Raw genomic sequence first — 54,501 nt, 5'->3', positions numbered from 1 at the left:
AGGATAGTTTAAGAATTGGAAGAAGCTGGTCCCATATGGTTCTAAGACAACCACACTGCCAACAAATGCTTTGCCCAAAGTGAAGAAAGGCTTTCTGAAGCCGGGGGTGGAGTTAGGTTCAGCTAGCTTTGTTGTCGTGGGTACCAAGAGAAAAGCGAACTATGATTTGCTCAATGCGGGTAAGAAGCTGTTGTCACTTCCAGCTCTTGCTCTCAAAGTGGATGAAAATTTAGCTTTGGTATTACAACATAAGAATGGGCAGATTATAATCTCGCCAAAGAAAAAGAAGAAGTTGGGTAGTCCCCGAGGTAGTAAGAACAAGCCGAAGGCTACTAGAACTTTGGATCAGGAGCTGCAAGAGACGAAATCTCGCAAATGGAAGAGCCATATTGACTCTGCTGCTGTGAATGGGTCCGAAGGTAGCTTGTCCAAGGAAGCAGTTACTGCTGAGGCTAAGGCATTGGATAAAGAAGATGGAATGGAAAAGGAGGCTACTTCTCCTCTTCCGGATGTTATTTAATTTTAGCTAGGTCGCAAAGATCATGATCTCTGAGCGTATTTTAATCTTGCTTTGGAGATTGTTTGGTTTTTGTTTGCAATAAAGGTGCGTGAACTGTCTAAAGGTGGGTGTGCTAGGGGTATATTGGGTTCTTGTTCTTGGTAGAGTAGGAGTCTCATGGTACTCTGAGGAACGATTCTTTCTGTCGACCCCTTAGGGCTGTTTCGTTTTTGTACTGCTTGCTGAATCTATATAATTAATGGGCTAACATCTTTTGATAAAAAAAAATGAATTTTCTGAAAAATAAATAAATTAATCAATGAATTTCATACCGAAGATGTCAAGTCCAATTGATGACTTCAATTGATCAATTAATCACCATCAAACAAATTGATTAGTGCCCAAGAGGGAGAGGAGATAAAAAAAACAAAAATAAGAGGGAGAGGAGATAAAAAAAAACAAAAATAATAAGAGTAAAGATACCTTTGAGATTCCTTGGAAGAAAATTAGTTGGATTGTCTTTTTGTTGTGCTTTAAAGTTTGGTTTAAATTTTAAATTGCCAATGCCATCATGATGCCACTCGACCACAAACGCTCCAAAGGTAGTAAGTATGAAAATTGGATGAAGTGTTGGGTAAATTATTAGGGGATTGAGCATTAAGAAGTTAACGAGGTTATATTGGGTGAGTTGATACTCGGCAAAGTAGGTTAGAGATGAAGTTGAAAGGAATGTTTGTGTACCTCCATGCTAGTGTTATAGAGTAAATTTTATTGATGGATTAAAGTTGTTGCACTACATATATTGTTGCACGTATTGAAAAATATAGTGTTGGACGGACCAAAGTGAAAAATTGAGTAAAAAGTGAGATAATGACCCCTATATAGTCATTTGGATCAGTGGTGTTCATATTTTCACTCGGTTTCCTCTTCTTTCTTCCGAGCGATGGCCCGACTGTAGCGGTTCCCCATCGATGCTCTACGGAAGAAGGTGTGATTTTCGAGTAAGGTAGACACCTCTTAAGGGTTTCCCAAGTAGTGGACTAATAGGAAAACTTGTAATGGCAACACAAACATGAAATTAAGTATTGCTTGAGATTGGCATCTCCCCAATCTTGTTGTTAATTGGTGGAACGATATGAAGCTTTGTTGCTTTGGAAAATCTAATATTGTGTTGTTGTGTTGACAATATTATTTTGTTGGGAAACACACGAAATTGAGGAATGACTAGTAGAGTCACATAAACTATTCTTAGGTTGCCATTGGTCTGCAGAGAGTTGAGAAATTATGTTCCCTATAATCAAAGAAATTGTTGGGGAAATAAATGATTGCAGTACCAGCTACGTACTTGGAAATGTTAGGATGCTTCGAGATCGCAAGGCCACGCCCTTGTACTAGTATTAGTAGGATCACTAGTAACGTTTCTAAGAGTGGTCAAGAAAAGATCTTTAAAGGATTATAACTTTAGCAGCCAGTTTTCTTTACTTCAAGGAATCTTTGATTGCTTTGAAGTCAATAACGCTACGAATTTCGGAACGGGGACAAGTTGGTAGCACGCTATTGGAAGACAACTTTGATTACGTGGTAAGGACACTCTGCAGTTTCTGTTTTGGATACGAAAGTTGGTGATGGGTTGACTGTTGATTTTGTTCTACATGTTAGGGGTTCGAATGGTTGATGGTGTTTTGGTGCAGCCATGTTAAATCGACTTCTAGTTTTTGATAGAAGAATGGTAAGGGACTGCATCTTGGATCTGTTTGGCTATGTTCTTTGTAGTGGTCGAAAAGTGTATGGATATGTTGTTGAGTAGATTGGAATTGATCGGAAATTGTCCTTGATTGAAGAGTGGGGAGAGAGTTTTTTTATTTTTTAAATAAACAGACCAAAACACACTTTTTTGGTTTAACGAAGTTGCTCCTAATGACGTCGTTCAGAGCTAGCTTTACTTTTTTTAAAAAAGAATCACAGCTTCTTCTTCAAGACTGATCTTCCTCCTCTTTGCCCCATTCTGCCATTTTTACAAACCCAAAGGTCTCCCCACCAGTGGCGGATCTAGGATCTGAAAATGGGGTGGGCTACATTTTTAGATCTCTTTCTTTGGGCAAAATCCAAAATTTTTTTTTAGTACAAGTATACACAAGTGTGGGAGTTGAGTATGTCTCATTGAAATGGGCATAACAATCACAATCCCAACAACTAGTGCAGTAAGAGTAGGGTTGATTAATGTGTGTATATTGTGGAAATGGTAGAAGAGTAGGGTTGATTTGTCTTCTCAACCATACTTCATTTCCACCAATACATTAAAACTTCATACCAAATTACTCATTTTTGCTCCATCTAAACCAACCAGATGAAGAACCAAGAAAACAGAAGACAAAGGCTGATTCACACATAATTTTTTTCTTCTCTCGAAGTAACCTGATTTTGCTGGGTATGGGACTGCACTATAGGTATACTTAAGAGATTTTGGATCGAAACTTGGGTTGGGCTATAGCCCAACGAGCCCTTGACTTAGTTACGCCCCTGCTCCCCACCCTTTAACTTTCTTGACCAGCTAAAAAAGTCGAGGTTAAGCAACAACCCAAACCCCCCATCCGCCCCGATTCTGATAATCAGTAATTCAGTAAATAACATTTACCAACACAATTAACATGATCAGAAAACTAACAACGTACTAATTAAGTATATTCACAAAGATGCATATACATACATATATAAAGGCTTGTTTAACATTACTAAATGTTGATATGGACAGTCTTGTGTATAGTGTTGCCAACGAAGAACTGTCCATCATGGTCTCCTTTGTTTCCATTGACTTGATTACCTGAAACAACAATGTCAAGTTGGCCGTCATCTTTCTTGGGTTGTGTTTGATAAGGACCGGGAGGGGGAACTGATACCTCCTGACAGGGAACTGATACCGTCACTGAACATGATGGCTGTGGCTGGGACTGAGAGGGGGCTGGGGTTGGCATGTGTTGCATCTCACTTTTTATTGCTTGTGAGGGATTCCGAGAACGCCGGCACACGCACACAACAGTTACAGTCCCTATCAATCCAAAAGTAATTATCAACGCTACTATCAATTTTAAAATGACACTAGATTTCCCGTGCTTTTTTACGAGACTCACACCAGCACCTCCTTCCTTCCCTTTTCTTTTGTACAAACAAGTTCCAAAACCTATAAACAAAATAACAATCGAACTGTAAATTCAAATTGAAAGGTCTATGAAATTTCTACAGTTAATTTGACCACCAGATAACGATTATACTTACTTGGATCGTCAATCACAATCATGCCGGTCGACTTGAAATGACAGCTCAAATCTGTTCTGCCAAATGATTGGTAGTAAAGATTCATGGCAACAGACGCGTGGTTCATTATAGTGTCTGGTAATTGGCATTCACCACCGGTTTGAATTACGCTACAGTCGACTTTACTACAAGCGAAGTCAATGTTTATTTGTAGTAAACTGTAAGGGGCAGCTGGCTTTGCAATACACCATTTACTCTGTAATTTGTAATACCACAATAATCATAGTTTATACGAAAAGAGTTAAGAGTATGAGCAGTGGGAAGCCTGAGAAGCTACATCTAAAGATTTCAGCAAAAACAGACGCAACAACAAACAAAACTACACATTTTCAGTTCTAAAGAAATACAGCAAAGGAACTTTCACTGTGAAGAAAACACGTCACAATGAAGTTAATAACTACTAAAAAATGATATGAAAAGGCACATGGTTAAAGCCTTAAAGTCCAGTGCACAACAGGAGTTAGTATAGTACCGTATAAAAGATATCCTCTTCAGTATATAACTACACATTTTACAATAGCTCAAATGTAAACACCCTTCTACAAAGAGTTAGAAACCAGCCGGCAGAAGTAAAAGCGAATAATTTAAACTTTAAATCCATTACCAGAGCTGCTGGAGCAGAAATCATTTCTTCTGAACCTACAAATTTGCAGTTTCCGTAGCCTGCAAAATGATAAAACAATCACAAACAACACAGCTTGCAACTAATCAATTATCAGCCCTATGAGACAATGAAATACATACTTGGATCAGTAATAGATTTGAGTCCAGAGCCACCAAATGTGCAATCATGTCCCTGTTGGTAGTAAGCATTCATGGCAAAGGATGCACGACTAAACAAGTTCGAGGGGACAGAGCATGGATCTCCGCTGTGAATTGAAGAGCAATCCACGTAATTGCATGCATAGCTTTCCACGTTTTCCGAAGTATCATAACCTAATGATGGATTGGCTACACACCAAGTCTACAAGAGGACATAAGCACATATACACACAGGTCAGTAATGAGGATATTGGCACATATACTAGCATTTTACAAGTTCATATAGGCATGTACTAGGGCATTACCTGTGCAAATGCCTTCAAAGGTGAAATATGAATATGTCCTGCAAAAAATTGGTCAAAGGAAACAAATTAAATGAAACCATCAGAACTCATTAAGATCCATTTACAAACAAACTAATATGGTAAAATTGATAAGCAGTCCATCAACGCAAAACGGACAGCAACAACACAATGACCATAGAACTGTCTGATCAGTAAGTCAAAAAAAAAAAATTTAAAATAAAATAAAATCCAGAATCTGAAAACATAAATCTGTAACTTCATTCGATTTTGCTTCAAACCCAATCAACCTTGTAGTAAAAGATCTAATCTTATTTCCAGTTGGTAAGCAAAATCTGAACCGAGAACTTAAAAGGGACTAATTAGAATGAATCAAATTTCATCTGACTTAGAATGAAACAAATTTCAGCTGAATCAGAACCATAATCTTTTTCCTTTTTTTTTTTTTTTTGGGTCAAATAGTTCATTTATCAACATAAACATACTACAAATGTAGATGTACGTAAGGAAGCAAAGGTCCTAGGCCCATAATCTCATTAGACAAAAATTTGATTAATGTACATCTATTTTCTGTAACCGAGGCCCAAAAGCCCAACAACAAGCAATCGCATATCAATTTTACAAACAAACTAATATGTTTACCATAACCATAGTCAGACCAATCGCATTAATAAAGCAAGAATTAATTACCCAGACAAATGATAACTCCAAAGAGGATGCGCATGTACAACCGGGAACTCGACATGGCAAGCACCTGAGCTGTGAATCTTGTGTGTTCCCAGCAAGTCTTGGGGTTGAGGAATTTCGAACGGCGGCACTTGAGGCTTCATCTTCTAGGGTTTTATACGGAAACCTTTCTCGACTCTCGACTAATTTCTACACAAGACTTCCTTATTTTCTGGGGATGGCCAAATTTTATTAGAACGATTAAATGCTACACATGGAGGAACTAACGTCCCCAGCTCTTAATTATTTAGATTCGTACCAGTCTACACAAGACTTTCTTATTTTCTGGGGAGGTTCTGGGGATGTCGCCAAATGTTATTAGAACGATTACATGCTACACATGGAGGAACTAACGTCCCCAGCTCTTAATTATGTCGATTCGTACCAGCCTACGCAAGACTTTCTTATTTTCTGGGGAGGTTCTGGGGATGGCCAAATGTTATTAGAACGATTACATGCGACACATGGAGGGACTAACGTCCCCAGCTCTTTATTTCGATTCGTACCAGTCACTTTCTAATCATTTCAGAGGGAACAGATTGACATAACAGTTTTTGACCTTTTAAGGGTTGAATCAATGACAATGGGTTAATTGTGGTGAGAGGGACCCACTGTAAAACATGAAACTACGCCGGACATGCTTCCGGCTTTCCCAGAAGATAGTCAAGAATTCTAACTTGTTGATGAAGTAGTGTTTCCATACAAGACATTATAGAAGAGAGCTTCATGGCTAGGTATGGAATCACTTTGCTGAAAAATACCAACCTCAGTACACCCAAATGAAAATTTCACACTACTACAAATATTAACGACTAAAAGTAATAATCCTAGAAAAATACCAAATCAAGGGAACAATGGGGATTTCTTCTCATATTATTCTAGCTAGGCAATTAAAATCGAGAAACCTTGTACACCTGCTATGCATACTTGCAGCTACCGTAACCTGCAAGACCGAACAGTAAATTCATCATCGTAAGAGCAAAGTTCATATAATGTAAATCAAAGTTAACACTGATATAGTCTATTCATTACTTGGATCAGTCTGAGTGATAAGAGCAGATCCTCTGAAGTCACAATTCCAACTGTTTTGGCCTACCGCCTTATAGTAAAGATTCATCACCACTGAGGCATGGTTAATGAGAGCAAGTTCACCAGTTGAGCTTGACCGGTCAAGACTATTCACTGCTTTTTTGCCTTGTATTTCCACTATTGAGGTTGGCTGGTCAGATACTGTTCACAAAATGTCAAGAATGGTCACTTTCGTAGTCAGAATAGAATTGACTACAAAAGTGACCATTCTTGACATTTTGTGAACAGTATCTGACCTGCCAACCTTAATAGTGGAAATACAAGGCAAAAAAGCAGTGAATAGTCTTGACCGGTCAAGCTCAACGGATGGACTTGCTCTGAGAGAGTTGGGGTTTTAGCATGAGCCTCCTTCTTGTGTCACCTTGCAATCCTTCAATTGGTTGCAGGTGCTTGCAAGGGCGTAGGCACATTAGGGCCAGCAGGGTCATTTGACCCTTCTCCTGATTGGTTGAAATTTTAGATGTTTCTATGTAAATATTATATTTTAATATGTGATTTGACCCTTCTGACAGCCAAAATAATTTGCGTACCCACGTGCAACTTGGACTTGCAAGACTCCAACATTCTTTTTAAATTTCTACTATATTTTATTAATTGATCAATTAATCAATGATTACCTCATATTTATTTGTGTTTTTTTTTTTCTTTCTCCTAGTCATATTTCTATGCTGTTAACTATATTTCCCAAAGAATTTGTTTCTCGATCTCCTAGGAACGGCAAGACTTGAAATCAACAAGAGAGTAAGATTTGTTACCTTGTTAATAAATCACTTCAATTAAAGAAATTTCTTTAATTCATTACAAAGTTTAAATTTTTTTAGAGATTAGTTAATTTAATTTATTCTACCATGAAGATCATAAATAGTGATTTCTGAAACCAAATGGAAGATATGTGGATGAGTGGCAGTATCATTACATATATTGGGAAAGATATATTTGCTTGTATTGATGATGAGACCACCATGTATAGAGTTCAAAATAATTAAGAGCAATCATCGCAAACAATTATAATTGGTTTGAAGATATCTATTATGTTTGAGTATGTTAATAATTTATGATTTTCTTTTATCCAAAGAATGATATATAAACTAGTATATTTAAATTATTTTTTTAACAATAAACATATGCGATTTTATGTTATTTGATAAAATTATATTTTTGTTTAATATAATCATTATGATTTGAAAAATGACCCTCCTAATTCATATTTCTGGCTACGCCGCCACTGCAAACTGAATGTTTGCAAAAGCTCTGAATCAGTTTGCTGAAGGCTTAGCAGCACACCAGGTCTTATTCTCATCCCAACTAACAAGCTTTATAGGCCCTCCTACACAATTTAAAAGGTAAAAAAAAAAAAAAAAAAAAAAAACAAAGACTGCAAATTACAGGTGCAACTTTAATTTGTACAGTATCCAAATCTGTTTAATAAATTATTTCACACCAAAAAAAAAAAGTTCCAGTAGAATGCAAAACCTAATCTAGGTAGTAGGTACTCAACGAATGTGCAACATAAAATTGCTAGTGAAAGATTGGGCAATTATACCAGGAAAGTGGATGAACAAGAGCAGAAGGAACAGAATGGAAAGAGATGACGCACTACTTGATTGAGCCATGGCTTTGTTTTAGGGTTTAGGGGTTGAGAGATAACAAAACTGGGTAGTGTGACATTGAAAAGTTGGAAGGGGTCCAAATATATAGTCCATATATGCTTACTGATAGTGATTAATTGTCAAATTGAGGTGGATTAATAGGTTGTAACTTGGGTTGTGTTATGGTAATAACTTGTTAACGATGAGGAGGTGGCTAGTCACATTGAACCGATTATATTGTGGGAGTTGGATCATGCTTAACGCATAGCATTGAACTTTGAATAAGAACACGAAACGAACGGTTCAATTCAAAGGGGAATCTATATATACGCATAGTGCTGCTATTAACGAGTTAATTAGCATCCTTGCTAATTCTGATGATTAATACGCAATTACATCTGACCAATATCAGTTATACGTGAAAATCGCCGCACTCTGATTTTAACTGACATGTTATAACCTGTATGTAATTTAGTGGTATTTCTCTTCACAATGTTAGATAAGGTTTAAAGTTATATCTTATAGTATTTTTTGTTTTCACATTAATTATAACATCAGACATAACGGATTCTGTTATCACATTCGAAATTTTTATTTTTATCTCAAATTACATTGCATTACTTACAGGCTTACAGCATAGTCAATTGTAGGGTTGTGGCCTTGTGGGAATGAAAAAACTGTCATCTACTTCAAACAATGGCAATGCAGTTCTAAGTTGTAACGCATGTGCACCGTGTCGTTTCGGGGGAGTGTGTATGTGGGAATCCAAAGTCCACATAAGTGGCTATTAGTATCTTCTGGAATTGGTATAGGAATAGTCACGGTAACCTGTTCTCAGCCTTATGTCCTTTACACGTTGTACAGTTCCCATACTACTATCAGATTATCAATTGCCAGAGTAGTTACCATTTTCATTGCAATATAGCAGTACAAATATTTCTACATCGACTTAGGTACTCCATCTCCTTTTTCTTATTCTTATATGGGCAGTAAAACCACAAACATCTTCTGGTCCGCTTGGAATTTTTTTTACATGATTTATATGAAAAACAGTAAATTTATAGCCTTTAATCTACGAACCAAACGATGTTTTAAAGTTTCTCTTAAGACCTAACAATTCGATAAGAAAATTGAAGTGTAGTAAAAAACTGAGTCATGACTCATCCCATATATAGCATTTAATCTACGAACCAAACGATGTTTTAAAGTTTCTCTTAAGACCTAATAATTCGATAAGAGAATTGAAGTGTAGTAAAAAACTGAGTCATGACTCATCCCAAAGTTACTGAATTGAAGTGTAGTAAAAAAATGAGTCACGAGAGTAATCATCAACGAAGCACAGTCAAGTGGGCTGTTGGTGGGTAGCTAGAAGTTCTAGAATCATATATAGCTGATTCCCTAGAATAGGTTTGGAATCAATTAGCACAACCCTCTGGTCTCTAATCTCTTCATTTGTTTCTGAAGTCTCACATGAAAGTGAAGAGATTGATGTCGATCGAAGTACATTTACCAGTAAAAGACAGTACATATCTCAACTTGTTTGCCCTTTCATCACCAACCCTTAACGACAATGAAGGCCATGCCTTGACCAATCTTTTCAACGAATCTAAATCTTCAAACCTGTCATTTTCTGCTAAGCTCAATCCAAACTCTGTACTAGTTCTTGTATTTTCATCCCCCGAAAACAAAACTGAGAGTCGAGCCTACTCATCACTTTGGCCTCTATATGCAACTTGTGCTTTATGCGCACACTGTATGCGGTCTAAACCGCTTTATAGGCACATAAAGTAGCTCAGACTCCATTCAGTCCTGAATGACAAGCTTCCCATATATATTGTATTTATAAGTTTCATGTCCTCGAGTGCAAGAATGAAAAGGGAATATAATCAATCACATTATGCTCAAACTTGATTGACCAAGGGATACATGCTTATCTCTAAAGGCTACTGATAGGTTTTGTCATTTTGGGTGGAGTTCAAAGTCGAATTATAAACTCAATATGATTCAAAGAATCATATTTTCTTCCTCCTTTTTATCACTCGTTGACGATTTGACTTGGGATGAGTCCATACCAGTTTTCTTTGGGGGACCATGGATTAGATAGTGTATCTATATAAAAAGCTTCATCATCCTTCATTGCTCATCAGCTGGTTTGTGCATTACAATGGAGTCTCATAGTGTCAGTTTGGTCATAGTCATAGTCTGTTCTGTTCTACTTGCTGGTCTGTCTGCTCAGCCAAGCTTGGAGGTTGAAGTCGAGGCCTTGAAGGCGTTCAAGAAATCCATCACCAGCGACCCGAATGGAACACTTGCAGATTGGACGTCAGACGCAAGCCATCACTGCAATTGGTCTGGCGTTGCCTGTGACCCCTCGACAAATCAAGTCATTTCAATTTCTCTGGCAGAAAAGCAGCTCACAGGCGTGATCTCACCCTTCCTCGGAAACATTTCAGGCCTCCAGGTTCTTGATCTAACTTCAAACTCATTCACTGGACATATTCCAGCTGAGCTGGGACTTTGCTCCCAACTTTCTCTACTTGCTCTGTATCAAAATTCTCTTTCGGGTTCAATTCCACCAGAACTAGGAAACCTTAGTAATCTGCAGTTATTAGATTTGGGTGATAACCTTTTGAGTGGAAGCATGCCGGAGAGCATTTGCAACTGTAGAAACTTGTCTTTGTTTGGTGCGGAATTTAATAACCTCACTGGCAAACTCCCATCAAACATAGGAAATCTTGTTAATCTTGAGCTTCTTATAGCAAGTGGCAACAACTTTGTAGGCTCATTACCTGCTTCCATGGGTAAGTTGGCAGCTTTCAAAGAGGTTGATTTAAGTAAAAACCAGTTGTCCGGTGCAATACCTAGGGAGCTAGGGAATCTGTCAAATTTAGAACAACTGGTAGTGTTTGATAATTCCTTTGTTGGGGAAATCCCTTCTGAACTAAGTCGGTGTAAGAAGCTTGTTAACCTTGAACTTTACGAGAATCATTTCACCGGAAGCATTCCCTCTGAGCTTGGAAGTTTGGTTCATTTAGAAACATTGAGATTGTACAAGAATAGGCTAAACTCTACAATTCCACTCTCCATTTTTCAGCTGAAATCATTAACCCATTTAGGACTTTCAGAAAATGAGTTAACTGGGACAATACCATCCGAGCTTGGATCTTTAAGATCATTGCAAGTATTGACCCTGCACTCCAATAAGTTTACCGGAGAGATCCCCTCATCCTTGACAAGCTTGACAAATCTAACATATCTGTCAATGAGCTTAAATTCTCTAACAGGGGAACTTCCATCAAACATAGGGTTGCTTTATAATCTTAAAAACCTCTCCATGAATGGCAACCTTCTTGAGGGATCCATACCATCTAGTATCACCAACTGTACCATTCTTCAAGTTATAAGCTTGGCTTATAATAGAATAACTGGAAAAATACCTCAGGGTCTGGGGCAGTTGCCGAAGCTTAATTTCCTTTCTGTTGGATCCAATAAATTGTTCGGAGAAATCCCAGATGACCTCTTCAATTGCACTAGTCTTCTCACTCTAGATTTGGGCCTGAACAACTTTAGTGGTTATCTGAAACCCGGATTTGGAAAACTTTCCAATCTCAGGGTTTTGAGAGCCACCTCCAATTCATTTGTCGGACAAATTCCACCAGAGATTGGCCAACTAAACCAACTTATCATCCTCACACTTGCTGAGAATAGATTCTCAGGTCCAGTTCCACCACAGCTGTCTAATCTCTCTCACCTACAAGGGCTATCCCTGCACGACAATGCTTTAGAAGGAGCCATCCCTGAGAAACTTTTTGAGCTAAAAGAGCTAACTGTTCTAGAGTTGCAGCAAAACAAACTGACCGGTCCAATTCCAGATACTGTCTCAAAACTTGAGTTGCTTTCATACTTAAACCTCCAAGGTAATATGCTCAATGGTTCCATTCCGAAAAGCATGGCTCACCTTAATCGGCTAACGACTCTGGATCTCTCTCACAATCATCTCTCAGGACCCATTCCAGGGTCTGTGATCTCAGGGATGAAAAGCATGCAGATATATTTGAATTTCTCATACAATTTCTTGGATGGCAGCATTCCAGACGAGCTTGGCATGTTGGAAATGGTGCAGGCCATTGACATTTCCAACAATAATCTTTCAGGGATGATTCCTGTAGCACTAGAAGGCTGCAGGAATTTGTACTCTCTTGATCTGTCAGGTAACAAACTTTCTGGGCCAATTCAAGCTGAAGTTTTTGCTAAGATGGACACCTTCACAAGCTTGAACCTTTCAAGGAATCACTTAGATGGTGAACTCCCAGAAAAGTTGACAAATCTGAAGCATCTTAGCTCCCTTGATCTTTCCCAGAATTTTCTGAGGGGAGTTATCCGTGAGAGCTTTACCAATTTTACCAGCTTGAAACACTTGAACCTCTCTTTCAATCAACTTGAAGGCCCTGTTCCAGACACCGGACTATTCAGAAGTATAAATGCATCCAGCTTGGTAGGAAACCCGGATCTCTGTGGAAACAAACTGCTCAAGACATGCAAGAAAAGTTCACACCGGATATCCAAGACAACCATGTATGTTCTCGTGGCGCTTGGAATAATTTCTGTACTGCTTATTTTAGTGATCATTTTCCTAATCCACAGCCGGTTCACCAAAATGTGTAAGCCAGAAAAGATTGAAAATCCAGAACCAGAGTGTGCTGCAGCTTTGGCACTCAAGAGGTTTGATCAAAAGGATTTAGAAAATGCCACTAGTTTCTTTAGCAAAGAGAACATTTTAGGCACAAGCAGGTTGAGTACTGTGTACAAGGGTCAACTGGAAGATGAGCAGATAGTAGCCATAAAGAGATTGAATCTCCAGGAATTCTCAGTTGAGTCAGATAAATGCTTCAATAGAGAAATCAAGACACTGAGTCAACTAAGGCACAGGAATTTGGTGAAGGTACTTGGCTATGCATGGGAGAGCGGGAAATTAAAGGCCTTGGTTCTGGAATACATGGAGAATGGAAACCTGGAGAACATTATACATGAAGATGGGATGAATCAGTGGAGATTGACATTCTCTCAGAGAATCAATATTTTAATCTCTATAGCAAGTGGACTGGATTACCTGCATTCAGGCTATGATTTTCCCATCGTTCATTGCGACTTGAAGCCTTCTAACATCTTGTTGGATGAGGATTGGGAGGCCCATGTGAGTGATTTTGGAACAGCTAGAATGTTGGGTGTTCATCTCCAGGATGGGAGTAGCCTTTCCACGGCATCAGCTTTCCAAGGCACAATTGGCTACTTAGCACCAGGTGACATTTTGCTGGCTGCTCTCAATTATAAACTCATCTCCATTTAGTTTTTCTCTTTTTTTCTTTTTTTTTTCTTTTTCATTTTCACCCTTCTTCTGAAAATTACACTGCCATTGCTTCCCCTCTTATATGCTTAAAACGTATGTCTGCAGAGTTTGCATACATGAGGAAAATCACAACCAAGGTAGACGTCTTCAGCTTTGGTGTAATAGTGATGGAGTTACTGACAAGACAAAGGCCAACAGGACTCATGGAAGGAAATGGGCTGCCAATGAGCTTGCACCAAGTAGTGGAGAAAGCCCTTGCAGATGGATCAGATTCGCTTCTTGAAGTTCTGGACCCGATGCTAACTTTAAATATCTCCGAGGAACAGGTGGCAAATGCAGAAGAGCTGCTCAAGCTAGCCTTGTTTTGCACCAACCAAAATCCCGAGCAGCGACCTATAATGAATGAGGTGTTGTCTGCTCTTTTGAAGCTGAAAAAGGCAATATAGTTCAAGAACCATGGTGTATTTCTCAGAACTAAGAATATTTAACAGGTTAGATTGAAGTTGCAAAGTTGTATCAGAGATGGAACAATGCTCATCATGTAATAATTGTTTATTGTTGTGAAATAAAATTCCTTTTACAAGCAAATTCATTCACGATTTTGTAAAATCATATCCTGATCTTTCATTTTATAAGTCCAACAGTTACTTGGCTGCCAAAGAAGCTTTTCAAATGAAAATTGAGTTCAGAGCATCAAATAAGATAAAAGATAAAAAAGAATCTGAATTTGCTCATCATCTTACTGTTTTCCTCCTGCATTGATTAGCTAATAATGCATGTTTCTGTACCATGTTAAAATGCAAGCAACATCAAATATACGATGAATACAACCATATTACTGTTGGAAAAAGGATAACCAAATCATATTCATTAAGAACTTTTTACAAAGAAACTCTGCAAATGTAATATTCACAACATCCTTACCTTACATCAAGCTGATACATGAAATTATGAAGCACCATCTTTTAAGAGAAACAATAACAACAAATAGATCTTGTGCCATATTACTCTGTTGGAGGATCATTGCGCAGAAAATCCCCAATCGTTGAAGGGAAGTCCAAGTCTCCAAAACCATGATCAGCACCCTCAGAGACAAAAGCAGCTTTACTCAAAAGCAAATGTGCCAGCCTGAAAGGCTCAATCTTTCCCTCCCCATTACCATTCAAAAAGTAGTTAATCCAACCCTCCAACCTCTCCACTTCTCTCCCACACTTTGGCCCCTTCACCCCAACAATCTTCTCATAAAACCCGCCTTCACAATGACAAGAATTGCCCCCATTTTCACTACCTCCACACTTCAACTCCAAACCAGCCTTTTCTTCATCTTTTTCCTGGCAACTTGACAAACCCAAGAGTTGAATCAACCGTTCAATATCATCGACGATGGCTTCACCTTCAGTGTCATTGATAGTTTTAGGGTCATTCAGGGCATTTGGCTGAGTTGGGTTCTCTTGGGTTGGTATAAACTGTGGAGAGCATGAGAGGAATACTTCAGGGGCTTCACTACTGTCTTGGAGTGTGCTAGAACTGTAATGGTTGTTGTTGTTGGAGGGATCCAAATCAAGGTATATGGGTGAGCTTAATGATTCTGTTAATAACCTGTTGCTTTCTACCAATGGTGATTGTGATGGAGTCGATTGTTCAGATGGGTATTCTAGTTTCAATCTCTTCTCAACCTATCCAATTAAAACCAACAAAATAGAACCAAATTCAACACCAAAAATACAAAAAGACTAAAACTTTAATCTGGGTAACAAAGAAATTGATGAACCTGCTTCAGAGAAGAGAAGAAATTGAAGTGCAGGGGTCGCCTATCTCCCATGTTTGATTCTATTCCAATACAATCCGTGTGCAGAATATTTTTTTGAAATGGGATCCATGTGCAGAATATATAAAGGCAAGAATTGAAATAACACAAAAAGATAAGAAATTTACTCCATTCAGATTTCCATATATAATAATTCACATGGTGATTCACACCAATCTACAACATGAACAAATTTGGACAAATGGTGATTCAATTATCTACTATTTAAAAAAACTATATATTAAACATGATTACATAATAAATTAGTATAATTTAAAATGCATTAGTATATAACTCTACATTGAGCAGACATTTATTGAAACTTAATTTAGTGAATATTTATAATCTTGATATTTTACTAATTCTCATATATAAAATTAGTAGTTTATTTATGTACAAAGTATTTAAAATAATAAATCTGATTATTTATTGTAAATAAACTATCCAATTTCAATAGTACCACCTAAAAAGTAGACATAAAAAAGAAGAGATTTACGAAGAAACAATATATATAAAAAGATGAGATCCTTTCCCAGCAGGAATGGACGAATGGTTGCCTTGTTTGAATGTACAAGGGTAATGGCGGTGGTTTGCCCTTTTTTTCGGAATTTTGATTCCAAATTGGCAAATTGGGCCCAATTTGGGCTGCTGGGCCACGAGACAAAGAGCAAAATTTCGTGAATTTCGTCCAAATTTATGAAATTTTCGGAAATATCGTAATATGTCGAAAATATCATATAAAATTATCATGGTATATGGTGAAAATATCGCCAACCTGAGAAAACGAAAATTTTGCTGATATTTCGACAAAAATCTCAATTTTTAAGTCCTTGCTTAAAAGCCTCATTCGCTTTCTGGGGACAAAGTTGGTGGCGTAGAACCAGGCATTGTTGTTAACTGCGGACTACGGGACTAGGCGTAGGATGAGGATGATTGTAAGTCTTATCTTTATGTTTTTTAGTCATGTAGAATTAGACATATCTACCGTGAATTAAATGGTGTAACGCACAGGCTTGCGCACCTTGCTAGTATTGATGGTTTAGATGATGTTTGGTTAGATGAGACTCATGCTATTATTTAAGATGTACTTTAAGAGGATTATTGTAATTGTTCTCCATGCTACAGAAATTCAGGTTTTATGTCCCCCAGTTGCAAAATATCAATATAATAAATGAAACCAACGTGGGGTCTGAGCCTCCCAATTAAGCTGGGTTCCAAACTCATATTGAAAAAAAATGTTAAAAGTGCAATTCATCAAATTGGAAAATCAACTAGCAATTTTGATAGACATAAATAAATTAGGAGTGGAAATTTGATAGACATGAAGAAATTTGCATTCTTTATAGAAGCACTTGAAATATTATATTTTGGATTAAAAATGGCTTTGAGACATAGCCTATAACCGATGGAATTAAACTCTTATCCAGCGGTGAATCTGGTTAAAGAACAATGGGATGATACTCATTCATTCCATGACTAAATCTCTAAAGGCAAAGCTATCTAGCTGGAAATTTGGACTTGTGCAGGGAAGCGGCTGGAATGCTGAAGAACAACGGTTGTGTTATTTTTAGTTTTTTTTTTTTAAAGAAAAAAGAAATGATTAGTAGTAACAGGCCCATCAACAAGGTCTAGTACTAAGAATCCAACGCAGAAACTGGTCTCTCTTTCCTGTAGCCGATCCACAGAGACAATGGGCCGGATGATATGTTTCTCGTTTTGCATTGCAAACTAGAAGACCAAAATCAAATTGGAAATCAAAAACAATTTCTAACGGGTGCGCCTGATGTTTGTATTAATTATGGGACGTATTCGAGTAGGCTTGTATTTAATTAGTTTTCCCTCCCAATTCGAACAATATAAAACTAACACGACAATTTCCATAACATAAACAGCAAAACCGCATGCAATGCCATCATGACGAAGATTACAACGACTCAAGATAGACCCTTTTTTTGCCTTTTTGGCCTGTTGAAAATTTCAGAGAGAGAACTTACTGGAAAGGAAAGAAACAAGAGTAAACCATCCTAAAGAGAACCAAAACCATCAACATGACTCTTTCATACTATATATAATAACTAATAAGAACCCTCAACAGGAGCTGGGGAAGCTGATGGCTCTGGTGGTTGATACAATGGCTGTGGCAATGGGTCCATGTGAACTTCCTTTACCACTGGCGGGCGGGGCTGACGAAGCCAGAGCATAACATATATAGCCACTGCCACCAGCGCACAACCAATGATCGACCCCATCACCATAACTCCAACTGATGTTGCAGAAAAGGCCCTACTTTTCCCTTTTGCATGGACAGGAGTCACAGGTTCGCTGTCAGGGAAAACCCCTTCATAGACACAAGTTCCAGAACCTATAAAGAAAGTACAGAACACCGTATTATAGATATGATTTCATTTGCGCATGGAAACTCCACAATTAAATGCCAAAAAGCAAAAAAATACTTACTTGGATCTTCAATCACAACCATGCCTGTGGACTGAAAATAACAGCTCATATCTGTTCTGCCAAAAGATTGATAGTAAAGATTCATGGCAACAGATGCGTGGTTCATTATAGCGTCTGGTAATTGGCATTCACCACGGGGTTCAATAACACTACAGTTGACATGACTACAAGCGAAGTCAATGTTCAATTGTAGAAGATTGTCAGTGGCCGTTGGCTTTGCAACACACCATGCACTCTGAAATTAGTAATAACACAATAAGCATTACAATTCAGTACAAAAAGAGGTAGTATAAAATATTGACAAGATATCCACACTACGCTTGACGAGCTACAACTAGACTCCAGCCGAAAACAAAGCCAGGGACAAACAAACATACAACCAGAACTTGGGGACTATTTTGCAATCCCATGCCATTTTAAAGAGTTGCAACAAAGGAACTCACTCTAAAGAAATACAGCCACAAGGATGTCAAGAACTCTTAATAAAGACTTAAACACTGATATGAACTATGCTTAAATCCAAAACTGGAGTGGATAAACTCACAAAAGGAAATGGTAAAGTGTAGGATACATATACTGCAATGGAAAACTACACTTCTCACACCAGCTTACTATACTACACCAATACAAGAGCTGGAATGCAAACACCCTTCTGTAAAGAACTAATGCAAACAGACAAAGTAAAAACAAGTATTTGTAATTAACTTTAAAGTTTTTACCAGAGCTGCTGAAGAGGAAACCGTCTCTTTTCTACCTGCAAAGTAGCAGTTCCCATAGCCTGCCGAAAAAATGAAAAATCTAAATCACTAACCCCATAGCTTGCAACTAATCACTTAAAACGCAAAGTAGAAAATATCATACATACTTGGATCAGTAATAGATATGAGTCCAGAGTTACCAAAACACTGGTGTTGCTCCTGATAATAAGCATTCATGGCAAAGGCTGCATGACTAAAGGCGTTTGAGGGGTTGAAGCATGGACCGCCATTGTGAATTGAAGAGCAATCCACATAATTGCAAGCATACGTTTCCAAGTCTTGCATCTTCGTATAGGTTAATGATGGATTGGGGACACACCAAGTCTAAGATCATAAATGACAGAGTTTGAGGATGAGTACTGTACACACATATAATTGTATATCACATTTTAGTTCACATATGAATATGGCAATCAAGTCTTGGGGTCTACCTTGGCAATCTCCTCAGTGGATGGAGTATGACCATCTCCTGCAAGATTTAATTTCAAATTCATATGATTAAAGGAAATTGAAATTAACCTATTTATTCAGAATTAAAACCAGTAACATAAAATCTATAAAAACAAAAAATAAAAAACAAACAAACAAACAACAAATTAAGCAAAATAGACAGTGTGTTCATCAAATACAGACATATATCATCAGATCCCTATGTTCATCGAAGTCTGTATCAACCTAGTGTCTTAAGTACTCTTAACACAACACGAGACGGTGTTTTTCCTGGTCTAATTTTGTATCTTTTTTCTTGATCTATTAAAATATGAAGGTAATATTGGAAGATTAGAGGCAAACAAATCCCGAGTACAAATAGCAACACCCCTACAGATCTAATTGAACGAACTTTCCTCAGAAATTGAAACTTTACATGTTAGACTAATGATGGATTGTTACCTGGAGAAGCAGCATTGGCATGAAGCAGAACGAGCAGAGAGGCTGCAAGTGTGCAGAGGGAAATAGACTTGGCCATTGCAGCATAGAATTGGAATTGGAGGGCGATGAACACCATTGAGAGGCGCATTTATAGAGGACTGGAGATAGGGAGGAGACAGATAGTATCCCTCCATTGTCTGAGAACCCCTTGGAATTCGTTCCGATGATTGTCTAGTTGGCAAACGAAGAGGTTAAAAGATCGGTTCCCGGATGTGACACAATCTTTTTGCGTTAGTTTTTATCTGGATATCCATGGCTTACCCCACCACACTGGTCGATATAGTTCACTCAGACTTGACTGGTGTTTTCTCTTGGAAGTTGGGACAGACTTGACCTATAAGTTTTATTCCCTTTTTCCCATCTTTCTTTTCTGAGCTTTATGCAGCAGTTCCTAGGCTCCAAACAAGGTATCAAGCAGGTTTCAATCAACTCACAATATTCTGGAGATGGATGTGTTGGCAATGATTAGCACCATCTTAATAGTCATGATCCAGCTTGTCGATTGAAGTAGAGCTTTGGACAAGGAAATGGAAATTTTTCCACTTCTTCTCTTCAGGAATTTATAGCCCCAGCAAATATAATGAGATTTGTGTTACTAAGAAAGCACTTTTCTTTTCCGCATTATTTTGGATTGAAGATAGACCACGATGCCTATCATGTGTACTCATTGCTAATGTAATTATCTAAATGAATTGCATTTACTGCAATTTTCTCATTCTAAAGTTGCTAATATGGCATTTAGTTATAAATTTATCTTGGATCTTACAAATCTGTGAAAGTATAGAAATATAAGATCCAGTTTTGTTAAAGAGTTTTTTCAGTGTGGCGGATGAGATAATTGTTAAGTTTGGAAGGTTGAGTTATTTCTACATGTTGCTAGATCTGCAAGGCATAATAAGGAGCTTCAATGGTTTCGAACAATGACCAAAATATCAAAAATCATATAAATATCGATAGTTTAAAAAAAAAAATTCGATGGAAATATCAAGAAAATATCGCATATCAATATAAATTTTACTAAAATTTTAGATAGAAGTTGTAGGATCAACTAAAAATAAATTAAAAATAAAATATCGGAAAGATGATATAATTAATATTGGTGCTTGTAAAACACAGAAATTTCGAGAAATTATAAAGGATATCAATGATATATTAGTCCTTGGTTTTAAATGGTCACCTGGAGGATTTGGTATGATATGAATAAGGGTATTTGGTATATGTTTTCAGCAAAATTGCTATTGGGCCAGGAGACCATAATCTTTGTTTTCTTTCCCTTCATGATTCCCTTCATGAATATGTATTTTGCTATTGGGACTTCATGGTACCGATCTATTTTGCACTTTCTCCAAAGTTGTCGGGTACCTCGTGGACTGTGTGGACGTTTTGGAAAAGCCATCCACACTTTTATTGGTGCTTTTCGCACATCCTTTTGCGAATACTTAATTTGCTACCATTCCCCTCCGGGGGTAAAAATAGGTGGCACCACATTCTTTCCATCGAGATCATCTCAAAGCAAACCTAGTAAATAGGTGGTACCATAATGCTAGTTGGACCGGCTCTTTGCCTACTTCAGTTGGTACCATATTGCTAGCAAATAGGTGGTACCCTAAAGCTCTGTACTTCGATATGTCTGGATTAGATTGTATTAGGGAAGCTATCTTGCAGCTTTGTTTCATTGGGAAAAAAAAATAGGTGGTACCATAATGGTGATCAGTTAATAGTGAGAAGCATTTAGAATATCCTGAGCATTATCTAGTACCTAGTTTCTTTGATCAGAATTTCAAGCCAGAGCGTCACATTCACCTCTTACAATTAAGCTTTCATTCATGAAGAGGGTTTGAGGGGTTAATATATAGTAGAAACTAGAAAGAGATGGCAAGGCATGCATCCATACTTCTTTCGTTTATCAATTTTCCTCAGCTGAGGGAGAATGTGGGAAATGAATAGAGTCAATATCAGAAACTAATGTTCCGATGCCTTTATTTATTTGTCCGAAAATAAGGTTGACGATTGAAGTCCGTGAAAACTACATTAGTCATTCATCCCTACTCTATTATCGGTTATACTGCAACATCATTGTAAAACAAGAGCGGTCACTTGATCTTGCTTCAGCTACCCTTGAATTTGCAATCTCCATAACCTGTACAAGCATACACAATCAAGTCTAGATCATGACCACACATAGTAGTAATGATAGTACTAAAAATGATTTCCACAATGAAAATACTTACATAGATCGGTTCTAACAATGTTACCACTGCCATTAAAATCACAACTCGTATCTGCTTGTCCTGTTTGGTGATAGTAAAGATTCACAGCAATTGAGGCGCGGTTCTTGACAGTGTTTGGCTAGAAACAGGCACCACCAGACCTTATAATGCTACAGTCTACCTTGCCACAAGCAAACTCAATGTTCGCTTGTAGCTGATCATCACTTGCTGAAGGGCTTGCTACACACCAGTTTCCCTGCAACAACTCCCACAAACACAATAGTGTCAACATTTTAATAACTCAAGTGTCACTGTTTTGATTACATACTTAGTGAAGGAACTTCAAATTACCGAATTTGAGTCATCCATCGCTGTCTCTCCCCCTACAAATTTCCAAGGAAAATGGATGAGAAGACAAACAATGGGAAACCATTCCTACGTGGCTACGTTTCCAGTAATAAATATCAGTTCACAGCTATTTTCACTTCTAGTATATGATTACTTACCTTCATATGTGCAATTACCATAACCTGAAAAGTGGAAAACACAAAGATGTTCAGTATTACTATCATAACCAAACTAATGAATGCTAACTGCAATTTAATAAGGCACAAGAAAGATGGTATATATACTTGGATCTGTCAAGGAAATGAGACCAGAGTTGCCAAAGTCACAGTTCCAGTAGTGCATCCCCCTGGCCTGGTAGTAAGCATTCATGGCAAATGAAGCATAAAGCATAAAGCAAAGGATCATTAGGTTTGGAGCAGGGATCTCCTTTTTGAATTGCCTTGCAATCCATTGCATTTATGTTATTGCATGCATATTGTAGATTGTTCTCCAGTGCTTCTTTGTGATGCACCATGTCTACAACAATGTACATCACAAGGGGTTAGTATCTGGAAGTAGATATTGTGCATTTTTATCCTTCTCAGTTCATATTCTTGGCATTACCTTCACATACACCGAAATTAAAGGCCTTGGTTCTGGAATACATGGAGAATGGGAACCTGGAGAACATTATACATGAAGATGGGATGAATCGGTGGAGATTGAGAATCTCTCAGAGAATCAATATTTTAATCTCTATAGCAAGTGGACTGGATAATGGATTACCTGCATTCAGGCTATGATTTTCCCATCATTCATTGCGACTTGAAGCCTTCTAACATCTTGTTGGATGATGATTGGGAGGCCCATGTGAGTGATTTTGGAACAGATAGAATGTTGGGTGTTCACTTCCAGGATGGGAGTAGCCTTTCCATGGCATCAGATTTCCCAGGCACAATTGGCTACTTGGCAGCAGGTGACAATTTGTTGGCTGTTCACAATTATAAACTAATCTCCATTCAGCTTTTCTCTCTTTTTCCTTTTTCAGTTTCACCCTTCTTCTGAAACTTATAATGCCATATGCTTTCACTGGTACTCATATGCTTAAAACGTATGTCTGCAGAGTTTGCATACATGAGGAAAATCACAACAAGGTAGACGTGTTCAGCTTTGGTGTAATAGTGATGGAGTTACTGACAAGACAAAGGCCAACAGGACTCATGGAAGAGAATGGGCTGCCAATGAGCTTGCACCAACTAGTGGAGGAAGCCCTTGCAAACGGATCAGATTCGCTTCTTGAAGTTCTGGACCCATTGCTAACTTCAAATATCTCCAAGGAACAGGAGGCAAGTGCAGAAGAGCTGCTCAAGCTAGCCTTGTTTTGCACCAACCAAAATCCCGAGGAGCGACCTATCGTGAATGAGGTGTTGTCTGCTCTTTTGAAGCTGAAAAAGGCAATATGGTTCAAGAACCATGGTCATAGTATTTCTCAGAACTATGAATCTTGAACAAGTTAGATTGAAATTGCAAAGTTGTATCAGAGATGGAACAATGCTGATCATGTAATGATTGTTTATTGTTGTGAAATAAAATTCCTTTTACAAGCAAATTCATTCATGATTTTGTAAAATCATATCCTGATATTTAATTTCATAAGTCCAACCTTTACTTGGCTACCAAAGAAGCTTTTCAAATGAAAATTGAGTTCCACGCATCAAATAAGATAAAAGATAAAAAAGTATCTGAATTTGCTCATCATCTTACTGTTTCCTCCTGCAGTTATTAGCTAATAATGCATGTTTCTGTACCATGTTAAAATGCAAGCAACATCAAATATATGATGAATACAATCATATTACTGTTGGAAAAAGGATAACCAAATCATATTCATTAAGAACTTTTTGCAAAGAAACTCTGCAAATGTAATATTCTCAACATCCTTACCTTACATCAAGCTGATATATGAAATTATGAAACACCATCTTTTGAGAGAGACAATAACAATGAATAGATCTTGTGACATATTAATCTGTTGGAGGATCGTTGCGCAGAAAATCCCCAATCGTTGAAGGGAAGTCCAAGCCTTCAAAACCATGATCAGCACCCTCAGAAACAAAAGCAGCTTTACTCAAAAGCAAATGTGCCAGCCTGAAAGGCTCAATCTTTCCCTCCCCATCACCATTCAAAAAGTAGTTAATCCAACCCTCCAACCTCTCCACTTCTCTCCCACACTTTGGCCCCTTCACCCCAACAATCTTCTCATAAAACCCGCCTTCACAATGACAAGAATTACCCCCATTTTCACTACCTCCACACTTCAAGTCCAAACCAGCCTTTTCTTCATCTCCTTCCTGGCAACTAGACAAACCCAAGAGTTGAATCAACTGTTCAATATCGTCGACGGCTTCAGCTTCAGTGTCATTGATAGTTTTCGGGTCATTCAGGGCATTTGGCTGAGTTGGGTTCTCTTGGGTTGGTATATACTGTGGAGAGCATGAGAGGAATACTTCAGGGGCTTCACTACTGTCTTGGAGTGTACTAGAACTGTAATGGTTGTTGTTGTTGGAGGGATCCAAATCAAGGTACATGGGTGAGCTTAGTGATTCTGTTAATATTTTGTTGCTTTCTAGCAATGGAGATGGTAATACAGTAGATTGTTCAGATGGGTGTTCCAATTTCAATCTCTTCTCAACCTATCCAATTAAAACCAACAAAATAAAAGCAAATTCAACACCAAAAATACAAAAAGACTAAAACTTTAATCTGGGTAACAAAGAAATTGATGAACCTGCTTCAGGGAAGAGAAGAAATTGAAGTGCAGGGGTCGCCTATCTCCCATGTTCGATTATATTTCAATACAATCCATGTGCAAAATGTAAAGGCAAGAATTGAAATAACACAAAAAGATAAGAAATTTACTCCATTCAGATTTCCATATATAATGATTCACATGGTGGTTCACACTTCACACCAATCTACAACATGAACAAATCCCACACTCAAATTTCAAATGCGGACACTACAAGTCTCTCTTAAAAGCCTCATTCACTTTCCGGGGACAAAGTTGGTGGCGTAGGACCAGGCATTGTTGTTAACTGGGTCAGCAAGGTGGTCTGCAAGGTTCTCCAATGGACCCTTTCCGGTAACAATGGCCTGAACAAAGAACCCAAACATAGAGAACATGGCCAACCTACCATTCTTGAGCTCCTTCACCTTAAGCTCAGCAAAAGCTTCTGGGTCATCAGCAAGGCCCAATGGGTCAAAGCTGCCTCCTGGATAAAGTGGGTCTTCAACTTCTCCAAGTGGGCCTCCAGCAATTCTGTATCCCTCAACTGCGCCCATCAAGATGACTTGGGTGGCCCAGATGGCCAAGATACTCTGCGCGTGGACCAAGCTAGGGTTGCCCAAGTAGTCAAGGCCGCCCTCGCTGAAGATTTGGGCTCCGGCCTTGAACCACACAGCCTCGCCAAACTTGACGCCGTTGCGGGCCAAGAGCTCAGGGAAGACGCACCCGAGAGCTCCGAGCATGGCCCACCTGGAGTGGATCACTTCGAGCTCACGATTCTTGGCAAAGGTCTCTGGGTCGGCTGAGAGCCCAGCAGTGTCCCAACCGTAGTCACCAGGGAACTCACCAGTGAGGTAGCTTGGGGGCTCGCCAGAGAACGGGCCCAAGTACTTGACTCTGTCTGGGCCGTACCATGGGCTTCCAGAGGAAACGGGCTTGCCCGCGGTTTTCCTCATGGAGATTCTTCCACTTCCGAAGATCTCGGCCGGGGCCAATTGGACGGCCTTGCCTGCGAATGTTGGGGAAGAGAGGGCCATTGTGGAAGCAGCCATTGTTGAAAGAGAAAAGAGAAGGTAATGAGCTTTGATGGATGGAATTGAGAGTGATGAAAATGGTGGCCGGTTGGGTACATTATTAATAGGAAGGTTGAGATCAAAGCTCCTTATCTTAGGCTATCTAAAGCTTTATTCTCATTGGTCTTGAAGATTCTGATTTTGTTTTGCTCTGTCCACATGGCACCCTCTAATAGTCTAGTCTACCAAGTCCTCATATCAATTTCCCTGGCTGTGACCACTTCGAGTTTTCCACGTCGGGTTGCTGGCAACCACATGATTATGAAAGCCTTTCTAGTTAAACAACCTTGAAAAATCTATTCGTTTGGTGCAGTTGATATTTCTACGTACCATGGTTACTTTAACATGGTTAATATTGAAAGTCTTGAATTATACATGGAAGTGTTACATGAAGTATATGGGGATGGAGTAGACTTGGGGCAATTTGACAATGCCTCAAGCCCTCAACGGTCGAATTTTGAACACATGGCTATCACCAATTCTTAGTTCTGGGTTACATTCAACCACAAGAACATTGAAAGTCTCCTATTTTGAAACAATCTTCAAAAATCTATAGGCTAGGATACACTCAATATGATCCTTTACCTAGTATATATGTAACCATAATTAACAACTTCAATACCCTGAGTAGATGTATATGCCAAAGGCTTCTTATTGTTGTGCACGACAGATTATCTATGCTAATTACCGAATGGCTTGGACATCTTTTAGATGTTTAAGTTTGGCACTAAGTAGTGGTGAAGAGCATATAATTGTCTAACATCTTCAGTTTACATTATAATCAGTCACTTTAATAGTTTGTTTAGTCACAAACCCTTGATATATACAAGGATCGATGGGCATGGATTTATGAAATGGCATTATGAAATATGAATAATACCAATCTTTAACATATCATGAATAATAGCTAGCTTGAAAGGGAAGTCTGAGACTGATGTTAGACTGATGTTATGCATGATCGAGCTAGCTAGATACAACAAAGTAATGATGTATATGTGGTTGGAGGTTTACTGGAGACGTGTGACGATGTTTCAACGGTCACTGAGGAAAGTGAAATCCCAGAAAAGGTTGAAGAAGAATTGAGTGGTAGACAGAGAACGTCTTTGCAAAATATCTCACCAGAAAAGGAAAAATATCTCATAAAACTTCGGATACCTTGAAAAAGGGTTTACTTGCGAGATCATTTTTACGTTAGAACAAAATGAATGTATGTTTCTAAATCTCAAAAATAAAAACAAAACAATACACTCAGGGTCTCAAGTTCGAATCTTTTTTGTTTGGTATAATTAAGGTAAAAACTAAAGAGGAACACATAAGCAACTTCTACATTGAGTTTGTTCACCTATCAACCCTCTATTACATTCAGAGCTAAATAGTATATACATTACCATTGCCATTGATTATTCAGTTCAGAACAATTGCTTATTGTGAGAACTCTCTAGGGTACCCTATAGAAACTTATCAATGGACGTGGCACATTGCCCCTATTAGTTGCTTCACTCATGGCTATCAGTGCAAACCCTTGAGCCTCATTGACGATTCAAGGCTTGAGGGGTCCAGATTATTGCAAATTTGAAGAGACATTTCTCTGGTAGAATCAGTACCTCGGTCCTACACTGGATATCCTATACTATCTCTTCCACCAGATAAAGGCTATCTATCCAAATTGATCAAGTGGCAATACCCAATTGGAAGAACTAGTGGTACTACACATTGTTGTCTAAGATTTTTTCTTACACTGTTAATGTTGGTGGTGCTGAGGATGCCAACTGGACTAAGGAAATCAAACTTCAAAACTTCACATCCAATGAGAATTGGCCTATTGATCTTCTAAGATAAGGGATCTGGTCCTATTTAAGCTCATCCAACTCTATTCCATCACCACAACAACTCTCATTCTCACGTCTTCCATTTCTTTACTTTCTTACTTCCAAGTTTACAATGGCTGCTTCCATGGCTCTCTCCTCCCCAACATTCGCCGGCAAGGCCGTGCAACTTGCCCCTGCCGAGGTTTTTGGAACCGGAAGGATCTCCATGAGGAAAACTGCAGGCAAGTCTGTTTCCTCTGGAAGCCCATGGTACGGCCCAGACAGAGTCAAGTACTTGGGCCCATTCTCTGGTGAACCCCCAAGCTACCTCACTGGTGAGTTCCCTGGTGACTACGGTTGGGACACTGCTGGGCTCTCAGCCGACCCAGAGACCTTTGCCAAGAACCGTGAGCTCGAAGTGATCCACTCCAGGTGGGCCATGCTCGGAGCTCTCGGGTGCGTCTTCCCCGAGCTCTTGGCCCGCAACGGCGTCAAGTTTGGCGAGGCTGTGTGGTTCAAGGCCGGAGCCCAAATCTTCAGCGAGGGCGGCCTTGACTACTTGGGCAACCCTAGCTTGGTCCACGCGCAGAGTATCTTGGCCATCTGGGCCACCCAAGTCATCTTGATGGGCGCAGTTGAGGGATACAGAATTGCTGGAGGCCCACTTGGAGAAGTTGAAGACCCACTTTACCCAGGAGGCAGCTTTGACCCATTGGGCCTTGCTGATGACCCAGAAGCTTTTGCTGAGCTTAAGGTGAAGGAGCTCAAGAATGGTAGGTTGGCCATGTTCTCTATGTTTGGCTTCTTTGTTCAGGCCATTGTTACCGGAAAGGGACCATTGGAGAACCTTGCCGACCACCTTGCTGACCCAGTCAACAACAATGCCTGGTCATACGCCACCAACTTTGTCCCCGGAAAGTGAAGAGCCTGGAATTGTTATCTTTAGTTTGCTATGTTGTCGGTGATGTAAATTTGTTTCAATCAATGGACAACTTGATTTGATCTGTGTGCAAGAATTCATTCTTTGATTAGTTGCTCTGTAATGTCACTAATGTTCCCCAAACAAGTAATAGGTAAATAGGATACTAAAACTTTAATCAAAATGGTAATCAAACTGTAAAAGACACTATAGGAATCGCTTGATAATGAATTTACCTAACCACAGTATTAAGCATCAGTCTATTGCAAAACTTTCAATCATCTGCAAAGTTACAGAGGAAACAACCCTTTACCTTCTAAGATCCAGGCTTTGTCCCTTTTCTTAGTTCTCAAAGCATGACTTCCAAGTTTGATCAGAATTTAAGGGTTCTCAAAGTCGAGTATTGAGTGTTAAGCAGCTGCAAAACTTTTCTAATTTAAGAAATTACCCCATCACAACCTAAAAGCTACAGCTCCCAACTTTCCGGTTTTCTTGAAACCCCAACTGCAGTGGTGTTGCGGCCTGCATCATTGCGAATTGGGAGATATGATGCTCGGGGCCAAACGAAATGAGAGGAAATAGGAAGTGAATGGGTGAACAGGAGAGAATCATAACCTAAAAACATAGAAAAAAGATTCGGAGTACTCAAATGAACACTAGTTTGCCCCAAAAAGGTAAGAATTTTCTCTATTTATTTACACATCTCATCTATACCTTGCATCAAGATATATAGAGTTTACGGGTTACATCCAAGTCTCGTATGGACGTCAAAGCCGGAAAGAAAAGGCACATCAGCCCATGTAAAGTATGCACAAGTCTTTATAAACAAATTAAGAACCTAGTAAGTAGTATACAGCAAAGTAATAGGTTGCCTGAACAAAAAAATGGTGATCAAAATGTCAAAGAATGAGCATTTGGATGACAGCGCAGAGCATCTTAAAACCACCTGTCGCTTCGAGCATCAAACTTGTAAGGATTATATCTCAAGCTGCTGGTGTGCTTGCTACTAAGATTACTTCAATAAAAAAGCAGTTCCAGCTCCAACTTATCAGAGTCCCAAGCAGAATATGTTCCAGGGGATGAAGCATGGAGATATCTGGTTTAGCAGTATCTTGAGATTAAGGGCGAATTGTGGCCCTTGCTCTGGCCACGGACTTAGAGTAGAGTTCTTCGTACTGTGAAGCAGAAGTATCCCAACTGAAATCTATGTTCATATCCTTCTGAACAAGCTGCCGCCAACTCTCAGGCTTACTTAGGTAGTGGTTAAATGCACGTTCCAAAGCACCGTTTAGCCCCTGGCAATATTTCAAGTTTGAAGCCAGTATGCATTAAGTTGTAGACTAGAATGATATGTATACTGAGGTGGAGAACAATCAAGACAATTAACAAGATTAAGGAGAGGCAAAGATATTATATCAGATCTGAAGCCTCCAGCATCAATGCCAGATAAAAGAAAAGAAGAAATTATAAATTCGTGAAGGCTACATTACTAGAGGTAAATTTACGGTTACCTGTTCATCAGGAGACAAAAATGAATATCCATTTCGAAACTGAAGAGGTACGGTGTCATCATCAACATCAAAGACACTGTACAAGAAACATATAGTAATTCAAAGATTCCATGGAAACAATAACCTAAAACCACTTAGTGCAAGTTAAATATGTATTAGTCATTTAGTGCCCACCTATCATTTAGTCCACCAGTTTTTCTTGCAATGGGTATAGAACCATATCTCATTGCTATCATCTGCAAACCCAAAAAAAGGAAGAAAAAAAAAGAAAAAGAGGAAGTTAATACAGAAAGCTACAGATTACCAAAGAGTGGTTGGTCTAGCAGTCAGGCCCTTGGTTTGCTCCCAAGTGGTCTGGGGTTTGACCCTCTCCCACAGTACCCACCTAGCAATTGCTAGAGTTTCCAGTTCCCCAAATGTTGTGGAGGCAGGAGGCCTAGGGATTAGTCGGGTCAAAGACTCAGATACCCTAGTCTCAAAAAAAAAAAAAAAAAATACAGAAAGCTACAGATTGATGATCTGCTGAGATTTTCACAGGGGGGAGAAAGACTTCACCTGTGTAAGTCCACAAGGCTCAAAGATTGATGGAATGATGAACATATCAGAAGCAGCATAAATGGAATGGGAAAGAGTTTCATCATACTTCAATATCAACCTAATATGATCATGACTCTGAAAATGGTTTGCAATTGCCTCAAATTCCTTCTGCAGACCAAAATAAAAGAAGAATCCTTTAAGTGATTATTTAGACGAAGTATGAAAAAGAAACAAATCTAGCGATCCACTAGAAAAAAGAGATATAACTAAGCATATACAACCATATATAGGAGAACACAGCCACCATACCTTAAGCAAATGCCATACATTTATTACCACTTGTTGATTGTATAAGCATGCAAACAAGCCACTAAAATGCATGTAAAATTAAACTGCAGATTGCAGCTGTGGGGATTCAAGCTCAAAAGTTTCTACTCTAGTACCTAGTTGAGTTGAGTCTTGAAGGCTAGGACACTTTAGAGGATAGGTTTAGGGTTTGATAGTAAGCCCCTTCACCTTGCTTGGTTTATACTTTATACTAATAAGGTTAGATCAGGAGGTCCTAAACTAGATGAATAAAATCATAATACCCAAAGAACTGTACCCAGGTAGGAAAATAGCCAGGATAAAATAATAGAAAGAAATGTAGAACAGTACCTGAATATGATGTACTGGACTTGAACCCAGAAGAACAAACTGCCCTCCTAGCTCCAATGTTCTATAAATCGCATGTCTGATGAGATGTACACCTTTCTGTGGCACCAATCTCGTTATGCATCCCACCTATCCAAGAGATCAAACAAATTCAAGTAATCACCTAGCTTCACCAGCCAACAGTCATGCTTAATGAAAATACATAACGTGCGTCAATGATGCCATTCTCAAAATCTCAGACATGATATACATGCAGAGAAAAATTAACACAAAATGGACATATATTAACTCAAACGGAGGACCAAAAACTCCTGTATAAGCGATTTGATATCTCGAGTACTACCAAGTTCCAAAAATAAAGAAGAACTGCAGTGCCCAAATACTGACTTAATCTTGACTAGCTCTGACCATTAAACACTAAAGATGGATAGAACAATAGCTTCATACAAAAAAGGGGTTCTGCCCTTTTAAGAATTACCATGAATAAGTTGAGTTTAACATAAAGCTCCAAGAAAGCTGTAGGAATGACAACACAAATAATAGAGCTGTATCTATGATATTATTTTCCCATGTATGATTTCTTATAAAACCCACAAACATGTTAAGTTTTTAAATTCTTTCAATTGGCGACATAATGTAGTAAAAATCCTGTGTATTCAAATAGCAGAGAAAACATGCCTAATCTGAAAACTTATAGAAAATAATAGTGCATCACAAGGTGAATCATTTGAACTTCAGAAAATGTAATTACCAATGGTCTCCTGACATCGGCATATGAAAGCCCTAGACTCTTTCTAATAGCTTCCTTATTTTCTGCTTTCCCCCCAAGATCATTGGCAGTGTACTGTACTTTGAGATATGCATCAGTGGCAGGATTCCATGCATCAGCATCAATTCCATTGAGAATTCCAACGAACTTTTTAGAATGAAAATTAAGTGTTGAATGGAGACCACGTCCACCCTGTAGTCATAGATAATAGAGTTTTATGCAACAAGTGAGAATGAGACCAATGTAACTAATACATTCAATATGATAAGTTGATCATCAATGTGATACTGAAAAGCCTAAGAAACCTAACACAAGGAGCCTGATCTAAGTCCAGTCCAGCTTCAATATACAAGTAGTCAACATTATGTCAGAAGCAAAAGAAATACCTCAGCGCTCCGCACCTCTTGCGCATAGGTAAGTGATACCGTTGTCACGATATTAGAGAATACAACTGCACCCTAAAATAGAGAAGTGTGGTAAAAAGGATCAGTTCTACACCTAAAGTGTGCTGGTATGAGGTAAATCTTCATTTACTATATACCTTAACCGGATTGATCCTATCATGTGCTGAGTTGTCCTGCATTCTATCTGGTCTGTTTAGCTGGCCGACATCAAGACCACAAGAAGCCAAGTCTGAAGCAGGTGCAGTCCCTTGGTATTCAAAGTTGTGGCAGGTAAAACATATCCTAGCCGAGTTTAAACCCTTTGGGGCATATAAGTCCCAATAAAGTGGAGCCTAGAAAAGAACCAACTCGGTTACTAATTTATCACACACAGAGAGAGACAGAGAGAGAGTTTTCAGAGTTTATAGAAATTGTAAAAGAAAAAAAATTGAGGTTAAAGGTCCATACCACGAAAGCTGTCTGCCAATCATGACAATGAATAATGTCAGGTTTCTTGCCAGCTTGAAGAAGTAACTCAAGGGCTGCACGACTGAAGAAGGAAAAACGTTTGAAATCATCACGTTCTCCATAAAACTGTCCTCTCCAGAAGAGCTTATCAGGATGAAGAGGCTCAATAAAATATACAGGAAGACCTGCAGAACCCAAAAAATACAATGAGAATTCAGAACTAAAATGTGTCATGCAGACAGTTAAATTGAAATTGCTCACCTTCAACAGTGCCAACCCAGATTTTATTCTTGAATAGTCGACCATCGAAGTACGACTCTACTGCCACATCTAGGGCCTGTATAGGAGAACGTGTTCCTAAAGAATTATGAATTCCAAGTAGAAAAAAACATTTTTTTCAAATTAAGTAAGAATTAACAGATACAACATACCCTTAGGTCACGAACACGATCGTAGTCCATGCAATCATATTTGGGAAGAATAATTTCCACAAGGTGTCCCTTCTTCTGCAATGCTTTACTAAGACCAGCTACAACATCACCCAAACCACCGACCTGTAAAATAAAATACTAAGTTATACATAATTTTATAATTACATTATTTAAATGAATTCAACTTTAATGACATTATATATCAAGCAAATGCATTATCAAAGACCTCTTTCACAAATGATAGACCATCCACCCTAGTTCATAGAAAATATAAGCTAGCCAACCTAACACAACACCCTTCGCCAAATATAATTTATAGCCACAACAGATCAAGGAGATAGCAAAAGCTACACTATAAGTGATAAAAGTGCAAAAGAAACACTTTATCAACAAGGCATGAGGGGTATTGCAGGATGCTATTACAACCGGGATGGGTTGAAATTAAGATCTTAGTTTAGGAAGTCAAAATCTAATATCCTCATCATGCCACTAGCCAATTAAAAAGGGAAACTTTTGAATTCAGGGATGTGAAATAGGATCCACAAATTCCTGATTTGTAATTGACAATCTAATATATAGTAATAAAAGTAGTATACGCGGTCAATTTTTTTTTTTAATAAATTAAGCAAAGATATAAAAACAAATAGAGGTTTGCTGAACTTGCCTTAGCAACTGGTGCCATCTCTGCTGCGATATGAACGACATGCAATCCTGAACTAAAAATCAACAACGTCTAATTAAATAGCATCATAAATATATCCCTTTTACATTTCAATAGTAGAAAGTTTACCTTGTTTGTGATGATATCAGTCTGAGAAATGTAGTCACAGCCTCATTTACATTCTTTTCCTTGCATGCCATGTATGAGTCATGAATCCGTCGATCTCTCTTCCATACCATTTCTCTCAACGCCTTTGCATCATCAATTGATATTTTCTTTTCCAACAACCAACCATCTATTATAAGCAATAAACGGCTCCAAAATTCCCAAGGCATGTCATCAACAGGTTCATCCATCACCCTTCTCTTGCTTTCTTCTTTTAGAGTATTTAAGGTATCTTGAAATTCCTCCACAGATTCTTGATATAACTGAACATAAGAATGTATCTCTTCATCCGAACGCTGAAGCCGGTCCTCCATTAGTTTTATCTTTTGTTGCATAAGCTCATTATACTGTTGCATCTTTTCTGATGACTCCTTATACACATTAGCTTTTTCAAGAGATTCTTCTAATTTATCAACCTTTTTTCGAATCTCCTGATTTTGCTGTAACACTATAATAGCTTGATCTGCCTGCTTGGTCGACTTATCTAGCAGTACTTGCAAATTCTCCACCTTTTCCCATAAACCTTTGCATTCAACCTTCAGATTGGAAAGTTTGGAAACATCTTCCTGAGAAACTACCAATTTGGACTCCAAATCTTTTAGGGCAGAGTCCAAAGTCGAACGTTGTTTTTCAAGCATGACCACACGTTCATCCGTATTTTTCATATTACTAAGCTGCTCTCTGAGTTCCTGTATATCATTCCTGAGTGACACATTTTCTAATCTCAATGAACTAAGATTTGCTACAAGCGAATTGATGCTACTTTTGTATGGCAAAGGAGCTTCTTCATTAAATAGCTCACTTTCACTCTCAAAAATCTCAACCCCATTGCTTGTTTCCGCACCATCACCATTGAAATTCTGTTCATTCCGCATCTGGTTTAAGTGGTCTCCGAGGAGTTCCATCCTTACTTTCTCTTGAGCAGCCACTCTGATACGTGCATCAGTCTCTGCCAATCTCATTTCCAAAGCATTCATTTCTCCTTGCAATTCTTCCTTTTCAGATAGAATCTTGTCAAGGTCTTGAAGAGCACTAACCCGAGCTTGATTCAAGAGAAGAATATCTATAAACAACAAGTAAATACACGTACATATTTCATCATATCCATAACACAAAACAGTCATAAACACTGAACCAAATGACTAGAGCAGAATGTCATCATACTTTTCTCCGCATTCCTTATCATTCCAACCAAATCCTGCGTGGTATTAACAATTAACCGCATAGTAAGACAACAACTAATCAAACTTCCAAATTAGATTATTAACTAGAAATAAAAGAGAACTATTACCGAAGGTACTGCTTGATCAGATGTAGTAAGAGCATTCGAAATCGAATCGTTTGAATTGATAGTATTAACATCATCATCAGATACGCTTTCTGAGTTCAGAAGAGGAATCATGCCGACCGAAGCAGTCTCAGATTCAGAGTCCTCTTCGCCACTTGGCAGGAAATCCGCAGAAGACTGTTCCTGAGAGGATTTCTTCCTAGCTCTTTGCCTCTTCTGCAGGCAAGTACAACTGCGAAAAAGCCGAAATCGAAAACGAAAGAAAACATCACCGTTCTGATAATCATATTGCACGATGATTGTTTCAATTGAACTGATTAGTTGATTGAATAAAAGAGTTGACAAGAGATTGAAGAAAAGGAATGAAATACCTGAGATTCCGGTGGCGTAGCTTACAGGAAGAAGAAGAAGAAGAAGAAGAAGAAGCAGGAGAGGAGGAAGCAAATGAGAAGCGCGGATTTGAATGTGAGCGCCTGGAGTTTGAACCGGAAATGCTAATCCCCTGGCTCACAAACCAGGTGGTTAGCCTCACCGCCATTGATGATCACCGCCGGAGCTCAAACCTCTTTCACCGCCACTGGATTCAGAACTGCGGTGGAGTAGTGTAAACCCAAGTCTAAGCTAGGTGTTCGAATCTTCTCACTTGCTTCTTTCTTTGGGATTTTGTTTTGACCTTATTCTATTTTATTTTTAATGAATGAAAAAATGGTTTAGTGAGAAGTAAGCAGGGTGAGGTGTAGAATGTACAGGAAAAAGTGGGGTTCAATGGCCTTATCTAAAAGACTCAAATCGAATGGTCATGGGGTGTGGGGCTGTGAGTCAAGCTACATCTTGTGTGGGGCCTCTAAAAGTGAGATTTCGTTTATAATTTTTTTTTTTTTTTTTTAACTTCGATATTTGATAAGTAGGAAGTTCTGAATTCAAAATTGATTTTTTGTAAATCTAATTTTTCTCGTGGCAGTTGTGAATTGATTGGATTGAGAGATTTAGAGCGGCTAGAGACTTTGGTTCGATGACGGTTCACGGGTGGTGGATTCGAGATGATTTTGCAGTTCATGTTTGGAGCTAGGCTTTTTAGTTGAGAAAGGCCCATTCGACCGGTGGATGCTTCTGGAAGGACAGGGATGACTCATCTGTAGAGGGTCATGCATTGTGTAGTTTTTTCTTGTTTTTCATTAGGTTTTTGATTTTTAGTTTTAGATTTTATTTAGATCTGGTAAGTCTTTACTCTTAGGAGTTATGATTGGGTCTAATAAAGTGCCATATTTATGTTATTTCATTATTAGTATACTTTTGTCATGATCCTTGCATCATATACTTTTGGACAAAATGTGAAAATAGAAAAATAATTATTCTTTGAAGATAAATGGCTTCCCTCGGTCCAAGTAAAGTTGTAACAAGATTTATGGGCAGGACATGGAATTAGTATTTGTGGCCTTGTCCTCAAGCCGGTTAAGCACAACCCATGTCATTGAAAATGGAGAAATTCTTAGATAGGGACTGCCCTACCACGTGGTCGTAAGGTAGCCCAATTAAAATTAAGAAATAACTTTATATATCCCAAAATTAATCCTCTTTTAATAAAGTAATATACCAAAAACACCTCTCTGCAAGGTCTTGATTGGGCAGCTCTGCCGTCACTTGGTGTAACTGCCCTAACTAAGAATCTCTCTTAAAAATGAAGGCTGCATGGTTTCATATACATACACGTATGTGTACATATACATCAGTTATCAACGACCAATAAGGATTTTGTGGTCACCCACATTTGAATTTCATATCAAGAGGTGAGATTTAAATAAGAAATAATAAGTGTTTTAATCTCAACCCTTGAAATTAAATTCAAGGTTGAGAGACTACAAAATACACACACATAGGGCCCTTTTTTTTTTAGCTATTTTTGTGGGACCCATTTTTTTATTGTATTTTAACATCTCGATCATTCAATTAGCATTTAGCAACATTGATTGGGCTGCTAGTTTTTGGCTGGGTTTTTGCTCTAGGCCCTCTATTTTAGTTTAGTCATTTTGATTAAAATAATTCTCTACTTTGTTAGGGAGCTCTGCTTCTAGTTTTTAGTGAGCGTCATTGAGTCTAGTTTATTCAGCTTATTTGCTATGTAGTAGTTAATAGTTTATAGGCTTCATTTCGGAGCATGGAACCGTCAAATGATTGGACATAATCTATGTATCACTGTGCTACTACAACAAACTCTTTATCTACCCCTTGATGGTAGAGGGAGTATATGTAATGACCTTTTCTGGCTTTCGATGAATGATAGTCACCCTATTTAGGTTAATTAAAAAACAAAAAAAATTAGCAACATTGATTCATCTAAATTAGTTATTTCTTGTCCCCAAATCCAATTCCCATTGACCTCCATATATATGCAATCGATTTTTTTCTGAAGTTGTTATGTGGGAGTCAAATTGTACTTAGTAGTGCATCATTATTTTTCTCTCTAGGATTTAAATCCAAATGCAGTACTTTAAGATGACTGTGTATGGAATCAATAGATCAATTGAATGGAATTGTTGTTCAACAACAATCAATGTTATTGATAAACAATTACTTTGAAAAGAATGATCATCCAAAATATATATATATATATATATATTATTATTTTGTTTTTTTTTTTATCAAAAGGAGAATTCATTCATTGTCAAAACACTACAAAAAAAAAAAAAAAAGTATATAGTGGCCTCATTAAACCCACCACAAATCGGTTGGAAAGATTACCATACTCCATTACACAATTACTCAAGTACATAACTCATTAACTAGAATTGAAATAAGTCAATCCGGCGCCACCATCCACCAGTAAATAGGAAAAGATAGAGATAGCGCTGCTTTTGCTACACAATGGGCAACCTTATTACTCAACCTTTGCTTCCATCAACTAATGCTCCATCCAAAGTCAAGAATATGTTTTTGGCATCCCCTTCAATGGAAGTGCGAGAAGCCAGCTTGAATGCAAAAATGCAGACCATTCACAAGAGCAATAAATTCACAAGTCTTGGGACTCACAAATCCAACACCTGGTACTGCCAGTACGCCAACAGAGTCACCTAGCTCATTGCGGCATACGGCTCCAGTACCATACACACCCTGCCCCAAATTCAATGCACCATCTATATTCATTTTAATTACTCCTTGTCTAGGCTTATGCGACCTTTTCAATCTCAAAGTAGCCAGCCCCACCCTACTATCACTACAACAGAAAGTCTCTTTAGCGACCAAGTTTTTCACGAGGAATTTTTTTTCCTCAGTAAATGTCACATTTTACGAGGAGTAATTAAGTTCCTCACTGAATGACATTAGGTTTTTTACGAGGAATATATTTTCCTCCCTATATATCACTTTCTACGACGAATATTTCAGTTCATCACTAAAGGAGACCACAATTTGGTCTCCCAAATCGTCATGTTATTAGCGAGGAAATATGAGAGTTGAGTGACGAATTTTTTCATCGCAAAAACAACATTTAACGAGGAAATAATGATATCGTCGTTATTTGTTTGGCGGCAAATTATTTACGACCCGCCAAATTCAATGGCGACAAAACTATGGTTTCCTCGCTGAAAGTCTATTTTATACAAGAAATCATTTCCTCGTTAAAAGAAACAATTAGCGAGGAAATAACACTTTTCTCGTTATTAATTTGGCGGATAATTGATTAAGACCCGCCAAATTCATTGGCAACAAAGCTATGGTTTTCTCGCTAAAGTCTATGTTCTACGAGGAACCATTTCCTCGTAAAAAGAAACAATTAGCGAGGAAATAACACTTTCCTCATTATTAGTTTGGCGGATAATTGAGTAAAACCCGCCAAATTCATTGGTGACAAAACTATAGTTTCCTCGCTAAAAGTCTATGTTCTACGAGGAATCATTTCCTCACCAAAAGAAGCAATCAGTGAGGAAATAACGCTTCCCTCGTTATTAATTTGGTAGAAAATTGAGTAAGACCCGCCAAATTCAACATCGACAAATCTATGATTTCTTCGCTAAAAGTTTGTGTTCTACAAGGAACCATTTCCTCACCAAAAGAAGTATTTAGTGAGGAAATAACACTTTCCTCCTTATTAGTTTAGTGGAAAACTAAGTATGATCTGTCAAATCCAACGGCGATAAAACTATGGTTTCCTCGCTAAAAAACTGTTTTCTACAAGGAACCATTTTCTTGTCAAAAGAAGCAATTAGTGAGGAAATAACTATTTTCCTCGTTATTAGTTCAGAAAATTGGGTAAGACCCTCCAAATTGAACGGCGAAGAAATGAGAAAATTTGAGATGAAGAAATACATTTACCTGCAATAAATGAATATATAAATATTTAAATAATTTTCTATTTAAAATAAGATTACCAATGAATGATATGTGCTAGGTGTTTATATTTGTCGTAATCATTTTTTCTTTTCCTTTTCAAGTGTGGAATGCACTATTGACATATTTGATGTCATGCATGATCATTAAAATTCATATACACAAGCATTATTCATATTTTTGCTTTAAAAGTCTGATCAAATTAATATCATGGACCTCTTTAAAATCATAAGGCGGTATTTGTATGAGTGATTTCATAGTTACCAAACAAGTTAGTGATAATCGATTGTCCTTCGCGATACTAATTTGATATATTCATTTGTAAACATTAGTATGAATGACTCATTTTCGTATCCCGGTTTTCTGCAATTGAGTTTCCCTTTACTACATCTCTCCTACTTAAGAATCACTGCATCATACATGGATACTGTCGTTAAATAATGGATGTCTTTCTTGTTCAATTTGATGGACCACATGTGGAACACACTATGCAAAATGTGGCTGATTTAAGTATTTAGTTATAAATAATGATAGCAAATATTCAAATAAATCCTATACCCTAACCCCTAACCCCTAACCCCTAAACCCTAAATCTATTTTTATGTTTATAAGCGGCATACCAAAGAATTAGAGAAAAAAGAAAAAGAAAAGATAATAAAAAAGCGGGGGATAGTAATGATCGAAGGCGGGCATCGAAAAAACAGAAAGCGCTAATCCAAAGTTTAAAAAGAAAAAGAAAAAAAAAACGAAGATAAAATACCCTTAGGGTAGTAGGATATCGCCCTTTTCTATCTCTGCCGTTCTCCTCTCATAGTCTGATGAAGCTCCGTCTCCGTCTCTGAGGCTCCTCTTTGGATCTAGCATCTTTGAAGCTCTCATCTCAGTGAGTAACATTAGATTCATCTTTCTTCTTCCTTGTATATTATTTCTGTAGAGCTTGATTAATCAAGATCGATTTTTTATTTCCTGCCAATGCAACGTCATCCACCATTCCAACCTTTAAATAGCCTTCCCACCAACAGTAAGCTTTCTCAACCTTCTTTGCCCCCACAGCCAACTTACCATGTACCCGGCCTATTGTTTCTCTCATGCCAAAGCTGCCAAGCCACCACTCCAAACCATTCCAATTGTCCATAGCCACCGACTCCACATGCGAGAATAGAAAAAAGAAATCCATCTCCTTCCACACCTTACACACATCAACCAAGAATCCCATAAAGCATGAATCACAGATTCCTCTCCATACCCACACCCCAGATCGACACCGCCCATTATCGCTAATTCTTCTCTTCCTCAACGCAGCTGCACACGGTGGGTACCCATTACAAGCTCTCCACAGGAAAACTTTAATTTTATTAGCTAGGGAGTTTCAAACCCCACAAAAGCCTCCATCCCTTTCGGGAACCCGAACCAGCTCCCAAGTTACTCCCCGAAACAAATACTCCCGCCTTTCTTAACCTCTCCTGAGCAGCCACCCAGAATAAAAGAAGAACATCCAGAATAAAATTAGGCAAACTAACCAAAGGTAAATCAATATCTAAAGAAACAAACAAAAGTAGCTTATAAGAAATATAGCTAATTATCTCGCCTAGGACATGGGAAGTTCGTTATCCCTTGTTTCCTAGTATTTAGTTCTAAAACACTGGGTAGCCTCGAAAGGTGTTTGAATAGAACCCATACGAATCTTCAGCGTGCATATCCATTCACAATTGTAAGACTTTGTGTTTCCTTTTATCTGCATAAGAACCACCACTTCAATACTGTAAACGCCAATGACACTCTCCCGGTTAAACTGGGAGAGTTCACTTTTGGAAAACCTCACCGGTTGTTGCCCTTGAATAGCTGGATATTGCAGAATCGTCGTGCTCTTGCGGTGTTGTTTGAATGGCGGCGAACTCAAAGTCCACTTAGCGAAGCTCTCAGTCCTGTATTTGGCAATGGCTTCGATTCTACTGTAGAGCACATCTTTATTAGCAGGATGGTTGAGGTTTCTGGTGGTGATGGTGAGTGCAATGTTGTAGAAAAGAGTGTCATTATTGTTCCTGAGATTGAATTGAGCCAAAGAGGCATTGGTGACTGTGACTTTAAGGTTGGGTGGATTGAAGAGGAGTATTTTGACTAGTGTTACTGCTACAGCTCCTATGAGCAGCAAATAGAGGATGATGCAGAGCATTATTTTCCCCTTTGGACACATGGCTGAAACAAAAAATCAAAGAAAGTAATGGCAAGAATAAGATCCACAGCAAGAGAAGGCACAGTGCACGAATCTGTGAGCTATATGCTCCTATTTATAATGTGTCGGTATATTCCAACAATGCAAAGGTGAATCTTATGAAATCTGAGGGAATCCTATGAAATCTAGGACACCAAACAACACCCACAAATTGAAACCACATTAAGGGTGAGTTTGCAGAATATGGGAAAGTACATATATAGAAGAATCATGTTGAGATTTTAATAAACTTGCTTCAAAAGAAATTTCCCAACTGTTTACAAAAATTCCAGCATCCGGATTTTACCAATTATGAACAAGGGTATCAATTTTATCCCTGTGGGCTGTGGCCGGAAGACCACAACCAAAACGCTAGTTTAAGTTCTTGAGGTGACCATCAAAACTACCTCATCGTGCTTATATGGCTGCATGAACAAATGGTATTTCAATATGTATTTTGTCTAGTCGCTTGACAAATTAGAAAAGGAAATAAATAACCTTGGAACTGGAAGACAAGAGAATATGATTATAGTCTGAGAATTAAAGGTCACTCCAGCTAGTATTGCCTAATAACCAAATAGATGTATGATAAAATTATAATTCTTGAATACTGAGAACTCGATGAAGAGTTGGAAGTTAATTATGAACTTAATTAACACTGACGAAATATTTGTCCGAAGGATAGTGTTAAGTTGATTTCGTATATAAATCAACTAATTAGTTAAAATGCTAGCTTTTGTCATGATCCTCCGATCTGTATGTTGAGATCGAACAAGAGTAGTATTTTCCGGACTTTGCTATGAATTGGCAATTGGTAGAAGTCAGTAAAGAATGTTTGCTTCTGGGTAGAATTTTGATTAATTGATTATCCAAGTGCATGTCTCCAGTTTCACGTACACCAGCTGCTTCAGCTTTCTGGACCGCCTGATGCATCTTCAACACATATTTTGTTTGTATGTACGTTCAATTATGCACAACTATATTAAACGTATTTATAAATGAATTAGGTTTGATTTCGACCGTAACTCTAAATTCTACGATATCATTTTTGTGTCAAAACATCTTCAGTGACATAAATATTTTCACACCGATGAAAGGTAACGTTCGAACTCATGCTCATATAAAGCCTCATAACTACGAACGGCGCCGTTTAGAATTAGGGCGGCGTAAGAATAAATGAATGAGCCTACGACGTCGTTTCGCACCAGGTGGGCTTAAAACTTGGGTTGATCCATCTTCTTCTTCCTATTTCCTAAACACACCCAACAGTGATCTCACAGAATCGGGAGCGATTTGGGGATTTAGGGTTTCGAAATCGAAAGCGTCGTCGTTTTCGAAATGGCGTTGGGCAAGGTGAAGGAGCTCGTCTCGTCCAATCCGGTAGTCATCTTCAGGTTCTCTCTACCTCTTCATCTTCTTCTGTGTGGCTATATATATATATATATATATAGAATTGTCGATCGTTTTGAACCAATTTGGAAATTTGACGAAGAGAGTCAAATATGGAAATTTGATGAGATTTTGTTTCGCAGCAACAAGCTTTGTCCCTACTGCGTGTGCGTGAAGCAGCTCTTCGTTCTAAAATTGGAAGTCCAGTACAAGGCCATTGAATTGGACCAAGAGAGTCAGTACCCACTCTTCTCCTTTCAAATTCGTATAATCATAACGATTTTCTTATATATATGTATACCGTATATCTGTACATATATCTATCTATATATGTATAGTTGGTGAAAATCTTGATTAATGTTTTTGAGTTTGTGATGCATTGTCTGTCTATATATGCTTCAAATTAAGGTGATGTAACTAGACTTGGTTTTGATTATAGATGATCAGTGATAGATTATACTTGATATTAAGCATGGGATTATTGATTTATTTACCTTTGGTTGAGTTTAGGATATGAGGTAGTGATTAATGGTGGTTTTTGTTGTGGCATTATGAAGGTGATGGTAGTGAGATACAATCGGCGCTTGCTGAGTGGACTGGACAGCATACTCTGCCCAATGTTTTCGTTGGCGGAAACCACATTGGTGATTGTGACAGTAAGTTCGACTTGACTCCCTAAACCTCCATATTATCAGTTTCAACTTTTAGTAGTGTACGTTCTTCCACATACGCAACTCTTGTCGTCTTGATGATTCTAATTGGAAACTGTTGTGCAGCAACCTGGGATCTGCACAAGGAAGGAAAACTGGTCCCTCTGCTTACCGGAGCTGGAGTTGTTGCCAAATTACAGGAGTTGGAAATAAGCTAGAATAATTTTGGTGTTGTGCTTCTGTTTGATCCGTAAACCATACTCTTTTCCCGGCACATTGAACTTCAGTGGCTGTATATTTTAGCGCGCAGTGTCTTGACATTTCTGATTGGAACATGTTTGTGTTTTCTAAACCACTTCAAGACCCCGGTTACTGTAAAATCTACTCGTCACAACACCTTCCCCGGTTACTGTAGAAGGCAACTCCTCAAACACTTTCTGTGCCTCCTCCACTAACACGAATTTCAAATATTTATTCACCAAAGCACTACCAACTTTTTCATCTAATTCCACCGAGGAACAAATCGCGGATCATAATCTACACGTTTTCTAACCATAAAGACAAGTAAGTCTAAATTTCCTCTACCTTCTTACAATCCACACAATTTGTTTTAAGGGCACTAGGCAGCAACATAATGCATTCATTTCAACAAATCTTCTTATTTTTGAATTTCAAGCCCAGATCGAAAACAAATCCAGGGTATGATGTATAACAAATCAATGATCGAGTTGATTAAGTCAACAAAAAAGGACGATTTGAAAACCCAGAAACCAAATTTCCTCGCCGAGAAATGAGAGAGTCAATTCCACAAAACAAAAATTCCTAAAATACTCGTTCATACAAAATCAAAAACCCATCTACAAAAACTTGCAGATCCTCCAACCCAAAAGATAAGGGGACTATATTTATGAAAGAAAAAAATAGAGAATAAGATATTCTAGATCAAGTTAGACCAACTCAAATACCTGATGCTGTTATCCAAGCATAGGTCCTCCCTCTGCAACTCGTCTCACAATCAACAAATTCCCAAGCTTCTTCCTCGCTCATCTCTTCACCATCAACAGAGAAGAGAAGCATCTTCTTATAACTCAAAAATCAAAACCAAAGTTGTTTTGCATGTTCCTCTCCCATATCGAAACATGCTTTCTATTAAACCCAATACCCAGATGAAAATTCTATAAATAAAGATCGACAAATTGAATTAATTTTATAGTTCTCGATCATTTCTGATGCAACTCTAACAGAAAAGCTCAAATTGATTTAAAAACTCTGCAATTTGTATTAGACATTTTCCTCACGTAGATGGACAAACAGACACGTAGGCTAATTGGATGTGATTGAATCAAAAAGGCAAAACAAATTAGAAGGAATCGAAATCATTTTTGAGGGAGAAAGTTTGAACGAGAAGAGTGGTTTTGGGTCTGAGAATGAGAAGAGTTGCAGAGAGAGGAACAGAGAGAAAGCATGAGACTATGAGAGAGAGGAAATGGATGTTTAGTTTAGAGTGATAAATGATGGACCGCCAGATAGAAATGGATGTTTAGTTTAGAGTGATAAATGGAATGTGAGGATTCAAAGATGAGGCAACATGAGGAAACCGCCAAAACCAGCGCGGGAATATTGGTATTTTGTAAACTTATGGCCTTATGGGTGCAAATTGACATTCAAGTCAAACTAAGTGGAGCTACATATTATGCCTGGACTTATTTATAGGTTGAATGTGTAGCGTTCGTATCATTTATATCTTGGGTGATTGAATATCTCTTAACAAAGAACTTGGATTTCTCGATCACTGTTCAATCTGTGTGCGTGATGGAGGTTTTTGATTAAGAAAAGCAATGCAACTTCTTGTTTAAAGTGTGGTATAGGGTTTTAGGACTTTGTACATATAATTGTATATGTAAGCTTGAAGAGAAATTAAGCTGTGTAGTTTAATGCCATGAAACTATACTCATATAAAGATTATAAAGTCAAATACTTATTCTTCTTCCTAAGGAAGTATCTCCTAACGTGAAGAAAGGTTCTTCTGTACGTACCTTGTTCTCATCTCCTCCATTGCTGCTTCCAACCAATAGCATCCACGACAATTTATGGATCGAGTCACTAAAATATAGTTACGTGCAGACCTAAGCACTTAGGGTTGACCAAGGCCCTTGCTGACGACATAGCTCCGGCCAGATACTCGTGTAAATTGTGTTGCTCCTAATTTTCTGCTTTCAAACTTGCTCATACATCGCAACGTGAGGAAGGCCCACGAGGACAATATGTTACTTAACAGGTTACTTGGTGCAACTGAAGATATGCATGACCTTTTTGGCATCTGATGACATGCTTCTTGCATAGTTGCATAACAGGAGAAACTCTGGTGGTGGCTGGAGGGATACCCTCAAGACTCCAGTACGTAGAGTACTATAGCTACTTCTCTTCTCATCAATACTCGTTTGCTAGCTGCCTTAGAAGTTACATGCATGGATGTGTGGCAATTACTTGCGTTTGTGACTTCGTATGTAGAAGAATTGTGATGCACATCGCATGGCCTTTGGCTTCTTTTGCTTCCCTTCAAATCGTATCGATCCGTTGAGCACAGAGAACATGACCGTTGGAACCTTTGAATGATTAATTGATTTGGCATTTGCTCAGTACGTAAGGGCCAGTTTGGTCCATGACTATTCCTTGGTGCATGCTTTGAAAATGTAATGTAATTACGTACTTCATGTTGGCCAAAGAACAAATCGAGGTAATTACATCCGGTAACTGCATCGTGGGTACCAAATATATGATCAATCGAACTTGCAACCCTTAAGACGTACTTTTGATTTTTTTAGTCTTCGGTTCTCAAATTTTTCTTTCCGATCACCGTAGGACGACGGCCTCAACCCTGATAAGCCTCCCAATATGCTTTTCCTTTTTGTTTTACGTTTGTGATTAATATATTGGTGATCCGTTACTATTTCGTACTCGTCTCTCTCATATAGTAAATTTCGTCATTGTTTCACATGATTTGAAAAAGATGAATATTACTATCCCTAATTTAGTGAATCTATTGGAGCAAAAAAGACTAATTTTTCTCTAAAGTAGAGGAAAATTAAAATATGTGAAAACTGTTGGAGTTGCTCTTACATCCGTAATTTAAAGTGCATGTGGACTACAGTTTTAGGACTTTGTATGTATGAGGTTGAAGAGAAAGCCGTGTAGTTTTTTATTTTTGGTAGCATGCAGTAGTTTAATGCCATGAAACTGTACAAATCATAATAGTCTAGTAAAGAAGGAGATCCTCACTTGGAGAATGGTTATTGTGTTGTTCTCATCTCCTCGATCTATTGCCGCTTCCAACCACAGGAGTGCATGGCAATTTATGGAGTCACTAAAACATAGTTACGTAGGGGGTGACCAAGGCCCTTGCGGATGACATAGCCTTAGCCAGATTCTTCTCCTGGTTTTGTGAGGAACAGTCTTGGTGCAGATATACAAGGCCTTTTTGGCATCTGATGCATGAGGGTTTCCCTCAACTCCTAGTTCTCTTGTTATCGATAGGTATTGTTATTGGCTCACTGCCTTAGAAGTTAGATGGACAGATCAGGTGGGAGGAGGAGCCGCACGACATCGTAATTCCTGCTTTTTTAGTTGTTTGCTTCTGGGCGCTCTCTCTCTCTCTGCAACTCGTCTCCATCAACAAAGTCCCAAGCTTCTTCCTCCCTCATCTCTTCACCATCAATAGAGAAGCATGCATGGTCCTTATTAGTTCCTCTTTCATCTCTTCACCACCAACAAAGAAACATGCTTTCCATTAAACCCAATACCCAAATGGAAACTCTATAGATAAGATTGACAAATTGAATTAATTTTATAAATTCTCAGTTGTCTTGAATTTCTGCTGCAACTCTAATAGACAAGCTCATGCAAATTGATTTAAAACCTCTGCAATTTTGTATTAGAGTTTCTCCTCATGAGGATGGGGACACAGTCTAACTGGATGTGATTGAGCCAAAGAAGAGCAAAACAAATAAACTCTAAATCAAAGACCATTCTCTCTCATGTTCGCGGCCAAAGGACTCATTTTGATCCAAGCCGAAAAGCAACCCAGCCTCACGAATATGGATGAATCCTGTCTTTGCTCTTCTTCCTATAGTTTCCTGATAACTTAAGGAGATTGCATCCCATCTTTAACATCTTCCCAACCCTTGCATCGTTGCTGCCTATCCCTATCGGAACTGAGCAGTCTGCACGTGGCCGCCGGTGAACTGATCCACAGCCGAAGCAGTTACTAAGGCTGACTTCACAAGGGTCTCATGAAAAGTTGAAGAGAGATGATCTATATATGTAAGAACTTTCTCTTTTTCTTTTTGTTGGGCCTTTTAAGGCCTCCTCGTAATGGAAAAAAAAAAAAAAAAAAAAAGAAGAAAGAAAGCATATAAAGAGAAAACGAAACGAAACGAAAACCTAAATCCCCAAATTCAGGCATGTCTCTGTGCGACGAAAACAACGTGATGGACCTCTCTGCTTTCCGATTGGCGGTGCAAGGCGCCTTCAACCCCGATAGTATGCTTTTCGTTTTTGTCTTAGGGTTTATGACGAAGAATATTTAGTTTCATACCTCTGTTTCTGCGTTCTGAATCGTCTTAGTTTCATTAGATTTGGAATCAGCGAAATTTAACTGGAATATTGCTGCACCATTTCATTTGATTTTTGGCCTTGTCAGGAAGATTATCCAGAATTTCTTTGGGTTGATTTTTGTGTATTAAATGGATCCCCTGATCTATTTCCCAAAAAAAAAAAGGTTCCTGATCTGTTCATATATTTGCTTCAGAGATCCAGTCTTATGACACAACATTTGTTATTATTCAATGTCATCTTCTCTGGCCAAGTCATTTTGGTCTTTTTTATGACGCATTTCTGAAATGATCACAGCTCCTCATGTTTTGTCAAACTTTTTTTTTTCCTGCTATTCATTTGGTTATTCAGCGTCAGCTTTTTTTTTTTTTTTTTTTGGCGTTTGCCTTACCTTTTTATCTGACAATATGACTGCTAACAGGTACCAAGTTTGTGCCTATCATCAGGCCATGTGAACCTGGTAAGCTTTGACTTTTCTTTTAAGGTTTCTGAGTAATCCAATCTACCAAATGATTTTTTCTTTGGTTAATTCAACCAAATTCTGTTTGGTCATTTGATCCCTTAGCCAGCCAAGTTATTTTGGTGGTTGCATGATGTCTAGTATACAGAAAATATTCTAGTTTTTATCATCTTTAAACATATCTCCTCCAGATAAATCATATATTTTGGTCTCTCTCTCTCTCTCTCTCTCTCTCTCTCTCTCTCTCTCTCTCTCTCTCTCTCTCTCTCTCTCTCTCTCTCTCTCTATATATATATATATATATATATATATATATATATATATATATATATATATACAGGGCCGTCCCATGACAAAGTGAGGCCTAAGGCAAAATTTAGAGATACCTTCCTAATAATTTTGTCAACTGAAAAAAAAAAGTTAGCAAAGCAAAGTTCAAACTAAAACATAGTAGATTATATAAACAAAATAAAAAGTAACAATGCCGATAAAAAACATTAGAAACTGATTTTCTAACCACAAAATTTTGGACTTTAGGCCTTGACAGTTTGTTAAAATTGATAAACTATCTGAATTATGATTACAAAATTAGAACAGAGGGTGAAATTCAGAATTGAGTAAGAGAAAGAGAAGCATTGTTTCTATGCGTCTATGAGAGTCTGTCAATGGCTTAAATAGACATAAAAGGAAGAAATGTTACCGTTTGTCTTTGAAAGAATCAGAGGGGAATCAAAAATTCATGTTTCAGTAGCCAATGTTTCATTTTTGCCCAAATTAGTGAAAGTGAGAGCAAAACTGTTGGTTATCTTCTTTTCTAATCCTAAAGTGATGGAGAAAGAGGAAAGCTTGGGGTGTTTAACTTACAAATACAAAAGAAAAAGAAGAAATTTTGAGGACTCATGGAGTCACGGGTTTGATTTCATTGGCCTCAACGTCGTCTTCTACAAACTGCAGCTCTGCGTCTTTTTTCTTTTACTATCTTTTTTTTTAAAACACACACACACACACACACACACACACACACACACACACACACACACACACACACACACACACACATATATATACGAAAATGTTCTGAAGAGGACGTCCGCAACCCAGAAAAAGTGCGGACGTCGCTCCTCCTGCCTCAATCGAGCGGCGACGGTGTGGCGAGGCTTGCCGGAGGGACGCCGGGGGTCGTGCGGAGGGGTATGCGGTGCAGTGGAGTCGCCGGCGACGGTTCTGCGGTGCTGTACAGAACCTGCAACTGTAGGTGAGGTGGCTGCCCAGAAACCGGCAAGCCCGACCTCCTCCGACCTCGAACGCCGCCCAGAAGAGGTCTGGGACGCCTCCGGCCAGCCCCGGGCCGCCGTCGTCGCCTGGAACCCGCCTGTTGCGTCGACGTCCGCACTTTAGAGAAGTGCGGACGTCCGCTTCAAAACCCGCCTGTATATATATATATATATATATATATATATATATATATATTTTTTTTTTTTTTTTTTTTTTTTCTTCTTGAGAAGGAGACCTTCCCCCAAACTGAGGCCCAAGGCCACTGCCTTGGTTGCCTTGGTCAAGGGACGGCGCTATATATATATATTTTGTAGTTGAATCAGAGTTTCTTTCTTGCTTTTCTTATGACACAAGTTGTTCTTCACACAACATCGACACATCTGCTACTATCTCATGTCATGTAGTTACAGCGCTGATGTTTTTGGTTATGGCATTATATTACATTCGTATCTGACAATACCCATGAACAGGTGCTTTAGATCGTGTGTCACTCCTCCGTCATATGGCAAACACTGGTATGATTTTGATTTTGTTTTGCTTACCTGGAGTTTGCTTGGACGAAGTGCTTTTTATTGGGTAAACTACAGAAAAATAACCCATGTTTTGGAGGTTGTTTCCACATAAGTAGTAACCACTCTTCACATTAGTTGTAACTGCTCTAACCTTTTGGAAGACCTACAAACTATCCCTACCTTTAACTTGATTGCCTTGGGACATTGTGAGAATTGCGAGTCCAAATTTTCCCACCATTTAAAATTCCGGGCGAATTGTTGTCTATTAGCTGACAATCGTTTCCAATTGCCTCCTGTGCTATGCAATCCTTTGTATTCTTGGAGAATCCATCCATAGTTTTCTGTTGCGTGCTGCTGTGGCTTATGTGGACCCCCTTAATTTTGGTAACCTGGTTTCCGTTGTGAACAGAATATTAATACAAAAACTCTAGTGTGATTTTGGTACATATAAAACTTATTTTGCAAAAATTTAAAAGATTTTGATCATGTCACTTTTAGGTAACATGCACAAGCCTTGATAAACTACTGTATGTGATGCCTAGTTGAAAGCAAACTACTGCATGTGATGCATTGTTGAAAGTCAATAAAGAGCAAGTCCCTGTTGATGATATGAAATTGCAGACAGCAATACATCTTTTGGGTTTTGACACACACGTGTATCCCTGTATATAGATATTGTTATTAACAATACCCATGATTTTTGTTTTTGTTTTTAGTTACCTAGAGTTATAGTGCATTGTCCGCTTTACAATTTCTTTCAGCTAACATGCACGATGAATTTTTCATATGAAAAAGTCTAGACAAATCACTGCACCACTAACTCCGGTATGTGGTGCAGATAATAGAAATCTGCTTCTATCATCTGTTGTTGGGATCATTGATTTTATTGCATCTACAGTCTTGTATTTATAGTTTAATAAAAAATTCATGCTTTCCTTTTCCTATGACACAACATTGATACATCTGTTACTATCTGGTGTCTTGTAGTTACGGTCATGTTTTTGGGTTTTCACATATAATTTGTATTAGGTATTACATATGTAACAATACCCGTGGACTGGTGCTCTCTTTTCAGGACCAAAGGGCACTCACAGTATGACAATCCCCGTTCAGAGGCCACGCCCAGTCCGCCCAGTCCGCCCTCCCGGTATGATTTTTGGTTTTGGTTACCTAGAATTTGCTTGGCATGCGTGTTATGAAGGAAGAGAAAGGTTTTTTTTTTCCCCTTCATTTTTTCTTAGAGCATGTTTTAAAAAGTTGCTCACCGTTTAAAAAAATCTGTTTGTATTGCAGCTCATTACCTGACAGTCTTACACCTCTCCTTCCAATTTAATCAAACCAACCCCCCGCACCCCCAAAAAAAAAAAACCAAAAAAAAAAAAAGAAGAAAAAAGAAAAAAAAGCTTTGCAATCCTTTGTCTTGTTATATTGTTATAGAATCCATCCATAGTCTGTTGCATGCTGATGTGTATTTTCGTGTTCCTGTGTTTTAGAGTGAACAGAGTAAAATGTAAAAGTGTCTTCAAGATGTTCACGAAATTAGTGGTTTCAGCTAACATTTATAATAAATTATTCATATCCACTATTCATTTTTGCTGCTCTTGTGACATGGATAATTTGGTGTTATTCAATGTTCAATGTGCTCTCATGCATAGCGATATTTTGGGTTTGCTATCTGCATGAATCATTCTTATTGCTATTATTGTTTTATAACGGATTTGCAAACTTCCAGAAGGTAGATGTTTGATTTGTTCCTTGGATGAACACACATCATCTGAATGCCCGTACAACGCTGAAGTTCCAAAGAACGCAACTGTTGGCAGGGGCTGTGACGTATTTTGTAAGGTTTGTGATGGCTTGTTTTCTGGGCGCTCTTGTAACCAAGATTCATGGCGTGCGAAGCTCAAGTTTTGTAATTTCTGTTCTAACTACGGTGAACACTGGATGCAACAGTGCCCGCTCAACTCTCTTAAAGTGATGCTCGATTGTGGTCCTAGCTCTGGATATTTGAGGAAAAAAAGTGGTGTGTAATCTGTGTTTTGTAATACGTGGGATAGTTAATGTTATTAGTAGGTTGAAATTCACTGGTTTGTTTCTATTGATATAATCAAAATTTCCTGCTGGATTTCCTCTCTCTGCATCTGTACTATATTTTTATGTATGACAGAAGAAAGTGTTGTATAATGTGGTGTTTGCTTTGGCTGAGTTCTAGTTGGCTGATAATTGTTGTCTTTTGGTTTCTTGAGTTAGTTTCTTTGATATACTAATATTACAGGGAAAAGCGTGTGAAATTCAGTCTTCTTTCTTCTTCACTCTTCAGAAGGCCTCATTGATGTAATGAAGTTATACAAACTGCTTGGTGTCGTGACCTTTGTTGGTTTTTAAATGGAACTATTTAATATTCTTGGAAGTAGTGCAGACCTGAAATGTAAAATTATCTCTAAACTAAAGCAAGGACTAAAAAATCAAAAGTTTCGGCGATATTTTGACTAAATTTTCGTTTTTTTGGGGTGTCGATATTTCCGTGACCATCCAACTATATTTCGACGGTTATTTTGGAAATTTCCCAAAATTTCCGGAAATTGATGATATTTTGCGAAATTTTGGGTAATTTCCGTGACCATCCAAGTATATTTCGACGGATATTTTAGAAATTTCCCTAAATTTCCAGAAATATCAAGAAATTGACGATATTTTTTGAAATTTTGGGTAATTTCCGGAACCTTCCGACTCTTCCCATCCTTTCTCACATCAGTCACACGCAAAGTCATCACCACTCTACCACCCTTTCTCACATCAGTCACATGCAACATCAACATCATGTGGCTGACATATAGTTGGCCAAAAATTTCAATAAAAAATCAACAAAGTCACCAAGGCTCAAACCTTGGTCACTTCATTGCTCTTTGAGCAAGAGCCTTAGCCAACTCTACTGCACCTACACTTGTGTTATCATTGCAACATTCTAATATATATTCATTTTGCCTACAAATCTGAAAACTTAGGTAAATGTTCAATCAATAACTAACATAGAACAATCAATTACATTTTGAATTTTGTACCTCATAAGTCTTCTATGTGATTCTAAGTTACTCATGCAATTCAAGGTGTAATGTATGATATGTACAAAATTATATGGCCTAGCCTCCCATTGGGTTTCCGGCCATCAAAAAAAAAAAAAAGATGTTTATTTCTAAAATTTTCAGAGTTGTAGGCGATTCAGCATTTACCGTTTCATCTTAAATTATTACAAATTACTATATAACAATGTTTATTAAGATTTTCTTTTCATATATAGTAGACAATTGATTAAATAAACATATCTAAAAGTTTTACTTAAAATTTCCATGTTTTTCTTCAAATTTCCATCATTTTTCTTGATTATTTACCGAAATCGATATTTCCGTCGAAATTTTCGTTTCCGGGACCATCGAAATTTCCTCGAAACTCGATATTTTGGTCATTGCTCTAAAGCATATTCTCCTCCGAAAGGAGATTTATG

The 54,501-nt window shown here is 38.2% G+C and overlaps 10 protein-coding genes across 14 annotated transcripts; 4 read left to right on the top strand and 6 right to left on the bottom strand.

Annotated features, from left to right (window-relative positions):
- Positions 1-4,084: 4,084 nt before the first annotated feature.
- On the bottom strand, positions 4,085-5,620 carry LOC121049137 (glucan endo-1,3-beta-glucosidase-like). Its single transcript, XM_040505705.1, has 5 exons — positions 5,566-5,620; positions 4,879-4,916; positions 4,556-4,775; positions 4,416-4,474; positions 4,085-4,090 (listed from the first exon to the last, which is right to left on the bottom strand). Exons 1-5 carry the CDS (start codon positions 5,618-5,620, stop codon positions 4,085-4,087), a joined length of 378 nt encoding a protein of 125 aa, XP_040361639.1.
- Positions 5,621-9,725: 4,105 nt separating this feature from the next.
- LOC112166163 (LRR receptor-like serine/threonine-protein kinase FLS2) lies at positions 9,726-14,222 on the top strand. Its single transcript, XM_024302935.2, has 2 exons — positions 9,726-13,579; positions 13,732-14,222. The coding sequence occupies exons 1-2, from the start codon at positions 10,444-10,446 to the stop codon at positions 14,070-14,072; spliced, it is 3,477 nt and encodes a 1,158-aa protein (XP_024158703.1). The 5' UTR covers positions 9,726-10,443; the 3' UTR covers positions 14,073-14,222.
- LOC112166165 lies at positions 13,919-15,685 on the bottom strand. The gene is made up of 3 exons (XM_024302938.2): positions 15,398-15,685; positions 14,551-15,302; positions 13,919-14,054 (listed from the first exon to the last, which is right to left on the bottom strand). Exons 1-2 carry the CDS (start codon positions 15,446-15,448, stop codon positions 14,631-14,633), a joined length of 723 nt encoding a protein of 240 aa, XP_024158706.1. The 5' UTR covers positions 15,449-15,685; the 3' UTR covers positions 13,919-14,054; positions 14,551-14,630.
- Positions 15,686-17,385: 1,700 nt separating this feature from the next.
- Positions 17,386-19,901, bottom strand: LOC112203068 (glucan endo-1,3-beta-glucosidase 3). The gene is made up of 6 exons (XM_024344091.2): positions 19,540-19,901; positions 19,080-19,117; positions 18,756-18,972; positions 18,610-18,668; positions 17,891-18,125; positions 17,386-17,795 (listed from the first exon to the last, which is right to left on the bottom strand). The coding sequence occupies exons 1-6, from the start codon at positions 19,664-19,666 to the stop codon at positions 17,509-17,511; spliced, it is 963 nt and encodes a 320-aa protein (XP_024199859.1). The 5' UTR covers positions 19,667-19,901; the 3' UTR covers positions 17,386-17,508.
- Positions 19,902-22,734: 2,833 nt separating this feature from the next.
- LOC112166166 lies at positions 22,735-25,045 on the bottom strand. 2 transcript variants are annotated; one of them, XR_002923146.2, is made up of 4 exons: positions 24,904-25,045; positions 24,060-24,808; positions 22,902-23,560; positions 22,735-22,795 (listed from the first exon to the last, which is right to left on the bottom strand). XR_002923146.2 is itself a non-coding variant. In XM_024302939.2 (2 exons), the coding sequence occupies exons 1-2, from the start codon at positions 24,952-24,954 to the stop codon at positions 24,140-24,142; spliced, it is 720 nt and encodes a 239-aa protein (XP_024158707.1). In that variant the 5' UTR covers positions 24,955-25,045; the 3' UTR covers positions 23,987-24,139. The 2 variants fall into 2 exon arrangements, 1 of the variants encoding a protein (XP_024158707.1); XM_024302939.2 differs by lacking the exons at positions 22,735-22,795; positions 22,902-23,560 and having other exon boundaries at positions 23,987-24,808.
- Positions 25,012-26,018, bottom strand: LOC112166164 (chlorophyll a-b binding protein of LHCII type 1). The gene has a single exon (XM_024302937.2). The coding sequence runs from the start codon at positions 25,950-25,952 to the stop codon at positions 25,161-25,163; it is 792 nt and encodes a 263-aa protein (XP_024158705.1). The 5' UTR covers positions 25,953-26,018; the 3' UTR covers positions 25,012-25,160.
- Positions 26,019-27,857: 1,839 nt separating this feature from the next.
- Positions 27,858-28,801, top strand: LOC112168431 (chlorophyll a-b binding protein of LHCII type 1). Its single transcript, XM_024305557.2, has one exon. The coding sequence runs from the start codon at positions 27,915-27,917 to the stop codon at positions 28,701-28,703; it is 789 nt and encodes a 262-aa protein (XP_024161325.1). The 5' UTR covers positions 27,858-27,914; the 3' UTR covers positions 28,704-28,801.
- Positions 28,802-29,360: 559 nt separating this feature from the next.
- Positions 29,361-36,269, bottom strand: LOC112168430 (probable starch synthase 4, chloroplastic/amyloplastic). Of its 3 annotated transcripts, XM_024305555.1 has the most exons (16): positions 35,939-36,269; positions 35,571-35,799; positions 35,444-35,477; positions 34,244-35,342; positions 34,118-34,169; positions 33,454-33,576; positions 33,284-33,359; positions 33,023-33,207; positions 32,713-32,907; positions 32,558-32,629; positions 32,154-32,363; positions 31,406-31,531; positions 30,767-30,916; positions 30,386-30,447; positions 30,212-30,287; positions 29,361-29,995 (listed from the first exon to the last, which is right to left on the bottom strand). In XM_024305555.1, exons 1-16 carry the CDS (start codon positions 36,103-36,105, stop codon positions 29,819-29,821), a joined length of 3,033 nt encoding a protein of 1,010 aa, XP_024161323.1. In that variant the 5' UTR covers positions 36,106-36,269; the 3' UTR covers positions 29,361-29,818. The 3 variants fall into 3 exon arrangements, with proteins under 3 accessions (XP_024161323.1, XP_040375422.1, XP_024161324.1); XM_040519488.1 differs by lacking the exon at positions 32,558-32,629; XM_024305556.2 differs by lacking the exons at positions 29,361-29,995; positions 30,212-30,287; positions 30,386-30,447 and adding an exon at positions 30,461-30,647.
- A 7,066-nt stretch (positions 36,270-43,335) lies between these two features.
- Positions 43,336-44,521, top strand: LOC112167090 (glutaredoxin). The gene is made up of 4 exons (XM_024304054.2): positions 43,336-43,496; positions 43,635-43,726; positions 44,049-44,147; positions 44,268-44,521. Exons 1-4 carry the CDS (start codon positions 43,441-43,443, stop codon positions 44,357-44,359), a joined length of 339 nt encoding a protein of 112 aa, XP_024159822.1. The 5' UTR covers positions 43,336-43,440; the 3' UTR covers positions 44,360-44,521.
- A 4,001-nt stretch (positions 44,522-48,522) lies between these two features.
- Positions 48,523-53,183, top strand: LOC112202503. 2 transcript variants are annotated; one of them, XM_040507440.1, is made up of 6 exons: positions 48,523-48,680; positions 49,174-49,212; positions 50,958-51,002; positions 52,075-52,146; positions 52,732-52,844; positions 52,953-53,183. In XM_040507440.1, exons 1-6 carry the CDS (start codon positions 48,602-48,604, stop codon positions 53,028-53,030), a joined length of 426 nt encoding a protein of 141 aa, XP_040363374.1. In that variant the 5' UTR covers positions 48,523-48,601; the 3' UTR covers positions 53,031-53,183. The 2 variants fall into 2 exon arrangements, with proteins under 2 accessions (XP_040363374.1, XP_040363373.1); XM_040507439.1 differs by having other exon boundaries at positions 52,732-53,183.
- The last annotated feature ends 1,318 nt before the right edge of the window (positions 53,184-54,501 follow it).

This window comes from Rosa chinensis, chromosome 5, assembly GCF_002994745.2.
Source record: "Rosa chinensis cultivar Old Blush chromosome 5, RchiOBHm-V2, whole genome shotgun sequence".
NCBI lineage: Eukaryota > Viridiplantae > Streptophyta > Magnoliopsida > Rosales > Rosaceae > Rosa > Rosa chinensis.
The sequence above is the reverse complement of the archived record's forward strand: the minus strand, read 5'-3'. Positions and strand labels throughout refer to the sequence as shown.

What these genes read in the sequence shown, in the direction of transcription:
- LOC121049137 (XM_040505705.1), bottom strand. Translation starts at nt 5,620, where the DNA reads ATGTCGAGTTCCCGGTTGTACATGCGCATCCTCTTTGGAGTTATCATT. An exon ending in CTTTGAAGGCATTTGCACAG is followed by an intron (nt 4,776 to 4,878) that starts GTAATGCCCTAG and finishes GTCCTCTTGTAG; the next exon opens with ACTTGGTGTGTAGCCAATCC. An exon ending in CAAATCTATTACTGATCCAA is followed by an intron (nt 4,475 to 4,555) that starts GTATGTATTTCA and finishes ATCATTTTGCAG; the next exon opens with GCTACGGAAACTGCAAATTT.
- LOC112166163 (XM_024302935.2), top strand. Translation starts at nt 10,444, where the DNA reads ATGGAGTCTCATAGTGTCAGTTTGGTCATAGTCATAGTCTGTTCTGTT. An exon ending in AATTGGCTACTTAGCACCAG is followed by an intron (nt 13,580 to 13,731) that starts GTGACATTTTGC and finishes GTATGTCTGCAG; the next exon opens with AGTTTGCATACATGAGGAAA.
- LOC112166165 (XM_024302938.2), bottom strand. Translation starts at nt 15,448, where the DNA reads ATGGGAGATAGGCGACCCCTGCACTTCAATTTCTTCTCTTCTCTGAAG. An exon ending in TCTTCTCTTCTCTGAAGCAG is followed by an intron (nt 15,303 to 15,397) that starts GTTCATCAATTT and finishes TTAATTGGATAG; the next exon opens with GTTGAGAAGAGATTGAAACT.
- LOC112203068 (XM_024344091.2), bottom strand. Translation starts at nt 19,666, where the DNA reads ATGCGCCTCTCAATGGTGTTCATCGCCCTCCAATTCCAATTCTATGCT. An exon ending in CCACTGAGGAGATTGCCAAG is followed by an intron (nt 18,973 to 19,079) that starts GTAGACCCCAAG and finishes TTATGATCTTAG; the next exon opens with ACTTGGTGTGTCCCCAATCC. An exon ending in TTTCCTCTTCAGCAGCTCTG is followed by an intron (nt 18,126 to 18,609) that starts GTAAAAACTTTA and finishes TACTAATTTCAG; the next exon opens with AGTGCATGGTGTGTTGCAAA.
- LOC112166166 (XM_024302939.2), bottom strand. Translation starts at nt 24,954, where the DNA reads ATGGGAGATAGGCGACCCCTGCACTTCAATTTCTTCTCTTCCCTGAAG. An exon ending in TCTTCTCTTCCCTGAAGCAG is followed by an intron (nt 24,809 to 24,903) that starts GTTCATCAATTT and finishes TTAATTGGATAG; the next exon opens with GTTGAGAAGAGATTGAAATT.
- LOC112166164 (XM_024302937.2), bottom strand. Translation starts at nt 25,952, where the DNA reads ATGGCTGCTTCCACAATGGCCCTCTCTTCCCCAACATTCGCAGGCAAG.
- LOC112168431 (XM_024305557.2), top strand. Translation starts at nt 27,915, where the DNA reads ATGGCTGCTTCCATGGCTCTCTCCTCCCCAACATTCGCCGGCAAGGCC.
- LOC112168430 (XM_024305555.1), bottom strand. Translation starts at nt 36,105, where the DNA reads ATGGCGGTGAGGCTAACCACCTGGTTTGTGAGCCAGGGGATTAGCATT. An exon ending in AAGAGGTGCGGAGCGCTGAG is followed by an intron (nt 32,364 to 32,557) that starts GTATTTCTTTTG and finishes CTATGACTACAG; the next exon opens with GGTGGACGTGGTCTCCATTC. An exon ending in AGCCTTGTGGACTTACACAG is followed by an intron (nt 30,448 to 30,766) that starts GTGAAGTCTTTC and finishes TTGGGTTTGCAG; the next exon opens with ATGATAGCAATGAGATATGG.
- LOC112167090 (XM_024304054.2), top strand. Translation starts at nt 43,441, where the DNA reads ATGGCGTTGGGCAAGGTGAAGGAGCTCGTCTCGTCCAATCCGGTAGTC. An exon ending in AATCCGGTAGTCATCTTCAG is followed by an intron (nt 43,497 to 43,634) that starts GTTCTCTCTACC and finishes TTTGTTTCGCAG; the next exon opens with CAACAAGCTTTGTCCCTACT. An exon ending in CCACATTGGTGATTGTGACA is followed by an intron (nt 44,148 to 44,267) that starts GTAAGTTCGACT and finishes ACTGTTGTGCAG; the next exon opens with CAACCTGGGATCTGCACAAG.
- LOC112202503 (XM_040507439.1), top strand. Translation starts at nt 48,602, where the DNA reads ATGTCTCTGTGCGACGAAAACAACGTGATGGACCTCTCTGCTTTCCGA. An exon ending in CATCAGGCCATGTGAACCTG is followed by an intron (nt 49,213 to 50,957) that starts GTAAGCTTTGAC and finishes ACCCATGAACAG; the next exon opens with GTGCTTTAGATCGTGTGTCA. An exon ending in CCGCCCAGTCCGCCCTCCCG is followed by an intron (nt 52,147 to 52,731) that starts GTATGATTTTTG and finishes GCAAACTTCCAG; the next exon opens with AAGGTAGATGTTTGATTTGT.